The sequence below is a fragment of the Chenopodium album genome, chromosome 20 (genome assembly GCF_948465745.1).
Source record: "Chenopodium album chromosome 20, dcCheAlbu1.1, whole genome shotgun sequence".
NCBI lineage: Eukaryota > Viridiplantae > Streptophyta > Magnoliopsida > Caryophyllales > Amaranthaceae > Chenopodium > Chenopodium album.
Window position 1 is genome coordinate 29,633,843 of NC_137853.1, and position 69,683 is coordinate 29,703,525.

At 33.9% G+C, this 69,683-nt stretch overlaps 3 protein-coding genes across 4 annotated transcripts; 2 read left to right on the top strand and 1 right to left on the bottom strand.

Moving 5' to 3' along the window:
- Positions 1-859: 859 nt before the first annotated feature.
- LOC145597471 (DEK domain-containing chromatin-associated protein 1-like) lies at positions 860-13,518 on the top strand. The gene is made up of 11 exons (XM_081653651.1): positions 860-1,522; positions 1,675-1,708; positions 2,939-3,018; positions 3,125-3,184; positions 4,325-4,435; positions 4,552-4,626; positions 4,717-4,794; positions 6,627-7,098; positions 7,804-7,901; positions 7,981-8,011; positions 13,079-13,518. The coding sequence occupies exons 1-11, from the start codon at positions 1,103-1,105 to the stop codon at positions 13,219-13,221; spliced, it is 1,602 nt and encodes a 533-aa protein (XP_081509777.1). The 5' UTR covers positions 860-1,102; the 3' UTR covers positions 13,222-13,518.
- A 9,713-nt stretch (positions 13,519-23,231) lies between these two features.
- Positions 23,232-41,855, bottom strand: LOC145596998 (uncharacterized). Its single transcript, XM_081653186.1, has 2 exons — positions 40,707-41,855; positions 23,232-23,252 (listed from the first exon to the last, which is right to left on the bottom strand). Exons 1-2 carry the CDS (start codon positions 41,853-41,855, stop codon positions 23,232-23,234), a joined length of 1,170 nt encoding a protein of 389 aa, XP_081509312.1.
- A 6,852-nt stretch (positions 41,856-48,707) lies between these two features.
- Positions 48,708-51,304, top strand: LOC145598282 (omega-hydroxypalmitate O-feruloyl transferase-like). 2 transcript variants are annotated; one of them, XM_081654614.1, is made up of 3 exons: positions 48,708-48,957; positions 49,046-49,528; positions 50,226-51,304. In XM_081654614.1, the coding sequence occupies exons 2-3, from the start codon at positions 49,085-49,087 to the stop codon at positions 51,084-51,086; spliced, it is 1,305 nt and encodes a 434-aa protein (XP_081510740.1). In that variant the 5' UTR covers positions 48,708-48,957; positions 49,046-49,084; the 3' UTR covers positions 51,087-51,304. The 2 variants fall into 2 exon arrangements, with proteins under 2 accessions (XP_081510740.1, XP_081510739.1); XM_081654613.1 differs by having other exon boundaries at positions 49,049-49,528.
- The last annotated feature ends 18,379 nt before the right edge of the window (positions 51,305-69,683 follow it).

Here is a 69,683-nt window from a genome sequence, read left to right on the forward strand (position 1 = left end):
AAAAAAAAGGAAACCTTCAAAATTTTAAGCAACCTACTATATAATAGATGAAATATCTCAAACGAATGAAGACATGCACTGATGCACAAAGTATAACTTAAGACACTACTAATACTTCACATCCTAATAATTAGTTGTCTTTCAGATAATCAACTTGATTTTTTACCGTAAAAGAGCAAAGATTACATACCAAATGGATCCCAAACATTAGCATCTTAAAACCAGTTGTTACGCTTATGTCTCCATACTTATAAACTCTAATCAACCAACTACATCAGGTATAAAAGAATATCTCAGATGAATCAAGACACTAATCTACAAAGTATAATTTAAGAAGCTTTTAATACACCGCATCCTAAAACTTAAACGATCTGCTACACGAGGGTTGAAATATATATATATATATATCTCAAGCGAATCAAGACACACACGAAGTACAACTTAAGACACTATTAATACTTCAAGTTCACATCCTAATAAAGTAATAATAAGTTGTCTTTTAGATAATCAATCCGATTGCTTACCATAAAAATGCCAAGATTACAAACCAAATGAATCCTAACCATTATAAACTTAAATTCAATTATTACGTTTATATTGCCATAATCAACAAATTACTCTAGGAATGAAATATTTCAAACGAATTAAGACACAAGCTTCCAAACTACGTATAACTTAAAACACTTTAAATACACCACATCCTAAAAGTAAAATAATCCGCTACATAATCAAAATCTGATTCCTTACCATAAAACACCAAAATTTGAAATCAAAAGAAATCCCAAAAAATCAGAAGAAATTAAAACCCGCGGATTGAATTTACAAAATGAAAAAATTTGGTGATGAAATATTTGAACCCCGCCTAATCGGCAATACAGCCCGCCCTCATCCAAAAAAATTCGCCCCCTAAAAAACCCCAATTTCTCTCTCTTTTCCCCCCAATCGATCCAATTCCATTCTTTTCCCCCCTGAATTTCTCTCTCCTCTCAATTTTCTCTCTCCAATTTTTCGAATCTCACTGTCCGATCACTGCTTCACTTCTTTAGGGTTTCCAATTTCTGCTAGGGTTTCCGCTAAACCTCTGCAGATTCAAGCTTCTTCAATGGCGACGGAAGTTCAGGATGACAAGAAGCCGGAGAATGAGCCGGAGGTTGAAGATGAAGGCAAGGAGGTAGCAGAGGAGAAGGAAGGGAAGGGGGAAGAGAGAGAAGATGATGTGAAGGAAGAGGAAATGGAGGAAGGAGAAGAAGAGGAGGAAGTTGAGGTGAAGAAGGGTAAGAGAGATCGAAAGACGAAAGGTGAAGATGAGGAAGATGAAGTTGCAGAGGAGGAAGGTGAGGAAGAAGAGGAAGAAGAGTCTGAGAAGAAGAAGAGGAAGAAGAGTCCGGGTTCGAGTCCGAAAGAAGAGGTTACTACTCCTAAGGTTGAGAGGCCTACTAGAGAGAGGAAAGCTGTTGAGAGGTATCAGATTGCTTCGCCGGCTAGTCGGTCTTCCGGTGCGAAATCGTTGTCGATTGCGAAGGTGAATTCTGTTTCTTTTGTTTGTAGTTTGTGTAAAGATTTGTTCTTGGTTGTAATTTTATATGTACTCATTTTTGTAGTTTGTGAAAAGATTTGTTCTTGGTATTAATATGAATTCTTGATTTTTTTTTTTTTTTTTTTTACAATTTATAGGGTAGTGGAACTGTGCTCAAGGAAATTCCAAATGGTATGTGTTAATTTCTTGTCTTTCAGAGCTTTTTGTGTTTTATTTGTGTATATATTTGAAATTGCTGGTTAATGTAGGTGTTTTATGGTGAATTTTGTATTTCGAATAGTAAATTGAGTTTAGTGTTGTGGATTTGATCTGTTTTCCTTAAGGGAGTAGTTAAATTGAGCATTAAGGATTATGTGTTTTAAGAGGATTGAAATGCTGGTGTCCTTGATGTATCTCTAGGCTGAAATATGGGGATGGAAGTAGCTAATGAGATTGGTGAGTTATGATCGTAAAAGTCAAAAGACGAGGATGGTGAACCGGTGTGTTGATAATACGTACTGTGTGTAACTCTTTCAATTTTACGTTTTTGCTGTTTTTCACCCTTTGGACTTTAAATGGATCTGTCTAGAATTTCAAGATCTAAATGTTGTTACCCTTGATGTATCCTTGAGGCTGGGGATGGGGAGGGGAGATTACTAGAGAAGGCAAGTAGTTTATGAGATTGGGATTTATATTTAGTCTTATAGAAGTCAACAAACGAGGATAGAAATTAAACAGCTGCTTTAATAAGATTTATCATTAGTGCTTGTGAGATCCTACATTGTTGTTTATTGACAACTGTTAGAACCTGCAAGTCTGCAACTTATGTGTGCTAATCTTTTCTTATTTTAAGAACTGGTTTTGGTTTTAGTTTCTTTTCATTTTTGGGAAGTATAAAAGCTAAGCCTTGGAGCTGAGGTGAAGGTGGTTTAAATTTTGATAGTAAAGTTGTGAATGCCTAAATCCTTTTGATTAGTGTGGTATAACCAGGGTACAAGTTCATTCACTAGATAAGGCGTCGTCTTTTTCAGTGCCCTTAGTCCCTTACATAGGTGTTACCAACTCAAAAACTGAAAAAGTGAAAATTTTGATATGTGTATGGTGTTATTGCTTATTTACAACTAAGTGTAATAAGGAGTATGATACATCTTTGTCTAACAGCTGTTGGGCATTATTTTTTCTAATTTATAATATCTATTGTATTGTGCTATTGGCTTTTCAATTTTTCTTGGTATTATTGCTGTTTAATTTTAGTTATGTCTCTGTAGAAGAGAGAAAACAGTCTGTATCTGTAATTTTGAAATCTGAATGTTTAATGAATTGTTTTTAAGAATTCACATATTGATGGATTAATATTGACATTGCCAAGCTTACTTACTGCAGACTGGCTTGTTTTAATTCTGATCTTTTGACATGTTTTAGTGGCTTATAAGCTTTCAAAGAGAAAACCTGATGATAATCTGCAATTACTGCACACAATTCTTTTCGGAAAGAAAGCAAAAGTAAGTTTGTTTAAAGTGTGGTGTTATTTTTTTTTGATCTAGGTTGTGTTTGATGATAGTATTATCTGATAAGTACTCAGATTCTGATCCTTGCCTTTCTTCTTAGGTACATAATTTGAAGAAAGATATTGGTCAATTTTCTGGCTTTGTGTGGGTTGATAATGAGGTAGCTTATCCTTTATCTTGCCTAAGATTTAGATTATTATTTGTTTCTTTTATGCAGACTTGGTGTTATGAGTAACAAGTTTGAAGTTTAGGAACCAAGAATACTCATTTGCTGTTGATGTAACAGTGTAACACTGTTCCAAATCTTCCAATAACATTATTTTGGTGTTACTTTTTGTTGATTTTTAAAATTAATTTATCTTTTTTTTTTTTTTTTTTTATAATTTTTTTTATTCCCAGTGTCTTGTTAGCTACATGCTATTCAAGTTCATGTTCTTAAGGTTGTGTAATGAATCAAATTAAAGATTATGGCTGTAGGGTTTAATTACCATTGCTTTCAACTGTCTCTATCCTGCCTTTTTTTTTATAATCCACTTTGTTCTTCTCATCCTACCCCAAAATTTTCTTTTCCTGCAGTGGGAAATCTTCCCAATTACATTAATGTTGTGTGAAAATAAAGAACTTTTGGGAATGGAGGTAGTAGTAGTTTGCCATGGAATGTTTAATCACTATTTTGGCTTGGAAATAGTGGTCAGTCTTGGTTGGTTTTAGTCTTAGATGGAACTAAAAGGCTAATATTGGTGTATTTTTATCTTGATAAAAACATATATTATTGGTTAGAGATATATCACCTAATATGTGTGATGGTTATTAAGTATTGCTATAAGTTGGAAATTCTTATCTGGCTGTGAAGCTATGTTATTTAAATACAGAGAAGTTAGTTACCTGCCTGCTTAACAGATCATATGCAGATTAGTTATGTTTGACTTAGCTGGACAAAAGGAGAGTAGGATTTTTGGAATTCTCTTTTGATCTTATTGGTAAATTAATTATTTATTGGGCTGATAAAGTTGTAATTGTATGAGAAAGAGGATGAATAGAGAAAGCGAGGAGGGGGATACAAGAAAATGATAAAGTTTGGGGGTGAAATTGAGTGTAAGGGGCAATGTTATTTGTTGGAAAAATAAAGACATACTCTGTAGTACGACTGCAAGTGACACCAAGCAGGTGTCTCTGTGTCTGTCATATCATAAGGTCTCTGGACTGCTTATTTAATAACATGCATGCATTTTTTTTTTATTGCAGCCTTTTTTCCTTTATCTCCAATGGTCTCAGCTTGTAATAATTTTCTTTTTAACAGGAAAAACAGAGAGCCAAAACAAAGGAGAAGCTTGACAAATGTGTTAAAGAAAAATTGTTGGACTTTTGTGATGTGCTAAATATTCCCATTAATAAAGCTTCGGTCAGAAAGGTGAATAGTAGAGTAGAATTATAGTAAAACACATTCCTTTATTTATTTTTTCACCTGTCTGTTTCAGTGCTTGTGTTTTGTTATTAATCTATATTTGTCTTAATCAATGTTTTCAGGAAGATCTCTCTGTGAAGTTGTTAGAGTTTTTGGAGTCACCGCATGCTACCACTGAAGTTTTGCTTGCTGAGCAGGTATCTAGTAATAAGTTTGTGTTGTTTCAGGTAATTCAAATTTGACTCTAGTGAATTTTACTTGTCCTAATCATTCCTAATAATTGACAGAAAGGGAAAACACAGAAGAAAAAGGCAACCCCTGCGAAGAGCCGCTCAAAAGCTTCGTCTGCTGAAAAGTCTGCCAAGGTTTGTTATTGCTTTTGATTACCCATTCTCTATCAGCTCTTGCATAACTTATATTGTAATAATGCTTTGGGTAGATGAGTCACGCTAAATTTTAATAGATTGAAGGTACATGTCTTATCACAGAGATAATGATTAAGGGGTGACATTTAAATTGAATTATGAATTTGAGTGTTTTTTCTACTTTTCAAACTAAAAATTTGATTTTATGAGCTCTTTTGCACATCACCTTAAGACACATTTTGATTTTGGTAATTGATGGAGGAGTTCCCTTTAAGTTTTAGGTCAAATGAATAAAGTGCTCTAACCTAAAATGTTTCATTTGTCTAAGAATGCCTTCCAATTCTTCATACCTCCATTTTTTATTGACTCACCCATTTTTCTTACACATATTTTCCCTTCTATTAATCTATTATAAAGTTTTGCTCACACCCTTTTGTATTCAATAAAAAAGAAAGGGTAATTCTCAATGGTAGCCATGTAAAATTGCACATTTTCAATGTTAACAATTTTTTTTTTCCAAATTCTTAAATAGCATTAAAGTAACAATATATTTATAATCTAGCTTTATTTTATAAATTCTAATATAATTAACCTTTAAAAATAAACTGTAGTTAATTGATTAACCCCGCACCACCCTACCTTCACCACCACTGCCACCATTTCCCTTCTCCCTGACCACCCAGCTGCCGCTTTCCCGCCTCTCCTCCATCCCTAAACACCCAGCCGTCGCCCTCTCACCTTTCCCCTACCCCAAAAAAATTCCAAGCCACCCTCCACTTCTCCCCCGCCACTAAAAATCCCTAGCCGCCCTTCCCCTTTTCCCGAACAACCAAGATGCACTTCTTCCACACCTTAAACACCATGTTGACCCTTCCCTTCCCTTTAGAACAAGTCGAATAACCCATTTGCATTTCCCTCACCACTAAGAGTTTCGTTTAAGGGTAGGGGAAGGGGCGTTTGATGGTATTGCGGTGAGGGGAATAGGATTCTTGGGTTTCGTTTAAGGGTAGAGGGAGAGGAGGTTGAGGTTTTGCGGGGAAAAGAAGGGGATTCTATGATTTTGGGGTGGCATGGGCCATTGTAATTGGGTGGTTCAAAGGGAAGGGAGATAGGCAACTAGGAATTTTTTGGGGTGGTGGAGGGGCAAAAAGGGGCACTGTAGATTTTTTTTTTTGGTCGGGAAGAAGTGCATAGGAGCCGAGCGGGTGGTGGCCGGGTGTTTAGGGGTGGGGGGTAGGCAGGAGGGTGTGCAGGGAAAGAGAAAAAAGTGGGAAAGCGGCGGCTGGGTTGTTAGGCACACATTTTTCACGCCATAGCCATGTCACAACATAACACGGAGCCAATGCTGTTATGAAATCTGGCAAGCCTGACACTGTGCACTTGGACACTGAAACCTATTAAAAAAAGAGAGATTATTTTGAATGCATTTGTAAATCGGGAACAAGCTAGCTCAACACATTAATATTCTATACATTTTTATGATTATTTGTAAATAGGCAGTCAGAAAACATTATTCAGTCCTTAACATAATCTAGATTTATTTAAATTGCTTTGCTGTAATACAAGGTAATTGTCTAATAGCCATAGAAATTCATGATACTTCTTTGCTGTAATACAAGGTAATTGTAATACAAGGTAATTGTAACACAAGGTAATTGTAACACAAGGTAATTGTCTAATAGCCATAGAAATTGCTTTGCTGTAATACAAGGTTGTTGTCTAATAGTTGGATTATAAATGTAATTTTGTGTTTTAGTTTTTGTTTTTCTGTAGTTGCTATGGGATGTGTTGTTGGTGTTCTTACACTTATTTGACAAAATTTATGTGAGCAGAAAACTCCATCTGGGGAAAAACTAAAAAAGACAGCAAAAGCTGAAGAAGAAATTGAAGCTGATGATAATATGGAAACTCAATCTCACTCTTCAGACGAGGAGGGTTCTATGCAGAAACAAGAGAGTGATCAGGAGACAGATTCGGAGCAAGAGGAAGAGGTTGCTAAAGAAACAACTCCAAAGAGTTCGGCCAAGGATGATTCTGGGGCTAAAAATGGTAAAAAATCTATAAATACTAAGAAAAGTAGTGTCGAGAAATCTGCCAAAAGCCCTGCAAAATCTGCCAAGAAAACCGCGGTTGCTCCTAAAAAATCTACAGCCTCTGCTGAATCCTCCAAATCTAAGGGGTCGTCAAGTAAGAAGAAAAAGGTTGAGGAGGAAACCCAAAAGAAATCCAGTCGTGCTGAGGATAAGCCCTCAAACAAGAAGCAAGGAAGCAAGTCAGCAGCTAAGTCTGCTTCCAAAGATCAAGGTAAATTTAAATTCTTTTATCTCCAATATTTTTGCACTTTTGGTGTGAGTTTAGGGTGTATAGAAGTGGTTACATGTAGTTGCCCTTGGTTACACCGAAGGTTTTTTTGTAATGTTCTTATATATGTGAATTGACCGATCCAATTCTTGCCTCAGAACTGAAAGTGGCTGGTTCTGCAAAAGAGTTGGGCTACCTGGGATGTTTATTTCAAGTCAAATTTGTAATACATAACTGATGATAATTGGGGCAATTTGATTGAACCTGAGATTATTCAGAGCCAAGATGATAAAATCTGAACCCAATTTTACCCCTATTACTATATTTCTCTTGCTATTGTTGAATTTCTTGAGGCATAATTGTCATGTTAAAACTCTTGCCTTTTAAGATTCCTCATTTATGCTGTCATCTTTTATCCGTTTGTGGTAACCTTATGTTTTCAACTTGAACGTTTTAATCACTCTTTTAAAACTTTCTTAAATTTTATTCTTGATTTTCTTTTAAAAATCTCTTAATTTTTGTTATTTCGTTTACTCACTTTACTCACCTTTTTTCAAACTCTTTTAAATGATGGTTTTTGTTGTTTCTGTTTCTTTATATTGTGCGGTTCCATATGACGATTCATGTTAGCCGACCCTAAATCTTTTTGGGACTAAGGCTTTGTTGTTGTATTATATTTTAAATTTTCTGTATGTTTCTATCATTTAGGTAAAGGGAAAACAAAGAAAGAAGCAAAAGCAGAGCCAACAAACGATGAGTTGCGTGCTCAGGCAGTTAATATTTTGAAAGAAGTGGACTTTAACACTGTATGTAACTGTGATTTCTATGTTTCTTTTTAAGCTATTATTTTCAGATGGTTTTCTGAACTCTGGTTTATTGGTGCAGGCAACTCTATCAGATATCCTCCGACTGCTTGGTATGCTACTTTGATCTCTTTTATGCCTTTACTCTTGTCTCATTAAATTTGGGCAATTTGTTTGTCTATAGCTTATAGGGGTGTAGAAACATGGCCAATTTAGTTCTGTTTGCAGAAATTTTTTGAATTTAACTTACTCTGTTTGGGAGGGAGAATTGTTGCCAGGAGTTGTAGTTTGGTGGCTAGGCTGCACATTGGTGGTTTCAGACATGGGTTTGGGAAAGTAGTCAGGTATACACCAATACATGTAAAATATGAAGTACATTTCACTAACTTTGTAAAAGTATTAGAAAATTACGTCCAACTTAATGACTGAAACATTTTAAACAAAATTTAACATCATAAGTTAATTTAAAGAAGTGCAGAATGTTTCTACAGAGGCCAAATAGAAGCCAAGCTTGTGAATTCTTAGTCACTATACTATTAACTACTACAACAAAAAAATCTCCAACATCCTACCTTGTTCTTGCCCTGACAAGGTGGGTGTGCATCTTACTAATTTTGTATTAAATTACCAGTATCAGTACCCATGATCCATCCCTTCTCTTAATTAATTATTATTTTCACACAAGATTACAAGAACGGACCTGCTCGCTTACTCTGTATTTGCTGAGCCCTTGGTTGTAGGCCTATTTGTCGGTGTACAATGAGCTTCAGGGATGTGGGTATGGCTGTGACTCTGTGAGTCATGAAGTTGGCTGGCTAAAGGTCGTGGTGTACAGTATGGGACCGGTGAGGGAGGGAGGGATAGAAAGAGAGGCGATGAACAAACTTCACAAGAAACCTATGATCTAACCTTGTCTCTTCAAGCTAATTTTCTTTCTCAGTTTTCCTTTCAAATTTGCAATCTCCTATTCTTTATCTGAAAATTTTTTCCCCCTCGTACTTCCTCTGTTTATTTTTTCTTGCAACATTTCTGTTTTACATTCAATCATGCATTTGTAAAACACAGTCCGTATTAGTGTGCCCATTGGCACATGTTAAGTCAAAAAAAATAAGTGAATCCTTAAGGGTTTTTTTTAATTTTATTTTTATTTTTTTATTTATTTTTTATTTTTTTAATAAGATTCATTTAATCAATCAATTCAAGCCTTAATCTCATAAGTGAGGTCGGCTACATGAACCAAAAGTGATTATTTCGTATAGTCATTCACAAATCTCTTCCTCTATCCCTTGCGAATCCATTTGTTTCATATCATTTCTAACTCTTTCCAACCAAACTTTTACATTCTACCAAGATCCATTGGTTTAATTTAATTAGTTATAGAAAGATTATTATTATTATTAGAATAACTTTATTGATGATGAATATTTTATGTTGTGTGCTCATGGACACACATTAGAAAATCCATTGTAAAATTTATAAAAGTTAGATTCTAATATAATAGATTGAGATGAATTTAACAAAATTTCGTATGATTGATTTTTAAGTGTAGATCACAATATATAATTGAAGTTTGTGTACATTAAAAGTGTACATCGTTGAATTGTTATAATGAAGGAAGTATTAGCTTAATGTATAGGTACTCCTTTTGTATATTTTAACGTTCAAGTGACATTTTCATAAAGAGGCCTTCTATTCCTAATTTTGGATACTTTCTATGATATCTTTAACTTTATCTATCTCCTTTGGTCTTCACTATTATATTTAAATTATATATCTCCTCACACAGTTTCTACTACTACATTCTCTTCTCACATCTTGTATCCTTTACTTTCTAATAAATTATATACCCATTACATTATTCAATTCGTTTATAAACTTCACTATGATATTATTTTCTCTGTTTCATAACACATACTCCATGATAACTTCTTATACACCCTCTATTTTTTTTTTAAAATGTTCTACTTTCTATAATCGGTTGGTTTTTTAAGTGCGACCTTTCCTTTTTTTTTTGGGCAAATTACTTTATTTTAACATTGTTTTGACACCTACCCGTTTATACCTTTTTTTTTTAATTATTTTTTTTTTCATTCTTCATTTTATTTATTCCTTCTTCTTGCATCCTTTACTTTTTCTATAAACTATTAATTTTAGCATTTATTGTTACAATTTTTTTATTCCTTGATTACCCCGCTTGTTATTCTTTTATAGTCAATTAAACTACCTTAGACTATGTGTCGGTCAAAGTGTAACATTTATATTTAAATGGAGGATGTATTGTTTTAACTATGATCTAGTTAATTAATATTATGTAAAATAAATGTCATTTTGTTTTTTGTTGGTGAGCGAATGTTAAAGTATAATCTTAAAATACTGGCTTTTAAAAACTTTTCAAACTTATAATTATAGCCGTTAATGGTTAATATAGTATAGTCAACAACTTTAAAAGTCAAAATGGTGTATGTTTTCGTAAATAGAGAAAATGTTTTAATCACCTTTTTTATTTCTCCTAAAACTCTTTGGAAATTAGTATGTTTTAATTTGTGGAGTAACACACTGCTATTTGAAAGTTCTTTACAATTCACTTTAAGCTTTTTTGGCATTTTATTTACTACTTTAAGCTTATATCTTAGAGTATTCACACCTTTCCATATATCAACCCTTTCTTGCTTAAACTTATTTTTCAACTATCTTTTTTCATTCACTTTTTCTTCTACCTATTCACAATATCAAACTCTTTTTCCAAGTACCTTAATATGTGTTCAAACACTAAGGGGTCGTTTGGTGGAACTAAGGAGTTCTAATTCCACTCCATCCCCCTAGAATCCCATACCCATCTTACTTTCAAAGATTCAAAATTCATCCCTTTAATTAATTGTAAAAACCATTCTAAATACTAAACAAGCAAGTTTAGACAAGTATGGGATTTAGAATATGTACCTCCCTAGTATGAGATTTTATACATATCTATTCCAACTTAACAAACCAAACGACCTAAATGTTTATAAAACTTTCAAAATAGAGGTAGGATATACTCCCCTTATTCCTTGCCACATGTTAATGCAGTTTGGCTTAAAATATGCAATTTTGTATTAATAAGAATTATGAAAAAAATATATTGAAAATTTACATTGAGAGTTGAGACTAAATCAAACATATTACACATTGATATTTGATATTTATGTTACTCTTTATTTTGCATCACTTCCTTTTTTTTTTTAATTTAATTTGCGTTGATTTTATATTTGGTAATTTTAGACCACATTGTATTTATTCTCTTCCTAAAGCTCCACTCAAAATAGTTTATCATTTCTCTTTTTCTTTCAAGTTCGTTACCTTAGTTTAGATGTATTCATTTCTAGGTGTTTCTTAATAAATATTTTTTTAATAATATAATCTTTTTTGGTTCATGTAACCGACTCCACTTATGTGATTAAGACTTTTATTGATAGATTAGATTGTTAATAAAATCTTTGTCATTTAATATGAAATAAAATATTCTTACATAATAATCACTTTTGATTCATGTAGCCAACTCCACTTATGGGATTAAGGCTTTCATTGGTTGATTAGATTGTGTTAATAAAATATTTTTGTTACTTAATATGAAAATTTTATGCATATAACCTTTGTGAAGTAGATCCCTCTTTAATTATCTCTCACACTCACGTTATAATTTAATGTCATGTGAGTCATATTGCCATCTTTTATTCAATTCATTCATATGTAACTTCTCACTATCTACCAAAAAAAATCTACCTTGCCATCTTTTAATCAATTTATTACATACCTTAATATGCATGTCCAAATTTGACATGAAGATTTTTCAAGGATGAAGTATTAGAAACATTAAGTCATTAAGTATGTTTGTATACATGATAAGATGAATTTAAACATTTCTATACAATCCCAATGAGAATAGAAGCACATCTCTTCTTGCTTGGCTTGTAACATTAGTTTTCTTTTAGCTTACGAAGTGGTTAGCCCACCTACATGCATTCGCTAACCCAATTTTTGCATCTAGAATCATTACAGCAAATCCGCAAATAGTCTTCCTGAAATCATTTTAGAACGCTAAAAAAATTCCATTTACTTAAATTGGAAAATCTCTATACTTGACTCATATGATGTAGGCCCCTTCATTTACTCTCTTTCTTTCACATTCTCATTACATCCTACTAAATTCTTTAACAAAAATTTTTACAAAATTTTAATGTCTATCGAACAGTTTTATGGTAATTTTTTGTCATGATAACTTTAACCCTTCTTTGGTTTAATTTTAAACCGAAGATGATTTTGTAAATATGCAATGTGAGAAGTTTTATTAGGGTAACATATTTACTTTCACTCATTAAGATTTGATTTTTATTCATTTGAAGAGAGTAACTTAATTGATAAGTAAATATGACTCTTATATATAATAGGGTAACTTACTGACTTTTATATATATTGGGGCAATTTTTATATATTTCGGGGTAATTTTTATATATTTCAGGGTAGCTTTTAATCATTGTAAAACAACTTTACAAAGGATGTACAGTATTTGTTGTACACCTGATTTTTTTTTTGCCCTTTTTTAATATGTGTGACCAAACCTAACAGGATAATTATTTGGGGATGGAACAAGTGTTTATATGTTAGAACTATGTGCAACATTTTCCCTTGGTGCTAACTGAAATGCACACCGTTCTATTTTTTTTTTTCCTTTTCTACATGTGCATTTCCTTGTCTTTGCTTCCTTTATTCAGCTTGTGCTTCTGCTTTTATCTTGTCTCGTTGTCTAGTATACAATTTTGCAGTACTCTTCACTGTTTTGTGCTGTCATTGCATATTGCTGTGATCGCCTTTATTCAATCCCCTATTCTTGCTTGTGTGCCTGTACTTTGATTACTTGCCTACTTAGGCTGTCGGGTCTACTGCCCTTCCGTTCGTAATACAGTTACAATCTACCTGACAATTGCTTATTAGGATACGATCTTTGATCTACCTTGATGTTCCTTCTAGTTAGATATACAAGGCACTACCATATGTCTTGTTTAGGGGTCTGGAATCCAGTCTTACAAGGGATGATCTTCAGAGACAGGATGCAATTTTGATTGGGGTTTTTAAGAATCTGTGCTTCCTGGAGGGCTTCTGGATACATTGCTGATAGCCTGATATGCTGTAAATATGTTTTTCAGGTTCCCATTTTGGCGTGGACTTGATGCACAGAAAGGCAGAGGTCAAGGCCATTATCACAGAAGTAATTGAAAATATGTCTAATGATGATGAGGACGAGGATGAGGATGATGGTGAGGATACAGACGACTCCGGAAAAGCATAAGTATATGAAGAGATGGAGTTTGGCTGGCTGTTCCAATGCATTTAGCCAGCCTGCTCGTGTGATTGATTAAAGCATTTGAATTGTGTTAGTGTTCGACATACCATAGAGTTGTAGACTAGTAGATTAGAGAAAGCCTGCAGCAGTGGTCTATGTATCATAGACAATTCTTTTTCTTTTTACCTTTAAAAACCGTTCTGTAGGTTGTTTTTAGATGTCTCTAACGGTCTGTATTTCTTATTGTATTGGGAACCTTTTTGTTTAAATTTCTGAAAATCAATAGAGTTTATTTAGGATTCATCTAGTTGCTTCAACTTAGGTTTAAATGTCATGTGCTTTTGGGTCGAGTTCAATTTAGGTTTCCTGAATTCAGGCTTCGATAGATTTCAAATCTCCATTTTTGGGTTGGGTGGTTTTGCCAACTTTTAGTAATAAATGATAAACACAAGTATCCCACAGTGATGAATCTGTATTAAGGCCATCACATAAATTGTGTAGTGCCAAATTTGTTATGAAGAAAATTAGGGCCTGTTTTGATTGATTGAGCTAAATTGAATTGAACTTAACTTATTGGAGCTGAATTGAACTGAACTGAATATTTTATGAGAGAAAGAAACTAAGAACTGAACTGAAAATAATCTGAAGAAAACAGGCCCGTAATAAAGAAGTAGATGATCTTTCTTGAAATTATCCTTCTAAGTTTAAGTTATTCTTTTAATCCCGTGTCAACCAAACGTCCCCATTAGCAATTTAAACAAGTTAATCTTTTATTTTTCTTCATACCAATGTGGCTAATAGTCATGTTGTTGTAAGTACATACGAGAAACCATTTTTTTTAAGTTAATGCTTTGATTACTACAATATGTTGTACCAAACTATCAAATAAAGTGTAACAACGTTCACATTTATGAATTATATGTGGTCCGTGGCCAATCTTTTTTCCATACTCGTAATAGTTATTACAGTACTTTGTATAAGTCATCATTTTGATTGCAACATCCTTACATGTCCCCATTTTAAGTAAATAGTTCCATGCTTACAGCGTTCAAGATGATAAATGAGGGTGGTGATAGTGACATGGAGACGGGTAGGGGTTGATTGATCCAAATTAGCTCTTTTAAAAACTTGTTTAAACAATAAAAATATAAAAAATGGAGCTTGTAATTGAACCTAAATGCTTGTATTTGGGGTTTGCCCATCCAATTATATTATCTTCAACTGAAAAATCTGGAACACAATTTAAATAAATTAGAAAGATGACAAAGTAGAATTTAAGATTAGACAAATTGTGGTAAGAAAAATTAGGGAATCCTTGTCCAATTCACAACAACCTATGGTTATAATTAATTTGAATGAGTTAATTTTGAAAAATTAGAATTAGATCGATAATTAAAATTATAAGTATAGATGACTAAAAGTTAGCTGAAAAATATACGACTATAAAAACATATTTTCTTCGACATTTTCCATTTGCCCCATCTATTCTATCTGAAGAGAAGAAGTTCAACCAATTATATGTCGATATTATTTATACAATCCTTAATTATATACGGAGTATAATTAAAAATAATTGATGAAAGATATGAACAGAAAATATTTGATGAGGACAAATATTGAAAAACACATTATATTCAGAAGCAAATGGTCTATTAGATCATCCATTATTTTTTTTTAATTTTTAAATTTATGCCCAAATTATTTTATATAGATATTTGTATGCTTTATTTAATACGGAGTAATTGAACTCACAAATTCCTTCACAATTTTGGACAATGATTGATGTTAATATATGTAAATATGTAATGGCTCCAAAAGCTCCCCAAAGTCCAAAACATGGTTGTTTACACACATATAACTTTAGATTGTTTGGTGGCTGATATAGTAATTACATATTTTGACCTTTGATAAATGCATTGTTAGTAGTTAGAACTCTTAGAAGTGTGGCTTGGCATTAAAAATAAATAAAATGGCCACTAAGCCCAACTCTGGTAAATTGCAAGTAGAGACCTCAAATTCGGATAATTTTGGGTTAGAATGTTCATTCAGGTTAAATTGGTTTGATTTAGGCCCTATTCACTTCACCTTAAATAAATTGGTTTGATTTTAGTAATATACTACTTAAATTCTCTCTCCTCTCTCTCCTCCTTTTTTCTCTCCAAAACCCTAGCCTTCATTGTTGAAATTTTGAAGGGGCTTCTATCGATTTTAATCGGTGAAAAGCCCCAATCCTTGTTTCTTTATTGTTTTTTAGGTGTATAATAATGCTTCCTCCTTTTGGGAGGAACTTTTCTCTCTCGAAAGAAAGGGTTTCCGATCTCCTTCGAAAGACAAGGGTTATTCGACCTCCTTCGAAAGACAAGGTTTATCTCCTCTTTTCGAGAGAGAAATTTCTTAGTTTTGAATCCACGGTAGTAGATCTAATGGATTGTCGTGAAATTATTTCTTTGGTGAAAAAGTTATCAAGTTTTCGAATACGAACAGATGAATCTGAAGGAAAGCATCCTCACGGCTACAAAGGATCGTTAGATTGTCTCTCCAACAAGGCTGTAATTTTCAGCGATATAAGCGGGAGATGCTCTGCAGTGCAAGATCTACTCGACGATCGTAGTTTTTATGAAGGAAAATTCTATTTGATTCAATATCTTATGTATTTGTTAACGTCGAATCTCTATTGTAGATGTCGTATGACATTTAATTAATGAAATATTTTTTCTATTCAAAAAAAATAATAATAAAAATAAATAATTTCAGTTTAATAAGAATAAGTCCGATTCAGTAAAAATAATTTTAGTTCGGTAAAAATAATTCCAGTTCAGTAAATATCATCTAAAGAAGAAATACAATAGAAATTGAGTATAAATAATTTCAGTTCAGTGAAAAAAAAATCAGTTTAGCAAAAATAATCTCAGTGTAGTAAAATTAATTTAAGTTCTATAAAAATAATTTAAGTTCAGCAAAAATAATTTTAATTCAGTAAAAATAATTTCAGTTCAGCAAAAATAAGCTGAAGTGAATGGGGCCTTATATCCAACTACGAGTAACAAGATAAGTGAATAAAGATCATTTATTGTTTCAGATTCCAATTGGTTTCACATAGCATTATGTAAGATTTGAGTTAATCTTGGATCAAGTGTTTAAAGTGTGAAAATTTGATTTTTTTTTGCCAAATTCTAATTGGATTAATAAACTGTGAAAACAACTATATTGTCAATATTTAATTAGCTTAGAAATTCTGAAAGCTACACATATCATACAATTATTAAAAGCTAATAGTATTGTATTTGTGCGAAAATGACCAATAAAATATTTGTCAAGTCATATGTGGAATGGATGCGACACAATGTTTCTATGGAAATGGGGTATTTTCTTTTTTTAGGGCCTGTTCACATTTACTGAACTAAGCTGAACTGAACTAATTGATTGGAGCTGAACTGAACTGAAATGAATATTTTATGAGAGAGGGAAATTAGGAACTAAACTGAACTGAACTGATTGGAGCTGAACTGAAATTAAGTAAATATGAACAGGTCCTTAGTCCCAATAATTTATTAGCATGTTGCCATGACACGCATCAACACCTAAATAGTTTTTTTTTTTTTTTTTTTTTTTTTTTTTTTTTTTTTTTTTTTTTAATAAAAAAAACCTAAAACTCCCGAAAGCCACCACCATCGAAACCCTCTCCCTACAACCACCACCGAACCCCCCTTGCCTTCCCTCACCATCGAAACCACCCCTTACGGAAACAACCCCCTTCCCCTAACCCCTCTAAATTGCCCCTTTCTTTCTCCACCACAGAAACCCTCTCCTTCCATCGAAACTCCTCCTTCCCTCCCCCAGTCCCCTCCCCACCAAAATAGTAGAGAGAAAAGAGATACGAGAGGGGGTTGCCGAAATGGGGGAAAATAGCTACCAGAAAGAGAATAAGGGGAAGAGGCTGCCATAAAGAGGGGAAGGGGCTATTGTTTAAACGAGGGCAAGCTAGAGAAATTTACTCATTTATCTAGCATCAACTCAACGGTCATATGCAATCAATAAAAGAAAAATAAACCCTCGGATTATTAAAAATAATCAAAAGTGGGCCGGGATTAATAAAAGTAAATTAGACAATTAAATTTTTACTAGGTTAGCCGTAATTTATTTAGCCGTTATATCAACTTATTATTAATTTTGCTGATAGACAATTAAATATATTGATGATCAAAGTTGGTGTATTAAGTTGTTGCATTGCCTATTGTAAAAGTTATTTTTTCATCAATGAAACTGTGAAATTATTGAAAAAGGTTGTCAACTTTGCTATGTCTACTTTCATTTTTGCTAACTCAAAAAATTATTATTGTTATTATTACGTTAACACTCCATTTACTCTTGCGCCCTCCATTGGAAATTATGCTTTGAATGTTTATAAAAACAAAATGTGGGTACACCTATATGGCCATTTCCTAGATATTTAATAGCCGAGTAGAAAATTTTAAGCCACTTTAGATAAGTCTTTTTTTTTAAATCGATGTTTAACCAAATGCATACACACAAAGTCATGCCAAATTAATGGATCTTATTACTTTCTAATACTTAATATGAAGTACGTAGTATAACATAACAATTATAGTATTAAGATGATTATCACTTAATATAATAATACAACTCATGCCTTATGCTAGATTTTTTTTTTATTAAAAAAAAACTATTTTCTTAAATTGCTTACTTGTTGTAAGAATTGAAATATGATTAGATATTTCTATTTTATAAAAATTAATTAGACTATCAATTTACATATCTATAATCAGTTATTAGGGACAAAACAACCTGTCGTCGTTAAAGTATGAACATTTATTCAAGTTTCTACTAAAAAATAAATATAGTTTTGTTGAACAACATTAAACAACCATAATATAATTGTCTACCTAATATATATAGTTACTTGTGATAAGGGGTTTGACATTGCTTGTTGTGCAATTAGGAAATTTGTATTGGCTATTGATTGAGATTACCCTCAGAATGGTTAAAGTGGGCAAAGCACACTTGTTCATTTTTTGACTTTCTTGCATAACAATGTCTTCCATATCTCATCCTAATCTGTTTTAGGAACAAGAAATACTTCATTTGCTCGTAAAAAAAGAGTCAAATTGCGTGGACTTTGACTTTGTCTTTTAGAATCTCATGCACGCATTGCTTCTTTTTTTTTTATTATTTTTTTTATTTTTTTTATACATTATGTACACTGTATTTTGACTTTTTATATTGATTACTTTATAAAATACTGCAGGTATTGGAGCACGTGATGCCGCCCATATTTTCACTAGGATTGGATTTGTTATAGGTAAAGAAGTGAGAGCTCAGATTGTATCTCGGTTTTCTACTAATTTTATATAAGTTGTATGACTTTGTCTATAATAATAATAATAATAATAATAATAATAATAATACTCCCTCCGTCCCCTATTGATGGTCATTTTTGCTAAAAAATCACGGGAATTAAGGAGAAATAAAGAAAGTACATTGAAAAAGTAAATTTACATTGGGTATGCAAAAAAGTAAAGAGAGAAAGTAATTAAAGTACATGGGAAAGTAAAATTTACATGGGAAAGTTAAATTTGCACAAACATTTTTACAAATGTTAGAGAATTTTGGTAAAAAAATAATATTAATGGTATTTGGAAAAAGCAAATATGACTAACATTTTAAGTCACCAAAAATGGCAAAAGTGACCATCAATAGGGGACGGAGGGAATAGTAATAATAATAGTAATAATAATAATAAAAAAAATAATAATAATAGTAATAATAGTAATAATAATAATAATAATAGTGATAATAATAATAGTAATACTAATAGTAATAATAATAATAATAGTAATAATAATAGTAGTAATAATAAGAATAGTAATAATATATTTAAAAATCGTGCATCGCACGAACTTTCATCTACTTATTTTAACTAGCCGGCAGTCACTTTAAAGTTCGTAAATTGGGTTGACAATAAAAGCTGAAAAGGGGTTGAAATTGAAAAGATAATACAAATAAAATAAAATGAGCAAACCCCCATTAATCTCAGAGATAAACAAATTAAGTTTATCTCTACTAACAAAAGAGGAGAATTGGATTTTATATTATAAAATGTTGTACTAATAGAAAAAGTGAAGAATTATGTCAGAAGTAGTTCCTAGCAATGTTAACTAACGTCCGTTAGAGTTTTCTTTTACATTTTAATACCTCATTATTTCCTTCTTTGAACCACGACCATCGGAATTGAACACCACCACCACCACCACCAGTCCATCACCACCATCTTCTTCCTCATTCAATTAACTATCATGGTTCCACCGGAAAAACTCATAGCTGAAACCAACTATCATTTTCTTCTTCTTCCTCGAACCGACCACCATCCTCATCTACCGATACTAACACAGTAACACTGAAATCAATGGAGGCTTGGCGGCTTTGCCGCTAATTATAACGAAAACCCTAAAGAAAATGGAGAAATTTAGGGATGGGTTAACCCTAAAGGGTAAGTGAGTTTCCGGTGAACTATGAAACATTGATTCCGCTACTAGCACGCCGCTAACCTCCATCGTCCTCACACAACTTCAAACCTCCTCAGGGGTGACACATTCCCACTAAGAGTACGTCGGCGGTGAGTCAGTGTCTCGATGACAAGCAGCAATCGCAATTTCCAATTTGTGTTTGTATATTGCTGATTAAATTGAGTTAGTACTCCGTACATGTTAACAGAAAGGTAAGAAGCGTTAACGAATCTGTTTTTACCCAGCTTGCGTTCACACTCAAGATTACAAACGTGCCCTCACATTATACTGAGTAAATTACGACATTACCCCTGGATAAACGAAATTTGTTTATCCCGGTTATAAACTTGAATTTTCTCAAATAAAATTGCCCCATAAGTTGTGGACTCAGTCTTTCAATAATTTTAGGAAAATTTGCAAATTGCAGCCATTTAAAGTTCATATTTTGCAAATTGTAGCCATTTTAAAAAAAAAATTGCAGCCCAAAAGTTCGTATATATTGTAAATTGCAGCCCGATTCAATTTTTTCATCGGTTTCATGTCGAAAAATCTTCATTAAAGGTTTTAGGGCCCATTTTAGCTCTTAAGGTTTCGAATTGAGCTTGGAATTAGCCAAAAAAATAACGTTAGTGCCTCCTTTTGTGTAACAGAAATGTATCGATTTGTGGAATATTGTAAAAATGAGACACTTAGGTTATTTTTTTTTGCTAATTTCGAGCTTTATTCGCACCCATAAGAGCTAAAATGGCCCCTAAAACCTTATCGAAGGTTTATCGACATGTAAATCGATAAATAAGTTAAATCGGGCTGCAATTTACAATTTATACGAACTTTTGGGCTGCAATTTGTAATTTTTTTAAATGGCTGCAATTTGCAAAATACGAACTTTAAATGGCTGCAATTTGCAAATTTTCCTAATTTTAGAACACTTTTTTTTATGAAGGGATTTTGATTTTAGAACACTTTATAATAGTAAATTTATTTATTTACATCTTTAATCCTATTATAATTATTCCAAGCAGGTGTACAATACACTTATTACCAGAAAATTGAAATTACTACTTCATTAAACTGATCCCTAACTGATAGATTGAAAATTTATTAATTATTATCGCGTATTAATGCCTCTTTGGCAATCCACAAATTCTTATATGTGTCTGGCCAGCCACCATAGGGTTAATTCATTAGTGTTACTAGATTAGACTCCCGTGCAATGCACGAATGTTGAATAATTACAATAACAATATAATTATACAAAAAACAACAAATCAATTCACCACACATCAATTATTAAAAAGCATGAAATAAATTAAAACATGTGAGAGAAAAAATTTAATTATGTCATAGTTATATATTATGTGCAAGTTGATATTTTAGCAAGTTTACTTTAAATTTTGTATAAAATAAAAGTCATAATTTAGACAGTAGCGGATCCAGGATTTTCGAACTGGTGAGTCACCATCAATATATAATTGGTCACTTATTTCAATCCAAAAATTTACCAAAATGATTTCAATCCAAAAATAGGACATAAAAATAAAAATTCATACTATAATAGTACTTAAAAATTCAATCTTACAAGTCAAAAGTACTTACTCCAAATAAATAACATGTTACAAATAAATAGTACTATAAAATTATTACATTAAATTAACTTTATGATTTTTTACTTAATTGATAAGCTTTGTGGGAAAATATTAAAATTGGTTGCGCAATTATAATATAAATTGAAACAAGAATTATTAAAAAATTATACGGAGTACAAATTGAAACAAGAATTATTAAAAAATTATACGGAGTACAAAAAAAAAATAGTGAGATAACTTAAGAGACCTATTATTAAATATCACAGGTCTCTTTAATTAAAAAGAAAGCAGCGGCAAATACAATGTCAGTAGAAAGAGCCCGGTTTTATAGTTAAAAAAATCTGACAAAGTGTTAACTCAGGTAGGCGCCAACAATAGCAGCAAAGAGACCGCCTTTGATTTTTTTTTTTAAATTTTTTTTTTGTTTTTAACTGGTGAGTCACATGACTCACCATGCACCTACATAGATCCACCCCTGAATTTAGATGCAAACTTTATTTTTATGTAAAAATGATTTTTTTAGAAATTAATTTTGGCGGAAATTTTTTTAATAATACAGTGCCAAGTGTCCATTTAGATTCGCTTTTAGTAATATGTAATAGATAGGTTAGACTCCCGTGCAATGTACGGATGTTGAATAATTATAATAACAATATAATTATACAAAAATTAACAAATCAATTCACCAGACGCCAAGTATTAAAAAGCATGAAATATATTAAAACATGTGAGAGAAAAAATTTAAATATGTTATAGTTATATATAATGTGCAAGTTGATATTTTAGCAAGTTTACTTTAAATTTTGTATAAAATAAAAGTCATAATTTAGATGCAGACTTTATTTTTACACAAACTATTGGGTCAGTCCAGCCTAACCAAATAGTTTGTCAGTCCATCTATTGTTTTTTGTAAAATATTACAAACTTCTCATATCCTCATTTCTACTCACCACCACCAACAATACTCTCACTCAATCCTACTTCACTTTCTCTCTCCTCCCTCACCTTTAACCCACCCCTATTTTCTCTCTCCTCATGCTAAATTACCCCATTTAATTTGTTCATAATTCATACTTGAATTGAAGATTTGAAGAGGATGGTAAGGATAGAGAAAAGAAATATTGTTGATTATATTTGTCCATGATTTATGCTTGAATTAGCTTGATAATTGATTGAGATTCTCGGATTTTTCGAAAATAGCCCAAAAAATCGATTTGGGGGTTTCTTGTGTGATGTATAATTGTCAAAATTGATTGTTCTATATGATTGTATGTTGAATTGTGAGCGTTTTGATAACAAATGTATGTATTTTGGTTGAGAAATGAGTATGTTATGTTATATCCATGAGCTTAGTACGGGACCTTTAATGGTGATTCCACCATTGTTCACCTTTTAATTATTTTTATAAAATAAATTCTATTTTCTTGATTGTATCATCTCTAATAAGGTGGATGATATCCTTTTATAAGTTGGATGATATCCTCTATAAGTTGGATGATATTATCCATTGTCCATATGATATCCTCTATTAGTTCCATGATATCTTCTATTAGTTCAATGATATATTCTATTATATAGGTTTCATGATATTATCTATAGTTTGGATGATATCCTCTATTGGTTCTATAATATCATCTATAAGCTGGATGATATAATATATTGCCTAATAATCTAAGATATATCATTTATAGGCTGGATGATATATATCCTCTAATGGCTATATGATTTCATTTGTAGGCTGGATGATATCCTCTATTAGTTTGTTGGATGATATCCTCTATAGGCCAATAGAGGATATCATATAGCCAACAAAGGATATCATATAGCCAATAAAGAATATCATCTAGTTAGTAGAGGATATCATCCAGCCAATTAAGGATATCATCCATCTAATAGTAGACATCATCTAGCCAGTAGAAATATCATCCTGTCAATAAAGGATATCATATAGTCAATAAAAGATATCATCCAGTTAATAGAGGATATTATCTAGTCAATAGAGGATATCTTCCAGCCAATAGAAGATATCATTCCGCTAATTGAGGATATCAAAAATCCGCATTTTGGACTGATAAAATATTTCGTCAGTCCGGACTGACACAATACCTTCTCATATTTTTTATATGCCAATGATTTTTTTTTTCTAGAAATTAATTTTGGCAAGAAATTTTTTAATAACACAGTGCCAAATGTCCCTTTAGAGTCACTTTTAGTAATATGTTATAGATAGGGGTTACTTTGTCAGTGTCACAAGAGTTACTTTGTCAGTGTTAATTACTTGGTCAGTGATGTTAAATGGGTTATTTGATCAGTATTACAAGGGTTATTCGGTCAATGTTATAAGGGTTGATTTGTTCTTTTACAAGCGGCCACATGGTGTGGGCGTGTGGCCAGCCGCACACAAGACGGATTGTTGACAATTACTACCACGAATTAAAAAAATTTGGAAATTACAGTACCGCAATTTTGTTTAAGAGATTACTACTACTACTACCACACTACACATATGTCAATTATGATGTCACCTTTTCCCTTAACCCAAGTTTAACCCTTAGTTAAGCAATAAAACGACAAATAAAAAAAATCCCTCCTAACCCTAGGTTACCCCAGTTAACTAGTTTAACTAATTAAAATCCCCCCCTTTCCTTTCTTTCTTTCTCATCAATCTTTCTCCTTCACCATTGCTAAAATCCCTCCAAGTTTCTTATTCCAAAATTGCCACTAACTCCTCCCATTGCTCCAGGTAAATATGTAATTTGCCTATAATAAATTCGTTTTTTTAGTGTTTTCAAATTCTAGGTTTTTTGAATTTTATGGTTCTCGCAATTTAGGGTTTATGGATTATGATTTTACTATAGTTTATTGACATAGGGCTTCACATAGGGCTTCATTTTTTTCTTTGGATTAAGCTGGCAACTATGCATAATATGTTATTTAATTTGATTTGGAATTTTTAAAAAAGTTTACAGGAAGATGCCTCTGTTTCGAGTGAGGAACAAGTTTGATAGGTTGGAAAAGCAAGTGTCGGTTGAAGGCTTCAAATATGAAGTCTTGGACCTAAGAGAATCCAAGAAGAAGGTTAGGAGGGTCAAAGTGCAGATTTTCCTTTTAATGCATGTTGAAGGTCAGAGGGTCAAAGAGAAGCTATGAGAGAGAAATATGGGTTGGGTAAATAGGTTAACCTTGGGTTAGGAACGATTTTTTTTTTTTGGGTTTAATTGCTTAACTAAGGGTTAAACGTGGGTTAAGGAGGAAATGTGGCGTCATAATTGGCTTAAAGAGTCTGGTAGTGATAGTAATTTCTTAAATTTTTTGCGGTAATAATTTACAAGTGTTTTTATTCGCGGTATTAATTGCCAAAGAGGCATTAATATGCGGTAGTAATTGACAAATTTTTTCTGAAAGACATTGAAATATTGAATATCAATTATCTGTAATGAAAAATTGAAGACTGAAATAAGTGAAAGAAATGGCCAAATGATTTTGAGGATTAGGTTATATTAATCCCTAAAGGCTACAACCAAGTGAAAAATCTCTCCGTAAAAATACAAACCAACTCTTTTGTGATGTATATACCCGTGTATAAAAAATACACCCAAAATGAAACAAAAATTATATTAATTGAAGCAATCAAATTAACAAATCCAATCAAGTGATCAATACATTTACACATTAATTAAAATGCAATACATGACATATTGTTCAATATAAAATTAAACTAGCAATTTAATCGAAAATTAAAGTCCTAATTCTACTATAAAACCCCATCATCCAATCACTAAATTAAACAAATTATTAGGCTATTAACTAGGCTCAAGTTGCTTGCATAATTTAAAATAAGAATTGTAAATCAGTCTATGCTTCACCAGTATAATGAAGTTTAGTACGTTTGCAAAAATACTTTAATTGTTCGAAGGTGCAACATCGTTAAAGTTGTCCTAATATAAAAAAAAAACCAATTGACACGTCTCTTATCTTTGATCCAACTTGTTGGAAATTTTCTTGGAGGCTATACTGTCAAAGGTTTTCTTACATTTCTTGCATTGTACTATTATCTCTCCATTATGGACTTATAATTTACGTTGCTTTCATTTCCGAAATAGTTAGAGGTAATTTGATATTAGAATGATTTTATGTTAGTTACGAATAATCTATATATATTTTAAAATTAAGGAATCATGATTTCTTTAAATTATTTAATATGAAATTGATAATATAAATTTTTTTAATAATCTTACCATACACATAAATATATGCATCAAACTATGTGCTATATAATTAATTAATTTATAAATAATTTTATATATATATTTTGTTTCATGTTGATTTGAATTCACTTATAAAAATGGTATATTCTCTACTACTTTCCACAATTGAGAATCTTTAAAACCTAAACTTGTATTTCTAGCATTTTAAAACTTTTTATAATGTTTTTAATATATAATAAAATACAAGTATATAATAGGAATAATGCGTAAAACATGATTCTAAACATAAGATAAAGTTGCAAAAAATCACCATTAGTTTTAAAAGTGGATAATAAACTCATTTTCTATTTGAAACTCACAATTTTGCTCACATTACTATGTGTATAAAATAAAAATAAAATTTTTATTATTTTTATTGAAAAATTTGGTTTTAATAATATAAATTATTTTCAACTTTAACCGATTTTCTTTGAAATCCCAATTTTCAATTATTCTGGAATAATTTCAACTTTAGCTACATTATTTTTAACAGTCCCAACAACTAGTGATCTGTTAAAAGGGTAATTTATATTATATTTTTAAAAAATGCTACGTGTCACAAGTTAATTGGTAAAAAAATTGAAAAAATATAATAAAAAAGAATAGCCCCCCAACCAAGACCCCCAAACCCCTCCACTGACCGGCCGGCCACCCACCCAAAGCTCTGAAACCGGCTGGCCGCCCTACCCTAACCCTTAAAGTCTGTTGGCCAATCCACCCTTGCTACCCCTCGAAACCAGCCATTACTTCCCCCACCACCCAAAAGCTCCCCTCACTCTTCACACATCCAAGTCACTCTTCGATCATTCAGTATATTTGATTATTTTAGGAGAAATTCACGTTAATAATCCCTGTTATATGGGCGATTTACGTCTAATAATCCCAACTAATGTTTATTATCTAATAATCTAAACTATGGGTCATTTTGCCTCCAATAGTCCCAATGTGTCAACATGTGATTAGTCCAAAATATCTTAAAAAATAAAAACCATAAAACTTAAAAAAAACCCAAAATTCCAGCCACCCTCTCCCCACCCCTAACCTCGCCAAACCCTAACCCCACCCCCTAACTTCGCTGGAAATCGGCCAGTCAACCCCCTTTAACCACCAAAAACGGCCGGCTAGCCTCTACCACCCATCCCTGTCCCCCGAAACCACCTAGTCATCCCTCCTAAACCCCTTAAAACCACCTTGAAAACCCTTTAAGCACTCGAAACAAGCCCTCTCTTATCCTCAGCCGCCATAACCGTCCCTCCTCCCTTTTCAATTCCCAGCCTCAAAATCGATCGTTTCGGTGGTGGGGGGGAGAGAGGAGGGTTGGTGTTGGAAAAACGATTTGATTTTCACAAAGATTTGGTTTTTTGGTCGAGTGGTTTATGCAAAGAAGAGGAGGATTGGTTAAAATATGAGAGGATGAGCATGTTTTCTAGGAGGGAAAATACAAATAGGCCTGACTCGTCAGAATTAGTTGCCGCAAACTAATTCAAACTAATTCCAGCCAATCCAAACTTGGATTCATATTCCATACCCTATATACTATATAAACAAGTACAATTCCACAACAAATCCAAAATTAATACAATAGTGCAAATCGCAACTAATTTGAATTCGAAACAATAAATGATCTTTCTTCACCTAAAATCGAAATGAACCAAACAAATTTGACCTATAAGTGTACATTGATCGGACTTATAATTTTCTTTTACGGCCCTACCAAATGTATCCATAATTGATCCAAACCCTAAATCGCAAACTCGAATTTGATGGCTCTACTTACAAATATTAGGGCTAAACTAAGTGGTCATACAATGCCAAATATCAATATTTTTTTTTCTTTTGTCTTTGTTTTTAAGATAAGATGAAGGACCCTACTGAATTGATACCTCTCACAAGTTTAGCAAGTCCAGCTCCGCAGTTTATCGCTTGAGTGTAGAGCGGGAGGTAAGGGAATCCCCCTACTCCCAAACATTTTGTAGTTAGTGAGGCTCGAATTTGTGACCTCAAAGCCACAAGGTGATGTTTTCCCCACCAACTCTACCAAACTTTGCTTGGTAATGCCAAATTTCAATATGGAAATTAACAATTGTACAACGCCAAGCCACAATGCCACATATTGCAACCACGTACTAACAATAATATTTTTAATTTTTTATCAAAGGGGTCAAGCAGCAAGATGAGAGCTCAATGGTTAATTATATACTTTGTCAGCCACCAAACAATCTAAACTTCTCCGTATCTCTTACCAGGTTTTGGACTTTGGGGATAACATACATATACATCAATCATTGTCCAAACATGTGAAAGAATTTGTGTGATCAATTATTAAAAAAAAGAACATTTTTTATTATTGATTGCATCCAATTGACCAATATCATTGCTTAACTCGTATTTTAAGAAAGAGATTTGAGAAGGTAAATGAATAAATTAAGACTTGTTAATTTACTTTACCTTTGCTTATCTGATGTAATTCGGTATAATCTAATCTGATCAAATATGGTCTAATTGTCTGATTTGACCATACTTTAACCTTATGTGTACGATAATTAGGGATGACAATCTCCTTTAACGGAAGAAATAGAAGCTCGAGAAAGAATACTAAAACCTAGTCCCGTCCGGATCCGACCCTATTCCGCCCCGATCCGAGGTAATCCGCTCCGAGTCTGAGAAAAAAGTAATTCGAGTTCGACTCCGTTAAAATAATCCTGACTCCGAGTCGGAGTCGGATCCTACAAAAAATCCGAGAAAAAAATCCGACTCCGATAGATCGTGGATTTTGGTGTGGGTCATGGTGGCATTGGGTGTGGGTTGTAAAGGCCCAAATAGTCCAATTTCTCAAAGTATATTGAATAACGGAAAAAAAACTCGGAGTCGGGTCGGATCGGAGTTGGAGTCGGAGTCGGAGTCGGATTTAGCTTCCGACTTCCTGTAGGGTCGGAGTCGGATTTAGCATAATCCGCTCCAATTCCTACCCATTGCCATCCCTAACGATAATCTATAAAAAAAAAATATATCAAACGAGGTCTTCTTAGATTCGTAATCATGTACTTGTAATTTTTTTTTTTGAAAGAATGTACTTGTCTATTTTATTAATATGTAATTTCTTTAATTTTTTTTTATTACGAAATTAAAAATATTTAGCGATAGATAACGGTACATAAAACAATAAAGTGTGTCAAAATTTATTTTTTCTAATTTGAACTTGTTTTTTCGCGTTTTTAATTAACTGTGTCTTGTTTAAAATTGAGACTCCTTCAAAGATTTTAAATTTATAATATTCAGGTATAAACCAAAGGTTGTATTTTTTTTTTAAAAAAAAGGCCTAATGGTTATTATTAATAACAATTGTTCTAATAATTAATCAGAAAAATAAGTTTAAATCACATCATATAACAAAAATAAAGCAAATTATACTAGCCTAAGATAAAAGGTCACACCATGAATTAAAATTTTGGTTGATTCTGCTGTAAATTGATTTTCTATGAAATCTTAGGTGAACACGAGGGGCAAGCAATGAAATCTTGTGAGTATTATACTATTATTTTTTGATAAGAGTATTGTACTATTATTGTATGACAATAATTTTTTTCTTTCTGAGAGAGCATTATCCATTTATCCATTGTCTCATAAATTACTTTCATATCACACATGGTTTGATGTTTTCTTGATTTTTGCTCCTTAATGTAGTACAATTATTTATTTAGTATGTTTTGATTTTTTTTTTCTTTGCTTTATTTTTGAGCATTATTTTTTTTTTTTTTTTTTAACAAAGGTTAAAAGAGAAAAAACTAATATAGTACATATTACTACTAAAGCAAATGAAATTGACTGCAGCCTCTCCTGCAATTTGTGCTGGAAGTTCTTGATATAAAAAACATGAGAGTTGGGAAAATTAAAGAGAGAGAGAGAAAAACAATTGAGGAGAAAAAGTCCCACATTGGTTGGGGAGTGAGGTTTTTCCTTGTTTTTATATTGTAATGCTTTAGCACTACTTAGTTGAGTGAGTTGGAGGTGTGTGTTACTCCACACACACGCGCGCCGAGCCGAGCCGGGTCGGGCTCGGGACTTGGGGAATGCGCGGGCGTGTGTCCTTGTTATCTTTTTGAAGAAACTTTATTTCCCTTTCTTTGTTAAACAGAATATTCCTTTTTGTCTGTTGGGATTATTCTTTTCTGACTGTTGGGATTACGGAATTAAATCAGTCATTAATTCCTTGATTGTAGCTGACTGATTAATTCCTTGTTTCTTGCCTCGGTTGTTGATTGGCCAAATTAATCTGGTCATTTTCTTGGCCAGATTCTTCCCATGTTTTATGCTTCTCGTTTTCCTCTTCAGCCTATAAATACTCGGTGGTTTTCTCAGCCAAAACACACAACACAATCAGTCTTAGCTTCTCTCTTCTCTAAAATTATCTAAACACATGTTCTTTTCGTTCTGTTTTCTGGGCAAGTATTCTGAATTCCAGTTGGGTTTGTGCGTGCACATAAACTCCGGCGCTGTGCTTATCCTGGAGGGCGACCGCATTTGTCTACTGCACCAGGAGGTAGTGCGGAATCGTCTTTTAGGTCAGTGGTTCTCCACGACACGGCTATTATCATTTTGGTTCACGCATCAAGATCGAGATAAGCAAATTCTGTTTTATTGTTTATTAGTATAACAATCTAAAAGACGATTATGGCTTCCAAATTCCTTGTTCCTGATATGTCTAAACTAGAACCTCTTGATGGAAAGAATTATAAACGTTGGGCTATTAGGATGCATTTTTATTTGGAGCAGATTGATGTTGCATATGTTCTTGATGCGATTGTTGAACCTGTTGATAAAGATGATTTGTCTGAATCTGAGATTAAGTTTTCTAAGGATGATAGAACCTGTAAGGGCATGTTGTTGCATTATATGTCGAATAGTCTGTTGGATATTTATATGGGTTTTTATCATTCTAAGGATATTTGGGATGCTTTAGAGAAAAAAATGGAACTGATGATGCTGGTACTACACGTTATTGTGTTAGTAAGTGGTTAAGTTTTCAAGTTGTTGATGATAAGCCTATTATTGATCAGATTCATGCTTATGAGAGTGTTTGTATTAATATGGCTGTTGAAGGTTTGTCTTTTTGTGATACTACCCTTGCTATTGTTCTGATTGAGAAACTCCCTCCATCTTGGAAGGATTTTCGTAACCAACTCATGCACAAAAAGAAAGACCTAACCTTAGAGGAACTTGCTGCCCACCTCAAAATTGAGGAGGAAAACCGTATCAAAGACAAAATCCCTTCTGTTTTTCCTTCATCTTCTTCTGCCAAAGCCAACCTTGTTGAACCCAAATCAAACAACCAGACCAAAGCCAAAAACAGTAACCTTAAGCCTAATGGGAAGATTCAGAAGTACAAGTTTAAGGGAATCTGTTATGACTGTGGTTTGACTGGTCACAAGGCTAAAGATTGCAGGGTCAAGAAGAAGAATGGGTAAAGTAAAGCAAATCTTATTGAGGATTCTGACGTTATTGTTGCTGTTGTTTTAGAAGCTAACTTTACAGGTAATGCTGCTGAGTGGATTGTTGACACTGGAGCTACCAGGCACATCTGCGCCAATAAGGACATGTTCACTACCTATGACAAGGTTGAAGGTGAAAATGTCTTCATGGACAACTCAGCTTCTGCTTCTATCCAAGGTAAAGGGAAGATCGTTCTCACTCTCACTTCTGGAAAATTGCTTACTCTCACTAATGTTTTGCATGTTCCAGAAATGCGCAGGAATTTAATTTCTGGCAGTTTGCTCATGAAAGCTGGACTGAAGCTCTCCTTTGATTCTGATAGATTAGTTCTTACTCACAATGGGGAATTTGTGGGGAAGGGCTTTGGTAATGGGGGGCTTTTTACTCTTGATGTTAAAGTTGACACTATGAATAAGAATGCTAGTACTTCTTCTGCTTATATTGCTGAGTCTATTGATTTATGGCAACTAGATTAGGTCACGTTAATATCGATTCTATTAAAAGGCTTAAACATTTAAATTTGATTCCAAGTTTTTCTAACACTGATTTTTCGAAATGACAAGTTTGTGTTGAAGCCAAATTTACTAAGAAGCCATTTAAATCAGTAGATAGACAGACTGAAGTACTAGAACTTGTTCATAGTGACTTAGGTGATTTTAATAATCACGAAAGTAGAGGGAGTAAAAAGTATTATATTACTTTTGTTGATGATTGTTCACGTTTTTGCATGGTTTATCTTCTCAGGTCTAAGGACGAAGCTGAGGAAATGTTCCTCAAATATAAAGCTGAGGTAGAAAACCAATTGGACAAAAAGATCAAGAGGGTTAGGAGTGACAGGGGTGGTGAGTACAGCCCTGACACTCTCAAGACATTTTGTGAGCAACTTGGCATTGTTCATGAGACGACGACTCCCTATTCACCCGAACAAAACGGTAAGCTGAAAGGAAAAATAGAACTTTAAAGAATATGATGAATTCTATGCTTATTAGTTCTGGGCTTCCTAATAACATGTGGGGGGAGGCTATTCTTTTTGCTAGTCATGTTTTGAACAGGGTTCCTCACAAGAAGCTTGACAAGACTCCATATGAAATATGGAAGGGTCGAGCGCCAAACCTGAAATACTTGAAAGTGTGGGGGTGCCTAGCAAAAGTAGGCATACCTAGTTTCAAGAGGGATAAAATTGGTCCCAAAACTGTTGATACTATTTTTATTGGCTATGCTAATCAAAGTGCAGCTTATCGTTTCTTTGTTAAAGGTGCTAACAACTCTTATGCAGGTAGTCATATCATTGAAGCAAGAGATGCTAAGTTCTTTGAGAACATTTTTCCTTTGAAAATGTCTCCTTCTAATGATAGTGAATTACATATGCTAGTAGTTCTGTTAGTTTACCTATTGCTAATGCTCCTATTACTAACGATGATTCTGTTTTGGAGCCAAGGAGAAGCAAAAGGGCAAGAAAGGAAAACAGTTTTGGTCCTGATTTTATTACTTCCTATTGATCTGAATCTTCCTTAATTGATGATGATTTTGTGCATATTTTTGTTTTGGAAGATGATACAAGAACCTTTGATGAGGCAATGAGGTCAGTTGATGTTGTTTTTTGGAAAGAAGCAATTGATAGTGAATTACAATCAATTCTCAATAATAACACTTGGGAATTGGTTGAACTTCCTAGAGGCTGTAAGCCCATTACTTGTAAATGGATCTTTCGGAAAAAATTAAAGGCCGATGGATCCATAGACAAGTATAAGGCAAGGATAGTGGTGAGGGGTTTTACTCAAAAGTTTGGCATTGATTATTTTGATACTTACTCCCCTATTACTAAAATTGCAACCATTAGGACTTTAATTGCTCTTGCTTGCATGTTTGATCTTGTTGTTCATAAAATGGATGTCAAAACTGCTTTTTTGAATGGTGACTTGGATGAGGAGATTTACATGGTCCAACCTGAAGGGTTCGTTGTTCCAGGCCAAGAGAAAAGGTTTGTAAGTTAGTCAAGTCATTGTATGGGCTTAAACAAGCTCCAAAGTAATGGCATGACAAATTCGATAAGACTATGACTGGTAATGGTTTTCATGTTAATGAAGGTGACTCTTGTGTTTATTTTAAGCATGATAGTCATGGTTATGTAATTATTTATCTTTATGTGGATGATATGTTGATTTTTGGGACTGACTTGGATCGTGTAAATAAGACAAAACAGTTGTTGAGTTGGAATTTTGAAATGAAAGACATGGGTAAGGCAGATGTGATTTTGGGAGTAAAAATCAAAAGGACTCCAAATGGCATCTATCTTAATCAGTCACACTATGTTGAAAAACTTCTTAAAAAGTTTGACTCATTTAATGTCGATCCAGTTAAGACTCCCTATGACCCAAGTTTCCACCTAAAGAAAAATAATGGTAATCTAGTTAATCAGTCTGAATATGCTAGAATTATTGGTAGCGTTATGTTTCTTATGAGCTACACTAGACCTGACATTGCTTATTCTGTTAGTAGGTTGAGCAGGTACACTCATAATCCAAGCAGTGATCATTGGATTGCTCTAAGGAGGTTGCTTAGGTATCTTAAGGGTACTATGGATTGGGGTTTGCAGTACTCCAAATTTCCTGGAGTTTTGGACAGTTTTTGTGACGCCAACTGGGTATCCGATAATGATGAAGTTAACTCCACTAGTGGCTATGTCTTCACCCTTGGGGGTGGAGTCGTATCCTGGAAATCTTGTAAGCAATCTTGTACTGCTATGTCTACTATGGAATCTGAGTTTATTGCTCTTGAATTGGCAGATCATGAGGCAGAATGGTTGAGGAACATGCTTGCAGATATTCCACTGTGGGGGAAGCCAGCTTCTTCAGTTGCACTTCATTGTGATTCGCAAGCTGCTATTGCTGTTGCTCACAACCATGCCTATAACGGGAAGAAGAGACACATCCGTCTGAGGCATAAAGCCGTCAGAAATTTTTTGTCTGAAGGGGTGATATCACTGGACTATGTTAAGTCTGAAAAGAACATTGCGGATCCGTTAACTAAAGGCCTATGTGAAAAAATAGTTTTGGAAACATCGGAAGAGATGGGGCTTAAGCCCGTTGTATGAATTGTGAAATAATGAACTCCTACTCACTATGAGTTCAAAGGGAAACTTTATGTAATAATTCGGAAGCACATTTTTATTTTATTTGTCCATATCTAGATGTTTGTTTTGTGCTTAGCTACAAATGAGAAGGAGGTTGAGCATACGGCTCTTAATGAACCCATATCCATATTTTTGGAGGTGTGTTGTAGCTCACACTTGATGGAGTTCACCTACTTAGGTGTGGAAGTGTGGCCGCTTCCTATGAGTATTTCATGGGCTTATACTCTAGAGCACCTATGAGCATCCAGGATGGACGTATGGCCAGTATAATGCGTCACCTTTATTTGCAGAATTTCAGAATATTATACATGTTCAATTGTGTGGCTCAAAGTGTCGGGTCCCTAACTCCCTATTGAGTTCAAGACGAAGGTCACTTGGTAGGTGAGGGATAATAGCTTGATGTCCACTATGTGTTAATTCAAGTCGCAAGACATTGACACTTATGCAATTGTTTTGTTTTGCCCAGAATTCATTTTTCCTTTCTTTCTTTTGATATCTTCGAACCTGTGGGGGATTGTTGGAAGTTCTTGATATAAAAAACAAGAGAGTTGGGAAAAACAAAGAGAGAGAGAGAAAAACAATTGAGGAGAAAACGTCCCACATTGGTTGGGGAGTGAAGTTTTTCCTTGTTTTTATATTGTAGTGCTTTAGCACTACTTAGTTGAGTGAGTTGGAGGTGTTTGTTACTCCACACACACACGCGCGGGCGCGCGTCGAGCCGGGCCGGGTCGGGCTCAGGACTTGGGGTCTTGGGGAATGCGATGCGCGGGCGTGGGTCTTTATTATCTTTTTGGAGAAATTTTATTTCCCTTTCTTTGTTAAACAAAATATTCCTTTTTGTGTATTGGGATTATTCTTTTCTGACTGTTGGGATTACGGAATTAAATTAGTCATTAATTCCTTGATTGTAGCTGACTGATTAATTCCTTGTTTCTTGCCTCGGTTGTTGATTGGCCAAATTAATCTGGTCATTTTCTTGGCCAGATTCTTCCCACGTTTTATGCTTCCCGTTTTCCTCTTCAGCCTATAAATACTCGGTGGTTTTCTCAGCCAAAACACACAACACAATCAGTCTTCTCTCTTCTCTAAAATTATCTAAACACATGTTCTTTTTGTTCTGTAATCTGGGCAAGTATTCTGAATTCCAGTTGGGTTTGTGCGTGCACATAAGTTCTGGCGCTGTGCTTATCCTGGAGGGAGACCGCATTTGTCTACTGCACCGGGAGGTAGCGCGGAATTGTCTTTTAGGTCAGTGGTTCTCCACTACGCGGCTATTGTCAATTTGGTTCACGCATCAAGAGATAAGTAAATTCTGTTTTATTGCTTATTAGTATAACAATTTGGTGAGCCTTGTGAACACTGAACACGCTGCATGTCTTCCTTATAAATACTGTGGAAAAAACACTTTAAATTATTCACACATGTAATAAATTATAGTTTGACATTTTATTCTAAAGTACTCCATGCTTCATATAAAATAAAATACACTTTCTTTGTCCTCAATTTTTTTGCCTTATGGTCAATATTTGGGTCAAATTTTTAAAAATGATCATTAATTATCATTGATCTGAGATAATATAATCATGTGGGACCTTATAAGATTCTCATTATATATGTATTAACATCATTCTTTTTTTGACAAGAAAATAAATGATTTCATTAATAAAAGATGGACAAACGGCACTTATAAACAATTACTAGGAAATCTAAAATTCCAACCCAATTACAAATCACCATAAAACTAGTTAAATCGGAGATTAGATCAACGATCGCATTAATAGGAAACCTCATCCGAAACAATACAATATGTGAGTTAGCACTAGTTCGGCTTGAGATCCACTGATGAAAAGTTGTTTGAGTGAAAATACTCGTCTCCTAGATTCTTCCAGAAATTATGAAACCCTACATCTTCAATCTTCGACAGACGAACAAAAAAGAAATTAAACCTAATTGAATAACCACCATCTTAATGATGAGTTCCATTTATTATTGAAAGCAATTAATAAGTTTTTGGGGCTTACCACCGGTAAAAACACTGGTGAAAGCCCTTACAAAGGTTTACAATTGAGATCAAAAGAAAAGAGATGAAAGAGAAAGAGAAAGAGAAAGAGAAAAAGAAAGAGAGAAAAAGAATGAGAAGAGTGAAGGAAAATGTTTAGAAACAGAAAACATCTCGCAATGGAGGCTAGAAAAACCCTCCTAGGGAGAAACCCTAGTGGGAACTAGATAACCTTCCCAAGGGGATACTAGTAGAAAAATGTAGAATGGAACTGTGAATATGCCATTCATATAGTGAAAAAATGCATGCTTCCAAAGGGTCCTTATCACTCCAACCTAACTCATCCTTGAATGTCTATTCTCACTAGTGAATGTATGTCGTCAACTTTCCAATTTTAAGGAAAATCCGGCAGCATGCATTTCCCCCTAGTTCTCCAAGTACACGATGTAGATAATTACTTACCCACATATGTACCCAGGGAACATGGTGAGGAAATGGTAAGCCAAGATCAGATGTTCCTTAAAATCGAAAAGAAGACATACATTCACCACCTAAGTGAGACTAAACATTCAAGAACAGTCCCAACCGGGGACTATTCAAGACTTTCTCCTAATGAGAAAGCCTTGAACGAGTATTTAGACATATGATGATGCAAGCATTCTACATTTACATATATATAGTGGCATTTACTTATCATTAAACAATACACAAGTTGTAATAGCATAAAAAACTTTGATTAACTAGACAAAGAGAAATCAATATAACTTAGTAAAGTCTATTTAATTCATACCAATATATCAAGTGCAATGAATGTACACCTTCTAACTTCCCACTTGAGCTAAATTTGTAGTCTTCAAGCTACACTTGTGCTTCAAATATATATGAATCTATAAAAATAAAATAAATAAACAAAAGTTAGTAATTAATTAGTACGTATACATACATTGCTAAAGTATAACACATCATTTATCAAACTAACAATTGCTAAACTATTCATTCACTAATTTGTAACACAATTGCTAATCATTAGTACATACAAAATTAAAAATTTGGAAAATAGTATAAATCAACCAAGTTATATTTAAGTAACAAGGTTACTAATCTCTAATTCATTCAAAATTACCCATTAAAACAACCTAAAATATCCAAAAATGGGGTTAAATTATATTCAAACCCTAACTTTAATTTGCTTCTATGCCAAACAATTGTTCAAAATGCAAAAGAAAATAATTGTTCAAAATTCCTAACAAATTTACACTAACCCTATATGGAAGAGGTGAAGGCATGCATATACCTTAATTGGAGTGGAAGGGGAGGAGAGCTGGACCCGACGGTCGTTGGAGGTGGCAGGGCAGGTGGCGACAGTGGTGGAGGGGGTACCCGCGTGGGGTGCGCGCAGGTGGCAGTTGTGATGGAGGAAGGTAGTGGAGGGGTGTGCGCAGGTGGCTGTGAAGAGGAGGGAACCACAAAGAGAAAGGTGTTGGACGTAGTGCGCGCAGGTGGTGGAGGGTGGTTCGCGCAGCCTTTGCAGTGGCTGGTGTCTAACCTCGGGGTTGTGGCGCGGCGGTGCGACTATGGTGGAGAACTTGGGGTTGTGGTCGCTGCTAAGAGGAGAATGAAGAGGGAAAGGAAGAGCTGAGGCGGCTATGGTGGATGCATTCCGAGGCAGGTCTCGCAGTGGTGGAGGGGGTTCTGAGGTAGGTCGTGCAGTGGTGGCGTTAGTGGTGGAGGGGTTTCGTAGAGGAGACAGTAGAGGCGCGAAGTGAAGTGAGAAAGAGTGAAGTGAAGTAAGAAAGAGAAAGAAGAATAAGAGAAAGAGTTGGGAGCTGAGCGCGGCGCGATTTTTTTTTTTTTTTTTTAAATTTGGCACCGGTTCAAACCGGTGGGATTAATATTTTTTGCACCGGTTCGGTTTGAACCGGTGCCAATAACCTTTCCTCAAAATCCCGCCCATTTGGGCATTACTCGTGCTAAAATACAATTTTCTACTAGTGTGAAACCCTAGGTCATATTATCAAATTTTTATTGAAAATAGAAATATATCCGTTTTAAGGCACATTTTAGAGACCGTGAAAAGTCAAATGAGACAAAAATTAGGGACAGATAACTAAACTATCAGATAAAAAAAAATTAATGAAATAACTTTCATTTCAATAGAAGTAATTAGGGAAATTGTAATTGTTTGATTTTCATAATTTTTTTTATACTTTTTAAAAAAGCTCTATAGATGCCAAATTTTTTTTTTTTTTTTGAGTGATAATTATTATAATTTTCATCCTCTGCTTTTATATGTCTAACATAACTAGTGTGTGACCGGGTGTTACACCGAGTTGCTACTTTAATTAAACCTTGTAATTAATTATATGCATTTAATATTTATAGTGTCTTTTTTTTCCCCTTTTTTAATTATATTATATGATTTGCAATTATATAATACATTTATTTTCATGTTTATAACATAGTTGAATTGACAAATGGCTTAGAATAAGGTTAAATAATCATCTTTCTCATAAGAGATTGGGTATTCGAATTTCCGTAACCTTATGTTTTATATGGAGGAAGTACTAATGTGTGATGTTGGTTGATTAAGTGACGTGGCATAAAGATAAGGCTAATTGAGTGGTGATGTGTGTGGCATAACGAATGGTTTAGTAGGTTACGTGGCATAATGAAAAGGGATTACGTTTTTAGGAAATGGAAGAGAAAAATGGAAAAGTAGTCAAATTTTCCCATGGAAATTAAAATTGTGCAATTAGTCAATTTAATTATAAAAGTTTTTAGGAAAATGTACAATTAGACTCCCCATTTCAAGACTTTCCCTTGAAAGGAAAATAAAATAAAAAAAAGGATGATATCATTAACCGTTTTAGCGAGAATATTTTTTCATGAAAAGTCAACATATGCACAATAGTGATGCCAACAATAATTACTTTAGTTATAGTCATAGATTTGTATGTCTTTCAAGCCTCAAGGTCTTGTTTTACTTAAGTTATTTTAACTTATCTCAATAAAACAACTTCAGGCATACAAGATAAACTGTGGGTTAACAAATTTGAATTGCATAAGCTAATCAGTTCGAAAACATTAATTTCAGTTAAGTTTTCAATAGAATAATCAAGCTTAATTTGAAAATAAAGTAAACTTTAATAAGGTTTGTCAAATAAGTTACATTAGATTAATATATAGAATGCACTTTAACAAAATTAACAACGATTATTCTGATAAAATAATATAAGCCTTGATATAACTAGAGGTGTTAACTAACCCTACCTAATCCAAAGTGACCCGATCTAAAATTTAATTTGAAGACACAATATTTTAGCATAAATCAAATTCAAATTGATCTGACTTGACTCGATCCAAGTTAAATTGACTCAAATCCTACCGATGCCAAAATTGATAACTCTATAACGATCCTACCTATCCAACCTCCTTGGTCTTGTAAAGTGGTGGACTTGCACTCTCTCCTGACGGATACAGCCCAGACCCGTATTTGACAATAGTGCCACCATCTCAACCTGGTTTTGAAGGGTAAATCAAATTCATGCATGTTTATTATTTGACAAATTATATTGGTTGTGGTTCCAAGATCTAAGCTTGCAAGAATATGATTGTGTGAGCCCCCACAAGAAAGAGTAGGAGTAGACAATGTCTAAAGTTTCTAGGTTAATCTCTTGTATTATGTATCGAAATCGATATTAAATTGTTTTGCATTAAAAAGACGGTTCATGTAGTTGCCATCAAGTTTATAGCTTTTGAGCAATATTTTGTATGCTTAATCAATACATAAGCAAATTGTCTTTGGACGGCCAATTAGAATTTCAATCCTATTCTAAGCAAGACTAAATTTCTTGTAGCGGGTGCAAATCTTATAACTTAAAAGTTTGTGATTTACTAAGCTAAGCATTTCATCCATAACTAAATAGGTACACAATTTGCTTTTTTTACAGTCTCAAGTGCAAATTTTTTAACAAGATCTAATTTGACTATGTTTCTCTATACTAGAGAAAATTTACGCTTAAATTTTATAAAGTATAAGTTGACTTTCAAATAAAAAATAGTTCCTATCATATAGTAGTCCTGCCATCTCATAGTAAAGTTTTCATTTCGATCTATTAATTTGCATTCTTTATAACACACACAAATTTCACCAAAAAGATTTTGTGAAATATAGTAAAGCCCTTTGATTAATTAATAAAGATGTGATCATTTCCTATCCAAAAAAAAAAAAAAAAAAAAAAAAAGGTGATATTTGACAATCAATAAAGTTGATATTTTTTTATTAAACTACATATTTAGACGGATCTAATAATATCTCAGATTCCTATTTTTGTATGTATCTTTTTTTTTTTTGACAATAGCAAAGGAACAAACAAAGAAAACTTGAGGAAAATTAAAACTACTCGTACGACAGATCTTGGCAATATCATTTGCCCTCTTAACTTGGTCTCTTGGCACTTTTAGGATGGCGCATCTATTAAAGCATGCCCCCATCTCTTTTATTTCACTTACCGTCCACGAGATCTCCAAGTCATTACCTTTGTCGCCTTTGAGGTTGTTGATCAGGGTGATTGAATCAGACAGGATAAGAATACCCTGTTTACCTTGTGTCTGAGCCCACTTCATCCCTTCCAAGCATGCCCAAGCTTCACAATGGAGGGCTGAGTTAGCAGCGCCGTGTCTTCCTCCTTCCCCCGTCGTCCTTGTTAGCCCATTACTCATTACTGACCAACCAATCCCTGCCCTCTTTGTTTTCTTATCCCAAGAACCATCCACACTTATTATGAAGCTTTCAAACCCCTCCTTTTCTTGACCCAACTGAACATGGTTGTAACCTGGTGGGAGGAGGTCTCCATCCCTTACCTCCTCCATATTTCTGAGTTGTCGCTCTTCCCTGTTCGTAAAGGTCTCATGGTCACTCATTGATTGGTCAATGAATTCCTTAACCAAACTCCTTCCTCCCGTTTTACCATTGAAGCACCTTGCGTTCCTTGTCTTCCAAATTCCCCATAGAGTTGCTATAAACAAGGTCATCCTTGAACTGTTCTTACCATCCTCGCTATTAAACAGCAGGATAAATGACTGGATCCAATCTCTTAAGGAATCAAATCCAGTAGAGTCAGAGCAAATTGCCAGGGAGCTATGCCCCCAAACTTCCTTTGCTAGAATACATAATCTGAAGAGATGTTGACTATCTTCAGGGTCCTCCCCGCAGTAGTCACATGTCTCATCAATTGGGATACCCCTGTTAGCCAAATTGATCTTCACAGCCAGGCCATCATGGTAGAGCTTCCATAAAAATACCTTCCATTTTGGCAGGATATCCAGCCTCCAAATCAGCTTCACAAAATCCTGGTCCTTATCATTATAAAGTCCATTTCTTGCTGATTCTTGGTTTTTCATAAGGAAGTAGTAACCTGTTTTAATTGTGTAACTTCCCGAAGGATGGTACTTCCAGTAGATAAAGTCATCTTTGTTCGTAGATGGGAGCTCCATTGATAAAATAGATTTTGCACTTTCCCATTCAAAACATTCCCTCACCTTTCCCGCTTTCCATGTAGCCGTTTCCAGATCAATAAACTCACTGACTTTCCAGTTCATAGCGGCCCCTAAGGTTTGACTAGCATGAACGACTGGGATCTCTCCATTAACCCAGGGCATGCTTATGGCCTTGATGTAGTTCCCATTACCAGCTTTCCAAGCAAAACCATTCTTGAAAACCTCTTTAGTCTTTTAGATGCTAGATCTCCCCATTGATGGATTTCCTCTTCGAACATAAGGAGTGGCTATTGAGCATATCCCACAAACCTGCAGCCCTTTGTGTACCCTTGACAATAACAACGGTGGATTCAAATGCATCCTTGTTGCTTGTTTAAAAAGCAGGGCATTATTGAGTGTTGAGGCCTTCCTGATTCCAAGGCCTCCCATGGTTTTAGGTAGCTGGGTTACATTCTTACTTACCCAATGCATACTCTTATTTCCATTGTTGGACCACCAGAACCTAGTTATGAGTGAATCCAGTTTGTTGGCTATGCTTTGTGGGAGCTTGAGGCATTTCATAACACGTGCTGACATGCTTACTAGAACCGTGTTGATAAGGACCAACTTTGCTGCTTGTGACAGTCTCATAGAGGCCCAAGACATGATTTTCTCAGAAACCTTATCGACCAAGAACTGGAAAGAGTGCTTTTTCTTTCCTTGGATGTCGATCGGGGCTCCCAAATGAATCCCCATATTTCCCGTTTTTGGAATGGCCAAGATTCTTCTCATTTCCAACTTCATTCCCTCATCTGCCCCCAGGGAGAACTTGACATATGATTTCTGTAAATTTAACTGTTGACCTGAAGCTGTACCAAACCTAAGAAGAATATCCCTTATACATGTGCAGGCCCCTTCATTCGCTTTAAAGAAAAGCATATCATCATCAGCAAAGAAAAGGTGTGAGATGGAGGGAGACCTCCTAGAGACCTTCAAACCTTTGAACTGGTGAATATCCTCGGCTAGGCCTAGCATTCTCGACAGTATATCCATACAAAAGATAAAGAGGTAAGGGGAGAGCGGGTCTCCTTGTCTTAGGCCACAATCTGGAGAAAAGTGTTCCGTCACTTTCCTATTAATGATAGCTTTGTAGCTTACTGTCGAGATACACTGTGAGATCATCCGAATCCAGTGCCCTGAAAACCCATAAGCTTGTAGCACTTTAAGTAGAAAAAGCCAATCTACTCTGTCATATGCTTTTGACATGTCAATTTTTATAGCCGCAAAATTCGAACCCCTTTTTGAGTTGATGAGATGCATTAGCTCATGGCTCAGGATGATGTTATCCTACATGTATCTACCTGGAATGAAAGCATGCTGGTTTTCCGAAATCAATTTTGGAAGGACTCCCTTCAGCCTGTTGACAAGGCACTTCGAAATACACTTGTAGACCGTGTTGCAAAGGCTAATAGGTCTGAATTGGTTGGCAATTTCTGGTACCTTAACCTTTGGAATTTGTATGTATCAATGAGAGTTATTGGTCAAAGTCTGTAAATTTTAACCAAATAAAAATGACATAAAAACTATATTATGGAATGGAGGGAACAACAAAGATACTGTAGTATTGTATACTTCGTATGATTAAGGAAAAGAAACCTGTGTACATATAATGCACACGTTGTAAACTAAAATCTACTAGGTATTGTATATATTGAGTCAAAAAGGATTAATATTAATTACAAGACGATTGATGGAAACTATCATCATTATGGTAGTTGTGGTTACCTTTCTATCATTTTTCCACAAATATTAGTGGGTTAGTGTATTTATATATTCAAGTAGCAGTGGTAACAGTTAAGATGAATTTAGGAACCTTATTTCATAAAGTTTGTGAGTTGTGACTAAGGCCCTGTTCTCTTCACCTTATTTTTGCTGGACTGAAATTATTTTTACTGAAATAAAATTATATTTGCTGAACTAAAATTATTTTTTACTAAACTTAAATTAATTTTACTAAACTGAAATTATTTTTTCTGAACTGAAATTATTTTTACTGATTTTCTATTATAATTCTTCTTTAACAAAACTGAATTTTACTACCTGAACTTATTTCTACTGAACTGAAATTATTTTTACTGAACTGAACTTAATTTTACTAAGCTGAACTTATTTTTACTTAATAGTATTTTTTTTTAAGGTGAAGAGAACATGGTCTAACAACTCAAACAAAATTCAGAGCTTATATAAATCCTGTATCATCTACTTTGTTTTTTTTTTAAAAAAAAAAAAATTTTGCTCATTTGATGATTAAATGAACAAAAATCATCAAAAGTAGTAAAAAAAAATATCTTTGGTGTACACTTATTAGCACACGGGTATATAAGTGTATGTTTTGTTCACCTTATTTTCACTAAGTTAGTTTAGGAAAATAAAAAGTTGTGAAAGTATTACCCAAGTACAAAATACAACTAAAATAAGTTTTAATAAGTTCATATTAGTTACTAATTGGTTGTTGGTGTAGTGGTGATTAGGACTACACTTGGTAGGGAGGACCCGTGTCTTATCCCCCGGCCCGTAACAACAATCGGGAGGGGACTGGAACCTAACCACCCAGAACTGATCCTCGAATCCCAATCAACCCAAAGGGTGAATCGGGTGAAACACCAAAAAAAAAAAGTTCAGATTAGTTCAGGTAATTTCAAATAAGGTAAGATAATCAAATCTAGAATTTCTCACTAATCCATAGTTTGAGTGTAAGGGTCTGTTCTCATTGACTGAACTCAGCTGAACTGAAATGAAAATTTTATAAGAGAAGGAAGTTAGGAGCTGAATTGAACTGAATTTCAATGTAAGAGAACAGGCCCTAAGTGTTATCTACACACTATTGTTTCCAAATTAAAATAAGAATAACTTGTTTAATAGGTTAAAAATGATGACATAGCACCTGTTTGTAATCTATACTATGTAATTTTTTTTTTGGGCCTATATTATACTATGTAATTTGAGCATGACTTTTTTTTTTTAATTATTTTTTTCATATACCCTCTCACCTCATTCACATCACATATTAGCTCATGGATAAGAGTGAATAGAGAGCATTGTAAATTTGTAACACATGAAAAATATAAGTATAAGAATGTGATGACATTATGTGAAAAGAATATTGGTCCCTTTTATTTTATAATGATATATAGTAAGAAAAATAAATAAACAAATAAATAAAACGTAGTACATCCCATGCATGCATGTTCTTTTATCACAACATGTAATTAATTTTTTTATACAAATGCAATTGTTTCCTTGGGGCATTATAAAGAGATGTATATCCCATGTTCATTCATCACAAAAAGATCGAAATAAAAGGAGTTGCCTTCAACAAAGTTTATTCAATGCTCCTTTGTCCCAAAAATAAAATGCAACCACCAAAAGAATAGTGTAAATTTATGTATCTATCTATTTGTCAGTTGATCTTAGCGTCTTTGCTCATTCATGTACGAGTAGCATTAAGATCAACTACGCATATATCTCAATAATTACAAGCATGGTGTCTTCAAGTCTTGATCAAGGAATTATTAAACATTTTATTATGCAATATTATAAATTCTCCACCTATCTCAAAACAAAATGTGATAATGCCAATATAAGAAAGTAAAATCAATTCAAAATTAATTTAACATACAATATCACACAATGTGTTATTAGCACTGTCCATGCAACAACCCTCCAAGGCAAAAAACTAGATTTATTATTATTATTATTGTTATTGTTATTGTTATTATTGTTGTTGTTGTTGTTATCAAACTTAATCTAAATAGGGATACCCCTTTAGATATATGGTCCTGTATAGGTCTAAATGACGAATGGAATAAACTATATAGATGGGACTATGATCAAATTGGAAAAAAATTGATTTAAATCGATCAATTTTTAAATTTTTTAGTCGTCATTGATTCAAACCGAAATTTTCTAGGTATGATTTGGACGGGACCAAAAATTCGGAATCAAGGTTTATCGATCGAGGACCGGTGACTAGATTAGCTAGAATCCCTCTTGGGTAAGAATGGTTGGAGCATTAAATAACTATGTGTGTTCATGCATATGCTCTTAATCCCGGTTTCGTTACAAAGATTTTAATAGTTAGCTAGTCTTCTCTCTTCCCCCATGCTCTACCCATCCCATCTCTAGCTCATTCTATCTACTTTCTTGAATAGCCAATCCTATCACATTCTACTTTCTTGAACAATCAATTCTATTGAATATTCTTTTAGTTATCATAAATTTAACAAATTTAATAAAGCATATGTATTATACATTATCCTATTCTATTTAGTCTCAACTATAACACCAAACAAACTTTATTATTCTAGATTCTCATCAAACTGGAATAAATCAAATTTATTTAATCACTTACATACTACAGTCAAGATTAACCTTTTAGTTTCTTCTTTACAATCCAAAAGTTGATTAATTAAGTATTACATGTTGGGATTTGTTGGGAATGCAACAACAATCATGCTTGATAAACTATAAGATATTCTTGGGAGTAAAGTGAGTGTAAAAATTTAAGTCTATTGTATTATTGTCTTCAATTCTTCAATGATAGCTCTCTATTTTCTCTTTATTTGTTGTAAAAATTTACACAATGTATGCCTCAACAAATTTACATACAATGTGTACATGTCATATACGAAATATTAGATTATTAATGTCAGATATATTGGATTCACCGTGAGTCCGATCGACCTCACCTAATTATATTCGAAGTAATAATAGTAATAAATTGTGTAAGCGAGGTTAGTGAAAAAAAGAAATAAAATTATTGTGCCCTTACTAAATAAGGAATGTTATTATAATTAGAACTGGATGAAAAAAGCAAACGTTGCAATTATTTTAAAAAGAAAGAATTAGTGTGTTACTCTCTCTTATTTTCTCAATATGGGACACTTATACACTATGTGTACTATGTGTTGTCTATGTTATTTCTGAAGTTTACACTTCAACATTATCACATATAATTCCTCGAGAGTTTGGCAAAAAGCTCAACTACATTTGGATGTATTACAATATTTCCTGTATTAACTTGACAATAACACCAAATGATAGGATTCTTCAGGCAAAAATGGTTTTACATTGAAAGACATGCATAGGAATGGAATTTTACTTATTTCGGGCTTGAAGTAGGTAACCTGTGATTCTATGAAAGGGCTTTTAATAATTAGGAGTACAATTTCCTTAAACAGTAGGATTGAAAAATTACATGGACTCCTCTTAATTATAGCTTTAATTTTCCGTTGCCACATGGTATCATTTGGACCACATTTCTTAGAGAATGTTACTCTGTATTACGTAGTATTTATTAGAGCTATCCAATTTATATTATCTTTTTTTTTTTTGAATGGCAATTTATATTATTTAATACCAATATCATTATGTAAATAATAAAAGATGTACTCGTCTTTCAAAAAAAAAAAAAAAAATGTATCGTAGTACATATTGGTTCAGCACAAAGTCTTAGCTTATATGTGGCTGGCCACACCGTGTGCCCAACCACTATAGGGATTATTTCGCTAGTGTAATGGGGTTTACTTGGTCAGTATTAAAAAGGTTACCTCGTCATTGTTATAGATTTATTCGGTCAGTGTTATAGGGTTACTTGGTCGCGCGTATTACAGGAGTTATTTAATTGATATTATAGGGGTTACTTTAAGTGGCCACACGGCGTGACCGGTCACACATAAGACGGGTTGTTCAATTGAGCAATCTTGTTTGATTCTACCTAATATATGATTTCAGATTATCATCTTTTCGTAAGATTTGTAAAACGTATTTGAACATAATTATGATTTATGATCAAATGTTGCACTAGAAATTGCGCAAAAAGCGAAACAAGATTGTCATTTAAAAACAGGGAGTATATACTTCTTTCTCTAGCAATTACTCAATTTGGACACTATTTAAACTTTTTTTTTTATTAATTATCAATTTTTCCTTAAATAAAAGTATAGTCGTATGAAATCTTGATAAACTTGTCTTGATTTAAAATATCAAGATATTAGTGGCCAAGTTTGTATATTTATAAGCTTGGAATAATGGTTCAATTAAGACAATTACTGTATATAAGATGAGTTTAATTGCATATGTGTAATCTTCATCAATACAGGTTATATAACAAATTTTTCACATCTCCCTTTGATTATATGAACCTATACATAAAATTGTAAACCAATTTATCAACAATTAAATGTTCAATTAAAATACTAAATACGCCTTTAATTTTTTCACAAGTTAAGAGTCTTAAGACATTGAATGCACACATAGCTTACATTCATGGCCCGGCTATTAGGTGATCATAAATTATGGTAGTGAGAATGAATTTGTATATAAATCTGTAAGGAAAGTCAAGATTTAGGGCATGTTCACATTTACCAAACTGAGCTGAACTGAACTGATTGGAGCTGAACTGAACTGATTGGAGCTGCACTGAACTGAACTGAACTCAGCTGAAATGAATATTTTATGAGAGAGGGAAATTAGGAGCTGAACTGAACTGAATTGATTGGAACTGAACTGAACTGATTAGAGCTGAACTGAACTAAACTGAACTAAAATTAAGTAAATGTGAACATGCCCTTATTATCATTGCAATGAAAAAACATGAAGAAAACACGCTTGCAATGTTAATTTCCTTCCTAATTTACACTCAATATTATTTCCATTATTATGACTATTTATAACCGGCTATCAAAACATGTCGTTGTTAGTTCTAATTCATGAAAAATCAAGGGAGTAGTTAGCAAATTACATTAATAAAAGATTAACACTGTCTTAAAGTCTAGAAATCTAAAAATTTATATCAATCATTCATAAATTTATCAACATTTTAAGCACAAAAAAAAAAAAAAAAAAAAAAAAAAAGAGGTAAAAAAGTGAAAAAGATAGAAAAATCTTGACCTGCTGTGGTTGTAAAAAGGTTCCGTGTGAGTTATATGCAATTACAGCAATGCGCGTGTCCCAGTTCAGCTACTACCATCACCAAACTAGACTTTTTTTTATTTACAAATTGACTTCTTCCAAAAGTGTATTTTACAAGTGTACCTTATTTGTGTTTATATATATATGCAACTTATTTCACCTAAAAGTCATATTAATTCCATTTCTTCATGCAAAATTCAAGCTATTGCTAATAGTATTTCAACACCTTGTTATACTTTCATAATCACTTCATAAATCATAATAACAAAGTAAACTTTTCATTCTATATATTTCCATTTTCGACGATTTCTTGGTATGCCTTGTTATGTTATTTTGATTTATACGTTACATTATTGTGTTTATGTGATCAAATTAACATTTGTAGTAAATCTTTCTTCTAGCAGGACAGGTTTTTTCGAGGTGTTTCGAAAAATTTAAAAATGGGGAGTGCTGCTTGTGATGGGAGATTCGAGCTCGAAATCAAGCAAGAAGAGCCAACAAGAGTTCCACCAGTGGAGAAAACAGAAAAAGGGCATTACTTCATGTGCAACTTAGACCAAAACATTGCTGTTATAATGAGGACAATTTACTTGTACAAGTCACCAGAGAAAGGAAATGCAGATGCTGCAAAAATTGTCAGAGAATCATTGTCTAAGGTTCTTGTTCATTTCTACCCTCTTGCAGGGCGGCTAACTATCAGTCCTGAGGGTAAGTTGATCGTTGATTGTACCGGGGAAGGACCGCTGTTTGTCGAGGCAGAGGCGAATTGCTCTGTGTTAGAACTGGTTGGCATAGCTGGTGCTGATCCCATGGTGCTAAAGAACCTTGTATATGATGTTCCTGGTGCTAAAAATATTATTGAGACTCCTATTTTCACAGTTCAGGTATTTTTTTTCTATTTCTGAGGTCCAAAAATCTTATATTTTTTTCCTTATCTAATAAATAATTTGGTGAGAATTACCTAAAATAGTTAGGAAATTAATTGAAATATGAGATGTTTACACTGTTATGATCTGTGAGGTTGTGATGTCCTTTTTCTTTACTTTAATTAAGAGTTTGGGACTTTTAAGCCAAATCACTTTTATAGAAATAATATCAGTGTGTACTTCAATATAAAATACTTCTTTTTTTCATATGTAAAAGTTACAAAAAAAAGATTTGATATAATGAATTTAAATATCGAGGCAAATCTAACAAAACCCATGACTATATTTTTCTTTAACTATTAATCATTACTGCTAGTCTGAGTGGAGTATTAAAAAATGCACAAGTCACAGTGTTGCAAGTAAAAAAAAAAAAACGGAGGAAGTATATATTCTTAGTGTGTAAAAACATTATAATCTGTTTCTAGAGGTTTTCACAATTCCATATTCAATCTTCTGTAATTTCTTTTTGACATGCTGGAAAGTTTTGCTAAGCTAGAATTTCTAGTTAATTTTTAAGGTCTAGTATGTTTTCCTTTAAATTTCAAGGATATTTTTGCAATAAATAAATACATAGGTGCTTTACTAATTACGAACATGAACAGATGTTAAGGTTTCTGATAAGGCTTTCTTCTGTCATCTATTGTTATGAAATCAGGTCACAAAGTTCAGTTGTGGAGCCTTTGCAGTAGGCTTAGCCATGAACCATTGCATGGCTGATGGGATTTCTGCAGTGGAGTTCATCAACTCATGGGGTGAAATAGCGCGAGGATTACCATTAAGCACCCCTCCCTCTTTAGACAGAACGATCCTCAAAGCACGAGATCCACCTCAGATTGAATTCCCTCACAATGAATTCCTTGATATTGAGGACATATCAAACACCCATGAGCTGTATGATGAAGAAATGATGTACCGAGCCTTTCCCTTCAGCCCTGAGAAGCTAGGAAGATTGAAGGAAAAAGCTTTAGAAGGCGGTGCTTTAAGCAAATGCACTACTTTTGAAGCATTAACTGCCTTGGTCTGGAGAGCTAGATGCAAAGCCCTGAGAATGCATCCTGATCAACAAACAAAGCTCCTCTTTGCAGTTGATGGCCGGTCTAAATTTGATCCTCCACTGCCTAAGGGTTTCTTTGGTAATGGGATTGTTCTGACTAACGCGCTGTGCAAAGCAGGGGACCTCCTTGAGACCCCTTTGTCACACGCGGTGGAGCTGGTTCAAGGAGCAGTTAAGCTAGTCACCGACAGTTACATGAGATCGGCCATAGACTACTTTGAGTTGACCAGGGCTAGGCCTTCTATGAATGGTACACTATTGATCACAGCTTGGTCTAGACTTGCTTTTCATTCCCCTAACTTTGGATGGGGGGAGACGATTTACACTGGACCTGTTGGTGTGCCTGAAAAAGAGGTCGCGTTGTTTCTTCCTAGTGGTGAAGATAGGAGAAGCATAAGTGTGCATCTTGGGATGCCAGCATCTGCTATGAAGATCTTTGAAGAAGAAGTCATGCAGATATAAGTATATACAACAAGGAAAAATTTGATTGTCCTAGTGTTGCTCTTTATTACAAGTTATATATATTTGTATTGTGGTACATAGTAGTATAGTTCTACGTCTATACGCAGATCAATGGATGAGGAAGAGCTTGAACTCAAATATCAACATACTGAAGATGGAATTTGTGTGCTTCTAGAATGAGAGGTAGGAGAGTTTTCGAGCTGCAATATTTCCATCCATTTGTCATCGTTTATACCATAGTGTTGAGTGTTTATGATAAAACTATAGAATTCGATAAGATGTATATTTATGCAGGTGTATAAGATGTATACTTATGCAGGTGTATCAAATGTGAAAAATAATGCAAATCATGTATTGACAAACATAACTGTGAAGGACATCAGTTCTTAAGTATTCTACTATTAAAAATTCTGCAAAATAAATCTTTGTTTCAGATATTATGATCAAGGGATCAGGATTTTGTACTTTGGAAAAAATTTAAGCCCAAAAACAGAACTTGTGAGCCGCTACAAAAACAGAAAAAAGTAGAAGCAGTCAAGCAGAGTTGTTGCCAATAGTCCCACCTTTAAGGCATCAACAACAATTTCCAAACTTTAGGCCTTTTGGGTGCCCTAAACATCTATTTACACATTCTTTAATTCTCCTTGACTTTTAACGACTTTAGTTAAAACTGTGTCCAATCCCAAGCATGATAAAAAGACATGGGACGGAGGGAGTAAATAATTTATCTTTTTTTTAATTTCAAGTGACAATTCGTAATATTGGCATTAGCGGTTTTGCTTTTAGTAAAGCATTCATTGCTTTCAAGGAAAAATGCAATTTTTTTTTTTTAAATAATTTAGTTTAATCATGCATTACATCAACACAATACTACAAACAAGTATACAGCAATCAAGCCATTTATACTATGAAATAACATCCAATCCAAATTTGATATCAACAAATTCAAACCCAAACACAATGTTCAAAGAAACAGAAAATCAACCACTTCTAACTCAGATCATCCAATAAAACGCGAAATCTGAATATAGAGCTGTATATACACTTATTAAAACTGGTTCATTCTGATCAATTTCGACGGGCTAAGTAGACCATACGAGCCATATCCACCACAACCATGATGCCGAATAATATCAGTACTATCACTATCCATTTCAGCCAAGATTTTCAGAAAGAAATCAACATCACAAGGAAGCAAAAGAGGGCCATCACTGCAAAAACCATACTGCCTCTCTGCATCATCTAACAGCATCTTAAACAAAGGGTGGTTAGCATACTTTGTCTTGATCACAAACCTCTGCCTCGCCGATCCTACATAGACAGAGAAGCATCCCCCGGGTGTGACCGGCCTCTTTTCCTTACCATGCGACGAAGGTGATGATGGACTAGGACTGCACCACTGTGGAAATGACTTGCACCTAGGCAATGTAAATGTATCAGGGTTGCTGCTAAATATACAATCTTTTACTTCCTTTTTCTCCTTGGTTGACTTGCATCTTGTTAGTAAATTCTTCTTTAATTTCTTCAACCTCTCCATTTCTTGATCTTCTTTGTTTAATCTATCTTTTTGTGGGATTTGTATAATAAGACCTTAAACTAAGGTTATTACTCTGATTTAATTAATCTCTATCATAGGATGAATGAATGTTAGCTTCAATGGAAATTGATTAATTTTGGTCCATTGTATATAATTGTGTTATAGTACATAATTCATATTTATATATATGTATATATATAAGGTCAATAAAATACAAATGCAAGTTAAGATATGAGGAAGTGGTTAAGTGGATCAGAAAAGATATAACAGATGCAGCCTAAACAGATTTTTTTTGCTACCCTCCCTCTATAATTCTGATTCTGTCATATAAAAGTTGACAGTATTATATTGTATTTAGAGGGTTGATTGGGTGGAGTGTATTTGGGGGGATTTTTTAAACTGAATTATTTTGTGTAGCAGCTGGATGTATGCATGTGTATTTGTAAGGTAATAAATTAAGTATCTTGGACTTTTTTCCAAGTAAATTGATATTATAGTGTATCTCAATGCCAATAGTTTTGTGACCTTGTATAATCACAAAAGGTTTCAAATCTCTTTAGATATTAGAGCTTATGTGGACACACCAATTAGCGCACCTTTTAAAGAGCATAGAAAATTATATTCTCACATTAGGTGTGACAATTCTCTTGTGAGAATATAATTTTCTTTTGTGTATGTGTACATAGGTAGGGTGTGAGTCCAAGGCCAGGGTATGACTTTTGCTAAAAAAAAAAAAAAAAGTATATTTGAGTCCACGTTGTACTATGGACAATAAGAGTATGTAAGATTATCTATTATTATCTTTAGATTACTACTATTCACCTAATTAAAAAAAATGATACTCTTCATATTGGGTGTTTCATAAAGTTCAACTCAATAAGACCTTATTCTATTTTTAGCAAATCGCCTTTACACATGTATGTCTCTTACGCCACATGTATAAACATTTTAACTGCTTTTATTTGTCTTACTTTATCCACCTTATTCTTACACTCACCCACCTTTAACTTTAAATCTTTTACTTTATTCAATTGTTTCTTATACCCACTCACTTAAGTTTTATTTTTGTCACCTTATTCTTGTTAAAATTAGATCAGTTTAGATCAAAAATCAAATCAAATCTTCTTAACCATTTGCTTGTTAAAATAAATATTTTGATACTTCTTTTGACTTAGTTTGACTTTGAGTTTATTTTTTATTGGATTTCAACTTTGTTTTGAAAGATTTTAAAAAGATTTTCGTTGTATGTCTGTGATAAAAGGCCTTAACTGTTATCATTGTGGCGGTAATGTCTTAGGGCCTGTTCACATTTACTAAACTGAGCTGAACTGAACTGAACTGAATTGAACTGATTGGTGATGAACTCATTGGAGCTGAATTGAACTGAATTGAACTGAACTGATTGGAGCTGAACCGAACTGAACAAAGCTGAGCTGAAACGAATATTTTATGAGAGAAGAAAATTAGGAGCTGAACTGAACTGAACTGATTGAAGCTGAAGTGAACTGAAATTAAGTAAATGTGAACAAGCCCTTAGTTATCTCTTTAATCAAGTTTTTTAGAATGCAAAAAAGATTTTAAAGAAAGGAAATTTCTAGAGTATTACACTATGTGAAAACCACAATAGATATAGAAGACCCACAAAATAGTAATAAAGCCAGCTCAATTTCTATATAACATAAATACCTAGAAGCGCTGTTGTCAAAAAAAAAAAAAAAAAAAAAAAAAAAACTTAGAAGCACCAATTTTCTTATCTACCAGATACTTGGGGTGAGTGCGTTTCTAGTGTCCTGCTTTCTTGCAATAGAAGCCCTCGCTTTTTTCTCTCGCTTCGCCTTTGGTAAACGGCTATATGGTTGTTCAGAAGTTTTGGCAACTTTCTTGCCTTTATTCTTGTTCTTGCCTACCCTTGTCTTGAAATCCTTTCCTTAGCTTTTTTAATCATCATAACTTCCTTATTAGATTCTTTAGGGTTATTTCTCTCAAAATTAACCAGCATCCCATGCAATTCCAATAACATCTTCTTAGACTCATTCATATTGAACGTCATTCTAAATTGATTATCGCTATCAAGAAATGAGTGGAGGATTGTCCATACTCTCAAAAAGACTAATCGTTTTGAAGACATGGTTACCAACAAATTATCCCTTTCCATCTCACATTCCAGAATTTCACGATGAGTGAGTCTCGTACATTCTTGCCTAATTTTTAAACATGGCCTTGAGTTCTTGCATGATGGTATATGCATCCATGCTTCCAAACCTCTTTTGGAGGTCAAGTTTCATGGCTGCAAGGCCTGCAACATCAAGCGAGTGATTGGTACAAGTTTGCCCCACTGCGCCTATCGGCCTCAGTTGCATTCTTAGCGAATACAAGCACTGTGTTTTCAAGGACATCCTCTTTTCCTTTAGATTTAAGACACATCTTGACATCATCCTTTCCCTGATTATGAAGTTTTCCATGTTCAATTATCCTTCTCAAGGAATTGACGGATATTAAAGACAAAATTGTTGTTACGTTGTTGTTGCTAGTCATTTAGATACAAAATAAGGCAAATTTCAATTAATGTTGTTGTTGGCATCATTTGTGTTTAATAATCAAAAACCCGAGGGGCTGCTTTATGCCACCTACTCCGGGTTGGAAAAGTCAACCATGATGGATATAGGCGCCTCTCAGCCCTGTTACAGTGGTGTTAGTTATGCAACCCTTGCCCAAAGTTGTTGCCTCCCTACTACTCACCTGACAGTCTGAAACAATAACAGAAGCAACCATTAAGGCCCCGAAGCCGGTAGTTTGCACCACCCAGTCGTGATTGCTCCCTTAAAAATGAGGTTTTTTTTTAAAGTTAGTTTAATTTACAACTTTTGTAAAATGAAATTCAGTTCAAGTTGAATTAAACACAATAGTTATGCCTAATTCATAAGTAAATTTAAATTTACCAAATTTAATTTTAATCTAGGAATCTCATAAATTCCCAAATTTAATTTTAATCTAGGGCTCTCATAAATTCAATCAAAATTCATATAAACACCTTTACATGCATCCAATTAATCAGAAAAAAAACGATTAATGTATAAAATTAAACTTATGAAACAAATAGCCAATGGAATTTTCGATATTTGGGCTCCAATTTTTCAAAAAAATTAGGGTTTTTGTTTGAAAATTTCGGACTCATTAGAGCAATTTACGGCTAGAACTAAGTATAATTGAGAAGTAAATCACCATTTAGTAATCAATTCCAAAATATTAAATCTCCCTTTAATCATGCTACTTGAACATTCAAAGAGTCTTCCTTTCCTTTTCCTCCCATCGATGTCTTCATTTTTTTTTTTACAGCCCCTATATCCATTCCATTAATAAAAAAAAATAAAGGAAAATGCTTAGATAGCCCTTAGGGTTACATATAAGCATTAAATATACATTTGAATATTATAAAAAGTTAAAAAATTATAAACACTAATTACACTAATTTACGCATGTTTTTGTCATGAATTCCTAATTTTATACAATTTTTAAGACTGTATTTAATGCTTATATATAACCCTTAGGGCACCATATAACATTACCCATAAAAAATGTTAGTCAAACGCAAACCCTATGCCCTCCAAGGCTCAAGCCTCAAAGAAAGGAACCAAATGTAGGAGTTTATAGGTACTAATTGCGGAATAAACATGAATCATATTCATAAAGCACTTAAACCAAGAATCTCATGCATAACACGTAAAGAATAAGAATTTATACCTTTGAAGCGTGATTCCATGTATGATCGATCAAGAACAAGGGAGACAAAGAACCTCAAGTGTGATTCCTCTACTTGGTCCACGGGCACGGATTAAGACCTCCACTAATGCTAGTTAGTTGCAATTGAACCCTTCAACTGACCTTCTACGGAAAAGAGCAAGCAACAAACCAACCACAAACCACCACATGCGCCACTAGAGGCGGCCGGCCGTGAGTCCAAAGGGGAAGGAGAGAGAGCCGTGAGTTTGAGAGAGAATTAGGGTTTTGGGATTAGGTTGCCTTGTTTCACAATCTACTGTAAGTTGATTATGACTTAATTACTCAACCCTAGACATGGATCTTATTTATAGATCTCATCTCTAAATAAGAGTCCATGACAAAGCCCAAATCCTAATTCTTATCTAACTATGCTAGCCCAATCCAATTCATGATTAGTTAATTGTTCATAAGGCCTATTAATGGGCCTCTAACTTGCTTAACCCAATACCCTTGTTGTGTGACCTCATAGGATCCATTATAGCGGGCTTTAGACTATTTGACTAGCTGTAGGGAATATTTCAAGCATTATGACCCCAAACTTGAACCCCACTGTGATCATACACTAAAGTATGGTGGCGTTCCAAAGGGAAGAAAAAGAGAGCAAAAGAGTCGCCAACAAGTTTTAGGAACTTGTAAACCCAAAAGACAATCCAAAAGGACCATCAACTCCATAAGGTTTTGAACCAAACAGGGTTCGGGGATGAGGGTACGAATCCAATCTACAAAAGAAAGGACCCGCCCTATAAAATAGGCCTCTACTTTGTTCTGCTCGTATTCATGTGCGCTTTTCGAATAACATATAAACATTATATTAAACCTACCCTGTTTATCTATGTTGGTTGAATATTAATGCACAAATAAAACTATTATTGGTGATCACTTGAATTAAAATCACATTAGCCTAAACCAAATTATTAATTATCTTATTAAGCGTGATTTCAAGTACAAATTCCCTTTAAACATGCATAAAAGGTGTGATCAAGCAATGATAATAAAATATCAAGCAACATAATAATAACAAGCATCATAATAATAATCATAATAACAATAATAATAATAATAATAATCATGATAAGGCATAATAAAGCTTAAATATAATAGCAAGATCCTAGGCATGATACTAACAAGATTAATAACAAATCCTAGCATGTCACTAAACAACAAAGATCGAAGCTTTAAACCTAACATGGAACTAACATGCTATTAGAAAGAGTAAAAGCACCCTAAACATGATACTAGAAAGCAATAAATACATCCTAACATGATACTAGGAATATTAAACATCCTAACATGATACTAGGAATCATAAAACAATAATAAACATGCTTCCTACATTGTGAAAGAAATAGAGAGTAAGCTAATCTACTTACTTTGAAGCCTCGTACCTCTTTCTAATAACAAAATACACAAGTTAGTAAACTTAAATGAAAATAATAAGGAATAAAAGGATTAAATTGAAATCAAATTAAATAAGATTTTGACTAGATTTGGACCAAACCCTCAGAAAATATCAAACCTTTCACGTCTAGGGCGAAGGCAACTTCGAACTTGGCTAGGTGATTCTAAGTCTTGTGAATGCGGTATATTGTGTGAAAGGTTGGTTTAGAAAGAGAGAGAGGGAGAATAAGAATTGAGTAACTCTTGATGAGAGTTGATTGTTGAGAATTGATGATTAAAAACAGAGGTCGAGGACCCTATTTATAAGAAAATAGTCCGGAAAATCATAGAATTTGATAAGGAATAAAACTCCACTCTGTCGCCAGAGAACTAGACCTGTCGCCAGAAATTTATCTTGTCGCGAGGCGACAGGCTTGTCGTTTCACGACAAGACAGTTTTTTGTGGATTTTGTTTTTATCATATCTTTTGATCCAGAAGTCCAAATAAGGCATATAATATGTCGTTGGAAAGCTCTTGAAGTCTACTTTCTAATGCAATTAGAATCAGATTAAAATATTTTGTAGATAAAAAGATATGGCCGAAATAGTAGAAGGGTGTCAGTTTTGGATAGAGTTTCGTATCTCTTTCATATCTTTTTCGTTAGAGCTCGGAATTAATATTATAATATATCATTGAAAAGATAATTTCAAGATCTATCCAAAAATATAAAATTTGGATAAAATATATGAGGCACGAAAATAATATGTGACTATCTTTGAACATCTTTAAATTCGAATAGAATTAGGACTTTAAAAAAGGAAAGTTTTATTCAAATTCAAACTCTATGATCTTATCTTTTCAAAAAGGATAATTAAGATATTTTAGAAACTTATAGAAGATTCTAATCAATCCTAATTAGTTTAGGAATAGGATTAAACCTTTGGATCCTCCTCATGATCATTGGGTCGTAGGTAAAATCCGGTTTGGGCCCAGTTTAGTATTTTGGCCATAACTTCCTCATTATTCATCGGAATTGGGCTTATAATATATCGTTGGAAAGGTCTTTTCAAGCCCCATCCAACTACACCATTATTGAACCCTTATCATGGACCCTACTAAACTGGATTGGACGTTTTCATAAAACAGAGTTGGTTTCCGAAAACAGAAAGAAGGATTTTTAATAAAAACAACCGCAACACTTGACTTTTCACACTTTCACCTCATTCGATTATGGTTCGACGCGAAAGGTATTCATCACTGGGTTTGGTTTTGGGGAGACACAAATGGGTGTCTACACTAGCCCATTGATCAAAGTCTAGCAACAGATAATGACGACCCAAAAGAACGAACTTATTATCTTTATAATAGTGATCCTTGATATATCTAGTAATTGCACTTATTGAAGACACAATTCCTTCAATATCCCACTTGTCTGAGACAAGTGCGTAATATTCAAATTCCTTAAGTCAATGTGTGTCGATTTGATGATATGATTTCTCATGTCGTGATCATATTAATCCACAAATCTTTTCTTGAAATCTGAGTTAGAATTACAAAAAAGTGATTACTATGTAATCCATTTGAGCACGGCCATGCATTTTCTGAATTCTCCCTCTTCAAGGGGCCAAGACACATTCCTAATTAAATAGGTAGACTCATTCCAATCTTGTGGCAACCAAAGCTCCCACTCAACTCATGAAGTAATCAGGAAACACCCTTTATAATCTCCAGTTATGAGTAGACGTTTGAGTGTACACAGTTATATCAATCATTGAATGGTATCAATGTTCCACTCATGTCAAAGGAATCCACTAATATATCTAGAAGCTCTATACTTGAACTTCAAAGTAGGTCTATAGTTCGATCATGCATCATTTATGCATATCCATGTGATTGACCAAGCATCACTACGCTCCTATAGCCCATGAAACTACGCTATCCAATCAATCTTAAATGCTAGTTCATTAATTGAAATCATTTATGTCCAGTCTAATGATTTCGAACTAGCTAGGAACTTAAATAATGTATGAATTTAGCTCACCTGTGGGGTTCCATTCACCAGGTCATCAACCTGATGAGCCCATTGTAGGGAATATTTCAAGCACTATAACCCCAAGCTTGAACCCCACTGTGATCATACACTTAAGTATGGTGGCGTTCCAAAGGGAAGAAAGCTAGAGCAAAAGAGTCGCCAACAAGTTTTAGGAACTTGTAAACCCAAAACGATCCAGGAGATCGCCAACTCCATAAGGTCAGGAACCAAATAGGGTTCGGGCATGAGGGTACGAATCCAATCTACAAAAGAAAGGACCCGCCCTATAAAATAGGCATCTACTTTGTTCTACTCGTATTCATGTGCGCTTTCTGACTAACATGCAAACATTAGATTAATCCTAAACTATTTATCTATGTTGGTTGAATATTAATGCACAAATAAAACTATTATTGGCGATCACTTGAATTAAAATCATATTGGCCTAAACCAAATTATTAATTATCTTATTAAGCGTGATTTCAAGTACAAATTCCCTTTAACAAGCATAAAAGGCGTGATCAAGCAATAACAATAAATATATATCAAGCAACATAAGCATAATCATAATAAATCAAAATCACAATAATAATAATAATAATAATAATAATAATAATAATAATAATAATAATAAAGCTTAAATATAATAGCAAGATCCTAGGCATGATACTAACAAGATTAATAACAAATCCTAGCATGTCACTAAGCATTAAAGATCAAAGCTTTAAACCTAACATGGCACTAACATGCTATGTAATATTAGAAATAATAAGAGGCACCCTAAACATGATACTAGAAAGCATTAAAAACATCCTAACATGATACTAGGAATTAATAAATAATAAACATGCTTTCTAAATTGAAAAAGAGTAATAAGATTACATACTTTGATGCCTCGCACCTCTTTCTTGCACGTCTAGGGCGAAGACAACTTCGAACTTGGCTAGATGATTCTAAATCTTGTGTATGCGGAATTGTGTTTGTAAAAGGCTAGCTTAGAAAGAGAAAGAGAAAGAAAACATATATTGCTCAAGAGAGAATAGAGAGAATCAAGTGATTCTTGATGAGAGTTGATGAATAAAAACAGAGGTCGAGGACCCTATTTATAGGAAAACAGTCCGGAAAATCATAGAATTTGATAAGGAATAAAACTCCACTTTGTCGCCAGAAAACTAGACCTGTCGCCAGAAACTCGACCTGTCGCCAGGCGACAGGCTTGTCGTTTCGCGACAAGACAGTTTTTGCGGATTTTGTTTTTATCATATCTTTTGATCCAGAAGTCCAAATAAGTCATATAATATGTCGTTGGAAAGCTCTTGAGGTCTACTTTCTAATGCAATTAGAATCAGATTAAAATATTTTGTAGATAAAAAGATATGGCTGAAATAGTAAAAGGGTGTCAGTTTTGGATAGAGTTTCGTATTTCTTTTTTATATCTTTTTCGTTATAGCTCGGAATTAATATTATAATATATAATTGGAAAGATAATTTCAATATCTATCCAACCATATAAAATTTGGATAAAAAATGTGAGGCACAAAAATAATATCTGACTGTCTTTGAACATGTTTAAATTCGAATAGAATTAGGACTTTAAAAAAGGAAAGTTTTATAAAAGGAAAGTTTATATTTAAATCAAATTCCTTAATCTTATCTTTTCAAAAAAGGATAATTAAGATATTTTAGAATCTTATAGAAGATTCTAATCAATCCTAATTAGTTTAGGAATAAACCTTTGGACCCTCCTCATGATCATTGGGTCGTAAGTAAAATCCGGTTTGGGCCTGTTTAGTATTTTGGCCATAACTTCCTCGTTATTCATCGGAATTGGGCTTATAATATATCGTTGGAATGGTCTTTTCAAGCCCCATCCGACTACACCATTATTGGACCCTTATAACAATTAGTATTATATGCACCATGGTGCACCTAGTTCTAGGTGCACCAGGCCCAATCTGCTGCCCAGCCCACTTAAATTCACGCCCAGTAGAAATAAGCCCGCGTCTAATAGTTTGAAGCCCAACCTTTTTTTTTTCTTTTTCTTTTTTTTGGAATTTTTATATTCTCCTTTTTTTCTACCTCTAATTTCTTTGAAAACCTAAATTAAAATTTTCAACAACCATTTTCGATTTTTCTCTCTCCTCTTTTTTTTTTTTTTTTTTTTTTTACCTCATTGTTGACAATTTTGATTCTCCCTTATTTTACCTTTAAATTACTAGAAGCTCAATAGGGAAAACTCTACTTTTATATTTACTTTAACATAAAGTTTCTTGTATTTTGTTTAAATGGAGATTTGCTTCTTCTTTTTTTTTTTTTTTTTTTTTTTTGAAATCTTTTTTACCAATTTTGGTGGATTGTGCAATAAAATTAGCAAATCTGATGTTAATTGTTCCGTATCCATTACCTTCAATTTTTTGTTCGTAAATTTCGTGTTTGATATTCATGTATGTTGTCTTTGATGTCCATATATATACGTGATGTATGAAGTAATAATTTGTGTATAACTTTTATCAAGTATTTTGGTATGAAATAATAATTTATTTGGATGTTGTGTATTTCCTTCTTTTGTTGCTTAATATTTAATTATAGACTAACTAATGAACACTTCTGAACATCCTATAGAAACTTCTGATAAGACACCAGAAGTAACACAAAAGCCCCCATAAACTTATGATAAGCCCCTAGAATTTTCTGATAAGCCACTAGAAAACACTGAACCACCTCAAAATCCTTTGACCCCCCCTACAAAAACTTTTGAACCCCAATTACAAATCACTGAACACCCTTTGAAAACATTTTAACCACCTTCAAAAACCACTAAACCCAACCACAAACTACTGAGCACCCTACCAAAGCCTCTAAACCCCGTACAAAAACTTATGAACCTCGTACAAAAACTTCTGAACCCCAACCACAAACCACTAAACACCCTACAAAAACTTCTGAACCCCAACCATTGAACCACTGAACACCCAACCAAAACTTATGAACCCCCCACAAAAACTTTTGAACCCCAACCACAAACCACTAAACACCCTACAAAACCTCTTAAACCCCTTCAAAAAATTTTGAACCCCAACCACAAACCACTGAACACCTTACATAAACTTCTGAACCCCAACCACAAACCACTAAACACCCTTCAAAAACTTCTCGACCTGAAGACACTGCTCGGAATGTTGCTCAGCCTTCAGACTTTCCTTATAAGCAACTTCATACGTTCTAACTGCAATAAACAAACACAGTTCATAATAATCATTACTGGGGTTCAAAAATAAAACAACAAAGTTCAAGTATTGGAAAAAAATGTTCATAATTACTTTTACAACTATATTCTAAAAAGCATATATAAATACTCAGAGAATTATGTAAAATGGAAAGATTCATTAAAGTAACCTAAATGTTCATAAAAATAGAAATAATATTCATAATATGATACTGCTAATAATAATTTTGATAATAAATACAATGAAAACTGCGTTATTCAAATTTTATGAACAAAATGTTCAAATACATGATATAAACAAATCATATTCATAAATAACAAATTAAAGCATCAATTCAAAAATTAAATAATAATGAAACTGAAAATAATAACAAAAAAAATAGCAACTAAAATCAAAAATAAAATTCAACACACTTTCAACAGCTTAAATAACATTAAATATATGAATATCTTTCAAATAATCAATCTTACTCAATTGTTCATAAAAAAAAACATATACATGTTCAAATATATACCATAATAGGTTCATAATTACAAAACATAAAAAGGTTTTCAAAATTCATAATCGAAAACAAAATAATTTTTTATATGCAAAGAATCAAATGTTCAGTTATATAAATTATAAAGTATTGAATACCAATTTTTTTTTAAAAAAAACGATTACAAAATAAATAGATCTAAAAAAAGTTCATAAGAAATGTATCATACGTTCAAAATTATAATAAAGATGTTCATAAATCCAAAAATATATGTCAGTAAAAATATATATTTATAGGAAACGTATCATATGTTCATATTTTTAACTTAAAATGTTCAAAATACCAAAATGTAACAAAAAAACAGATCTGTTAATAATAGAATACACAAATATTACTAACAAAAAAAAATCAAAATAATATGAAAGCTACCTATTTCGAAATTCAAACGTAGCCATAGTGATTTAGACAATGGAATCTCATTGGAAAATAATCATCTCCATCGTCTTAAACACCTTCTCCTCGTCAAATCCGCCATTTTAAACTTCACTTCTTTGCAAAAACTCCATTAACAAAGCTTCAAATTGAAGGTTGAAGAAAACGAATTTTGAAATTAATATATGGTGTGATCAACAATGGTGATGAAGGAATTAAATCAACAACAATGAATGAATTTAAGAAAAAGAAAAATCGAGGTAAGAGAAATTAGCTCGAATTTATGAATTGTAAGATGAAGAGATGAAGGATCTCGATCTATGGTGATGGAAAATAGTGATGAAGAAATTAAATCCAAAAAAAAATAATGAATGAATTTAAGAGAGAGAAAAATAGAGGAGAGAGAAGATAGAGGAGTGAGAAATCAGAAATTAAGAAAGTGTGAGGGAAGAGAAGAGAGGAGAGAGAAAATACCGAGAGATAAATGTTGGTAGTGATGAGTTGATGACAAATTGTAAAATACGTGGCATTTTATTACTGGTGGTGCACACAGTTTAACATGCACCATGGTGCATGTTATAATTTGCGCCCTTATAATGGACCAAACTAAACTGGATTGGACGTTTTTATAAAATAGAGTGGGTTTTCGAAAACAGAAAGAAGATTTTTAATAAAAAACTAACCGCAACACAAGACTTTTCACACCTTCACCTCATTCGATTATGGTTCGACGTGAAAGGCATTCATCACTGGGTTTGGTTTTGGGGAGACACAATTAGGTGTCTACACCCATTAATCCATAACTATTTTGGACATTTTATTTAATCTTAAAATTCATAATTAAATAAGAGAAATAATAAATTTCTGATTAAACATAATTCTGCAAATGAATGTATTACATATGTAAAAGGATTTTCTCAAAAAACAAATACAGCTTAAATTACATCATAAGCTTCAAACCAGTTGCACTAGCATGTTTCTCATGCTTAGGCAATGGAAGGGGTTTTGTAAGTGGATCAGCGATATTCTCATCTGTATGAACTTTGCACACTTGACATTTTCTCTGCGAACGATCTCTTGAATGAGGTGATACTTTCTCTCAACATGTTTGGATTTGAAGTGTGACCTAGGCTCCTTTGATTGAGCAATGGTGCCATTGTTGCCACAATGCAACTCGATTCCCTTTTAAGCACTTGGTATAATGTCCAGCTCAGTTAAGAACTCCTTAATCCAAACTGCTTCCTTAGCTACTTCAACAGCGGCCAAATACCAATACTAGAAAAAAGCCTATTTTTCATCGAAAATCCCTTTGTCGAAAATTTCAATTTTTCCGATAGAAAAGCCATCGGAAAGGTTATTTCCGATGGTTTTTAAAGGCCATCGGAGACCTCCGACGGCTGAAACCATCGTAGATTTCCGATTGAAAAATCGTCGGAAATTTTTTACCGCCAGCCAAACCGTCGAAACTTTCCGATGGCTTTTCCATCGAAAATCCCTTCAAACACAAATAAAAGAAAAACCAATTCCCTACCTAAAACCACACCACCCCTACCCAATGCCCACGGCCACCGCCCACCATGCCCCTTCCCTTTCCTTCCCTTACAACCAAGCCTATCACTACTCCTCCCCCAACTCACCGTAACCCTAATCCTAACCACGAGCCCAGATCTAGACTAAACCACGGCTAGACCAACCCAGACCACCATAGCCTTAAACACGAACCTAAATCCGCCCTTACCCAGACCACCATAGCCTTAATCACGAACCCAAATCCGCCCCCACCACCCAAAACCTACACTACTTACGTTAACCACCGTAACAACCACCGTACTTCACTAACCACAATGCAAAGATTATACTCAAAAATAAAATTGAAAGTAAGAAATTAAAAAAAAAACGAAAACATACCTTAAAATCCCGAATTTGGCTTTGATTCTTCGAATTAACATATATTCACGGCAACAAGTGGAGGTTGAATGGGAAGAAGATAGAAGAAAGAGGGAAAGTGAGATCAGAAGAAAGAAAAAAAGGGGGGAATGAGAGGACAGAAGAAAGAGAAGAGAGAGAGAGAGAGAGAGGAAATGAATGAGGAGAGAGAGGGAATGAATAAGGGGGAAATGGGAATGGGGCGGCTGGGTAGGATTTTTTTAGGGTTATGGGTTTTCTTACGGCCACTATAACCATCGAAAATTATGTATTTTCCGATGGTTTTATGTGGCCATTGGAAATACCGTGTTTTCTTGTAGTGTACTCTGATTCTGTCGTAGAGTTTGTGACAGTGCGTTGCTTCAAACTCTTCTTGCTCATTGCTCCTCCATTCAGACATAAAATGTACCCAGATTGTGATCTGAAATCATCGCTGTCTGTTTGGAAACTCACATCTGTATAGCCTTTGACAACCAACTCATCTTCGCCGCCATATACTAGAAACATTCCTTTCGTCCTTCTCAAGTACTTAAGGATGTTCTTGGCAGCTGTCCAGTGTGCTTCACCTAGATTTGCCTGAAACCTGCTACACATGCTTAGAGCTTATGCAACATCTGGCCTTGTACAAATCATGGCATACATTATCGATCCTACTGCCGAAGCATAAGATATGATAGCCGTATGTCTTATTAGGGCACTGAGATTTACTGAGCGTAATGCCATGGGACATGGGGAGAAATCCTCTCTTGGAGTTTGTCATCTCAAACCTGTCAAGAACCTTATCAATATAAGTCTCTTGACTTAGTCCAATCATCCTTCGAGACCTGTCTCGATGGATCTTGATTCCCAAAATGTACTCATTGTTACCCAAGTCTTTCGATGGAAAAACAACTCTTCAACCATTCCTTGACTAACTCAAGCATTGGTATGTCATTTCCCATGAGTAGTATGTCATCTACATACAAGACTAAGAAAACCACGCAGCTCCCACTAGACTTCTTGTATACACAAGGTTCCTCTTCGCTTTTGAGAAAATCAAACTGTTTGATTGCTTCATCAAAACGAAGATTCCAACTCCTGGATGCTTGCTTCAATCCATAAATGGATTTCTCAAGTTTGCATACCTTTCTAGGAATTTTTGGATCTTCAAAACCCTCGGGTTGTGTCATATACACTTCCTCCGTCAAGAACACATTCAAGAAGGCGATTTTGACATCCAACTGCCAAATTTCGTAATCGAAAAATGCAACAATCGCTAGAAGAATCCGAATGGACTTAAGCATTGCTACTGGTCAAAAGGTTTCATCATAGTCAATACCATGAATTTGTCTATACCCGTTTGCCACCAGTCTTGCTTTATAGATGTAGGCATTTCCATCCTTGTCTGTTTTAATCTTGTAAACCCATTTGCAACCAATGGGTTTTACTCCATCAGGCAAGTCTACTAGGGTCCACACAACATTTTCATACATCGATTCCATTTCGGACTTCATGGCCTCAAGCCATTTATCTGAGTTGGGCCTCACTAAAGCTTGCTTGTAGGTTGCGGGTTCTTCATTCTCCAATAGGAAGATTTCAAAATCATCAGTTAACATAACCTCAACAAACTGTTTGTTTTTTATTCTGGCAGACCTACGTGGGGTAGAAGCAACAATACAAATGTTCTCTTTAACTCTTTGAAGATTTTCGCAAGAATTAGATTTAAAAGGGACATAGGAGTCTCGTTAGTCGAATTAGCTTGCTCCGACGCATGATTAGTCGACTCATGCGCCCTCGCCTCTGATGTGGTGCTATCCACATCCATTTGTTGCTCGTCTCGAATTTCTTTGAGAAGTACTTTACTCCCACTTGGCTTTCTAGAGAGGAATTCCTTTTCTAGAAAGACACCATCGCGAACAACAAACACTTTGTTATCTTCGCGATTGTAGAAGTAATACCCTTTTGTTTCTTTGGGATAACCCACAAAGAAACATTTGTCTGATTTAGGGCCAAGTTTGTCACTTTGTAAACGTTTTACATTGACTTCACAACCCCAAACCTTGAGATAAGACAACTTTGGAACTTTTCCAGTCCATAACTCATATGGTGTCTTCTCAACTGCTTTGGATGGGCTTCTGTTTAGTATGTTCACAGCTGCTTCTAATGCATATCCCCAAAATGATATGTGAAGATCAGTAAAGCTCATCATGGACCGAACCATATCTAGTAAGGTCCTATTCCTCCTTTCTGACACACCATTTAACTATGGTGTCCCTGGAGGGGTTAATTGTGAAAGTATTCCACAATTAATCAGATGTTCATCAAATTCTTGAGTCAAATATTCACCACCACGATCAGATCATAACTCTTTAATTGTCCTCCCAAGTTGGTTTTGTTCTTCATTCTGGAACTCCTTGAACTTTTCAAAGGATTTCGACTTGTGCTTCATTAAATAGATATAACCATACCTACTTAAATCATCAGTAAAAGTAACGAAGTAGTTATAACCACCTCTAGCTTTTGAACTCATTGGTCCACATACATCTGTATGTATGAGACCCAAAAGGTCACTAGCCCTTTAACCCTTTCTAGTAGAAGGTGATTTGGTCATTTTACCTAACAAGCATGACTCGCAATTCTCAAATGATTCATAATCAAATGAAGTTAGGAGTCCATCTTTTTGCAATTTCTGGATGTGTGATTGGTTTATATGACCTAACTTGCAATGCCATAGATAGGTTTTGTTTAATTCATCTGTTTTACGCTTTTTCTGATCAATGTTGTAAACATGAGTTGTATAATCTAAGACATACAAACCATTAATCAATTTTGCGTTAGCATATACCATATTTTCCTTGGAAATAAAACAACATTTGTTTCTTATTTCAAGAGAAAACCCTTCAGTATCTAAAATACAGGTTCTGAAATGATGTTTTTGGTAATTGTTGGAACATAATAACAGTTAATAAGCACCAAAATAAGACTAGACAGAAGTCTCAAGTGATAGTTTCCAATAGCAACTGCAACAACTTTTGCTCTATTTCCTACTCGAAGTGTGACTTCCCTTTTTGCTAACTTCTTACTCTCCTTTAGGCCCTGCATGTTATTGCCAATATGAGCACCACAACCGGTATCGAATACCCAATTGCAAGAAGAAGTAAGATTGATTTCAACAACTAAAACATTAGGCAACACCTTACCTTGTTTTCACTGGTGTATCATGGGGACACCCTAGTGCGTGGTAAGACCACTTACCACAATAGAAGCATTCGCTTCCTCCCTTTTTCAAGTACTCCTCAGTATCGTTGAGTAAAAGGTTGACTAATGTCACCGTTGAGCCCTCATCATTATGAATGAGCTTGACTATATCAAATCCATCGTGGAGTGAGAACAAGATAGTATCATGTGTGGAGTCATCATCGAACGGTCTCCCAAGGATATCCATCTGATTGATTAAATCAATCAGTTCATTGACATGGGTCCTAACTGACTTACCAGGGATAAGTTTCTTAGCCATTATCTTACAATGATTATTGTAAGTCTCAAACCTCACGCTGTCAGTCCAGGAGTAGTAAATCTGAGGGGTCGAATTAACGATCTCTCTTACATTATGGTCGTTGATGCTTCTACTTCCTAATGCCCCAATGCCACCTCGACAGAAGGCACGAAGACATTCATGCAGATTGGTCAACTCATAGTATTTGAACCTTCTTTTCCAACAAGTTGGAATAGATTCTAAAATGAGATTCCTAATTTTCGTTGCATTCGAAACATCTTTCGCATGCCTTTGAGGAGTAAAACCAACAGTAAACCTGCTTTCAATGGGTA

Coding starts and splice junctions, on each gene's coding strand:
- LOC145597471 (XM_081653651.1), top strand. CDS start 1,103: ATGGCGACGGAAGTTCAGGATGACAAGAAGCCGGAGAATGAGCCGGAG. Junction 7,099..7,803: donor GTCTGCTTCCAAAGATCAAG/GTAAATTTAAAT, acceptor TCTATCATTTAG/GTAAAGGGAAAACAAAGAAA. Junction 7,902..7,980: donor AAGAAGTGGACTTTAACACT/GTATGTAACTGT, acceptor TTATTGGTGCAG/GCAACTCTATCAGATATCCT.
- LOC145596998 (XM_081653186.1), bottom strand. CDS start 41,855: ATGCCCTGGGTTAATGGAGAGATCCCAGTCGTTCATGCTAGTCAAACC. Junction 23,253..40,706: donor ACTTGGAGATCTCGTGGACG/GTAAGTGAAATA, acceptor CTTTATTGACAG/GATGATATTTCTACTGGCTA.
- LOC145598282 (XM_081654614.1), top strand. CDS start 49,085: ATGGGGAGTGCTGCTTGTGATGGGAGATTCGAGCTCGAAATCAAGCAA. Junction 49,529..50,225: donor CTCCTATTTTCACAGTTCAG/GTATTTTTTTTC, acceptor TTATGAAATCAG/GTCACAAAGTTCAGTTGTGG.